Here is a 60,948-nt window from a genome sequence, read left to right on the forward strand (position 1 = left end):
GTCCGGAGATAATGTCCGGAGATAAGTGACGTCACCAGCGTCCTACACCCGCTCAGGGTGGACAAAGATATATGCCTTCGTGGTGCGCGGCACTTTTCTGATTGGTTGCCGCCTGCCGCGAGCGACCAATCAGAAATGTGCCGTACTGTGACACACTCCGCCCGCCATTTTGGTGTGATTTTTGAATTTTTACCTCACAGCAAGTTTCTACTGTGTGGAGGCGGTCCCAGTGACGTCGCTCTTCAAGCTCCTGCCGAATTTCGTCAAAAAAATGATAATACCATTTACCAAAACTATATATATTTAGTTGTGAAGTGGTTCAGTGACATTTTCACACCAATTTTGAACTTTTGTTTGGTGTTTTCTCCATATACTGCCTATTATTCACTGACTGTTATACTGAGAGACTGCCGTTTATTAACCTCTTCTTTGCCACACTGGGTATATTGCTCTATTATTTGCCACATAAGGACATTGTCCATTATTGCCCAGCAATTTATCTGCAATATAAACTGCCTATTTATTAATATCTGTATTCCTGCAAAGAACTATTGCCTATTATTAACTGGCTATTTTCCTACTACCTGACACTGCCTCTTATTAACCTGTTGTTTGCCACCACCACGCTTAAAGCTGTTTAGCTTAGCCAACATGAGCTCTAATAGTAAGGATACTAATGACACAGAGCCCAAAGCTGCTGATGGCGCACGTAAGATTAGGTCTGATATAAAGTATACTAATAATGCAGAGCAAAAAGACGCCGATGCCGCACGTAAGCGTAAACAGCGTGCTAACAAGAGTACAGAGGATAGATGCAAGCGCCTGGACACTGTTAAGTATAGTAATGACACAGAGTCCAAAGCTGCTGATGGCGCACGTAAGATCAGGTCTGATATAAAGTATGGTAATGATGCAGAGCGAAAAGCCGCCGATGCCGCACGTAAGTGTAAACAGCGTGTTAACAAGAGTACAGAGGATAGATGCAAGTGCCTGGATACTGTTAAGTATACTAATGACACAGAGCCCAAAGCTGCTGATGGCGCACGTAAGATCAGGTCTGATATAAAGTATGGTAATGATGCAGAGCGAAAAGCCGCCGATGCCGCACGTAAGTGCAAACAGCATGTTAACAAGAGTACAGAGGATAGATGCAAGCGCCTGGATACTGTTAAGTATACTAATGACACAGAGTGTAAAGCTGCTGATGGCGCACGTAAGATCAGGTCTGATATAAAGTATGGTAATGATGCAGAGCGAAAAGCCGCCGATGCCACACGTAAGCGCAAACAGCGTGTTAACAAGAGTACAGAGGATAGATGCAAGTGCCTGGATACTGTTAAGTATACTAATGACACAGAGTCCAAAGCTGCTGATGGCGCACGTAAGATCAGGTCTGATATAAAGTATGGTAATGATGCAGAGCGAAAAGCCGCCGATGCTGCACGTAAGCGCAAACAGCGTGCTAACAAGAGTACAGAGGAGAGATGCAAGCGCCTGGACACTTAAGTATACTAATGACACAGAGCCCAAAGCTGCTGATGGCGCACGTAACATCAGGTCTGATAATAAGTATACCAATGACGCAGAGCGAAAAGCCGCCGATGCTGCACGTAAGCGTAAACAGCGTGCTAACAATAGTACAGAGGATAGATGCAAGCGCCTGGACACTGTTAAGTATACTAATGACACAGAGCCCAAAGCTGCTGATGGCGCACGTAACATCAGGTCTGATAATAAGTATACCAATGACGCACAGCGAAAAGACACCGATGCTGCACGTAAGCGCAAACAGCGTGCTAACAAGAGTACAGAGGATAGATGCAAGTGCCTGGACACTGTTATGTATACTAATGACACAGAGCCCAAAGCTGCTGATGGCGCACGTAACATCAGGTCTGATAATAAGTATACCAATGACGCAGAGCGAAAAGCCGCCGATGCCGCACGTAAGCGCAAACAGCGTGCTAACGAGACTACAGAGGACAGACAGAAGCGCCTGGACACTGTTAATGCTGCTTGCAATAAACGCATTACTAATGAGTCTTTTGAGGACAAAACTAATCGATTAAGTAATAAAGCTGCTGCTGCACGCTCTCAACATTGCAAACATAATATTTCCACGTCCTCAGTCATAGATTCTGCCCACAATACAGCTTCTCTGTCTCCATTCATAGAATGTGTGCAGCCTCAAGCTCCTTTAACCGTTGGTAAATCTGCACGTAAGCGCAAACACTGTCCTACTTACACTCCAAATGATAAACGCCGTCGCCTGTACACCGTTAAGTCTGCTTATAAGACATGCTTCACACCTGACTCTTCTAAGGCAACAAACAAACCATTACCAAATGCAGCTGGTGCACGCCGTGAACGGCGCAAAAAAACCGCTTGCACCTCCATATTAATAAACCCTGACCATGATACACCTTCCAACTCCTCAGTGATTGAATCTGTGGACAGTGAAGATCCTCTACCAGGTCCACGCTTTATATATGTTGGCTTAAAGAAACATTCCAATGCTCCGTTACCACAACCTGTACCTCAACATCCTACAGGTTTTACTAATGATGACAGTACCATAGTAGAACACTCCTGTGGTCCTATGAACTATTTATGTGAACATTGTCAAGCATTACATTTTAATGCTGAGATACCAGCAGATAAAAATTTTACTCTGTGTTGTCACAAGAGTAAAGTGCATATACCTATACCCCAATATCCCGAGGTCTTTAAACGATTGCTGACAGGGGAGAGTGAGTTCAGTAAGAATCTCATGGAAAATATTCGTAGTATTAACAGCTCATTTGCTTTCGCCTCCATGGGTGCCAATATATCCCCTCCACCTGGACATGGCCCTTACTGTTTCCGTATACATGGACAAATATATCATCGTACTGGAACCCTACATCCCAGTGATGATCAAGTTCCAGCTTATGCCCAACTGTATATTTTGGATACCGCTACCGCGAATGAACAACGTTTAAACTGTGAACAAAAATGTCATCCCACTTTGATGAGTATAATTGCTCTTCAGTTAGACAATGTGAATCCCTTTGTTGCTGCCTACAAAATGTTACGAGATGTGGAACATGAAGAACATCTTAAAGCTGAAGCTAATGGCACTCTCATGCCAAATATCATCATGGCCCTTAAACAAGATCGGAATCAAGACCCTCGCCGATATAATAATCCAACTGTCAATGAAGTTGCTGTCGTATTTGAAAATGACAATGGAGAGCCACCATTTAATCGTGATATTTTAATACATTTACAACCGGACCCCAAAAATCCTTTGGCGCCAAGAACACAACAGGTCAGTATTCTACATAGTAATTTAGATGCTTTACTCTATCCTTTATTTTTCCCTTATGGAGACCAGGGCTGGCATGATGGCCTCAAGCAACAAGGGCAAAGTCCACGCAGAGTTACACAACTGCAATATTACTGCTATGTGCTGTCTGTCCGTAATCAGTTTAATCCACTCCTGAATGGTGGCAAACTCACTCAGCAGTACTTAGTGGATGCTTATGTGAAAATCGAGGCAAATCGCCTAAATTATATCCGTCAACACCAAAAGGATTTGAAAGTAGAGGATTATTGTGTACTCCAGGAACATCTCCAGAAAAAATCCATTGAGAAGGGCATCCCCATTGGAAAAACGGTCATTTTACCATCTTCGTTTGAAGGCAGTCCCAGGAATATGCAGCAGCGGTACCAGGATGCCATGGCTATTGTGACTAAATATGGTCGTCCTGATGTATTCATCACCATGACCTGTAATCCGAAATGGAATGAGATTACTGAGAATTTGGAACCTTGGCAGCGTGTGGAACATAGACCTGATTTGGTGGCACGTGTTTTCAAAATAAAACTGGAAGCACTCTTAAAAGACATTAACAACGGATTATTTGGGAAAGTTTGCGCTATGGTTCATGTAATTGAATTTCAAAAACGTGGCCTTCCACACGCTCACATTTTGATTATTCTGGACAGCAACTCCAAATTAACCCCTTAATCCCGTTTGACGTACTATCCCGTCAAGGTGACCTGGGACTTAATTCCTGGTGACGGGATAGTACGTCATACGCGATCGGCCGCACTCACGGGGGGAGCGCGGCCGATCGCGGCCGGGTGTCAGCTGTCTATCGCAGCTGACATCCGGCACTATGTGCCAGGAGCGGTCACGGACCGCCCCCGGCACATTAACCCCCGGCACACCGCGATCAAACATGATCGCGATGTGCCGGCGGTGCAGGGAAGCATCGCGCAGGGAGGGGGCTCCCTGCGGGCTTCCCTGAGCCCCCCGCAGCAACGCGATGTGATCGCGTTGCTGCGAGGGTCTTACCTCCCTCCCTGCAGGCCCCAGACCCGGATCCAAGATGGCCGCGGATCCGGGTCCTGCAGGGAGGGAGGTGGCTTCACAGAAGCCTGCTCAGAGCAGGCACTGTGAAGCAGCCTGCACTTCTCGCAGATCGGTGATCTGTCAGAGTGCTATGCAAACTGACAGATCACCGATCTGTATTGTCCCCCCCTGGGGCAAAGTAAAAAAGTAAAAAAAAAAATTTCCAAATGTGTAAAAAAAAATAAAAAAAAAATATTCCAAAATAATGAAAAAAATATATATATATTATTCCCATAAATACATTTCTTTATCTAAATAAAATAAAAAAAACAATAAAAGTACACATATTTAGTATTGCCGCGTCCGTAACGACCCGACCTATAAAACTGGCCCACTAGTTAAGCCCTTCAGTAAACACCGTAAGAAAAAAAAAAAAAAAACGAGGCAAAAAACAACGCTTTATTACCATACCGCCGAACAAAAAAGTGGAACAACACGCGATCAAAAAGACAGATATAAATAACCATGGTACCGCTGCAAACGTCATCTTGTCCCGCAAAAAACAAGCCGCCATACAGCATCATCAGCAAAAAAATAAAAAAGTTATAGTCCTGAGAATAAAGCGATACCAAAATAATAATTTTTTCTATAAAATAGTTTTTATCGTATAAAAGCGCCAAAACATAAAAAAATGATATAAATGAGATATCGCTGTAATCGTACTGACCCGACGAATAAAACTGCTTTATCAATTTTACCAAACGTGGAACGGTATAAACGCCTCCCCCAAAAGAAATTCATGAATAGCTGGTTTTTGATCACTCTGCCTCACAAAAATCGGAATAAAAAGCGATCAAAAAATGTCACGTGTCTGAAAATGTTACCAACAAAAACGTCAACTCGTCCCGCAAAAAACAAGACCTCATGTGACTCTGTGTATTTAAATATGGAAAAATTATAGCTCTCAAAATGTGGTAACGCAAAAAATATTTTTTGCAATAAAAAGCGTCTTTCAGTGTGTGACGGCTGCCAATCATAAAAATCCGCTAAAAAACCCGCTATAAAAGTAAATCAAACCCCCCTTTATCACCCCCTTAGTTAGGGAAAAATAAAAAAATTAAAAAAAATGTATTTATTTCCATTTTCCCATTAGGGTTAGGGTTGGGGCTAGGGTTGGGGCTACAGTTAGGGTTGGGGCTAGGGTTAGGGTTGGGGCTAAAGATAGGGTTAGGGTTTGGATTACATTTACGGTTGGGAATAGGGTTGGGTGTGTCTGGGTTAGGGGTGTGGTTAGGGTTACTGTTGGGATTAGAGTAAGGGGTGTGTTTGGATTAGGGTATCAGTTATAATTGGGGGGTTTCCACTGTTTAGGCACATCAGGGGCTCTCCAAACGGGACATGGCATCCGATCTCAATTCCAGCCAATTCTGCGTTGAAAAAGGAAAACAGTGCTCCTTCCCTTCAGAGCTCTCCCGTGTGCCCAAACAGGGGTTTACCCCAACATATGGGGTATCGGCGTACTCAGGACAAACTGGACAACAACTTTTGGGGTCCAATTTCTCCTGCTACCCTTGTGAAAATACAAAACTGGGGGCTAAAAAATCATTTTTGTGAAAAAAAAAAGAATTTTTATTTTCACGGCTCTGCGTTATAAACTGTAGTGAAACACTTGGGGGTTCAAAGTTCTCACAACACATCTAGATAAGTTCCTTGGGGGATCTAGTTTCCAATATGGGGTCACTTGTGGGGGGTTTGTACTGTTTGGGTACATCAGGGGCTCTGCAAATGCAACGTGACGCCTGCAGACCAATCCATTTAAGTCTGCATTCCAAATGGCGCTCCTTCCCTTCCGAGCTCTGTCATGCGCCCAAACAGTGGTTCCCCCCCACATATTGGGTATCAGCGTACTCAGGACAAATTGTACAACAACTTTTGGGGTCCAATTTCTCCTGCTACCCTTGTGAAAATACAAAACTGGGGGCTAAAAAATCATTTTTGTGAAAAAAAAAAGAATTTTTATTTTCACGGCTCTGCGTTATAAACTGTAGTGAAACACTTGGGGGTTCAAAGTTCTCACAACACATCTAGATAAGTTCCTTGGGGGGTCTAGTTTCCAATATGGGGTCACTTGTGGGGGGTTTGTACTGTTTGGGTACATCAGGGGCTCTGCAAATGCAACGTGACGCCTGCAGACCAATCCATTTAAGTCTGCATTCCAAATGGCGCTCCTTCCCTTCCGAGCTCTGTCATGCGCCCAAACAGTGGTTCCCCCCCACATATTGGGTATCAGTGTACCCAGGACAAATTGGACAACAACTTTTGGGGTCCAATTTATCCTGATACCCTTGTGAAAATACAAAACTGGGGGCTAAAAAATCATTTTTGTGAAAAAAAAAAAAGAATTTTTATTTTCACAGCTCTGCGTTATGAACTGTAGTGAAACACTTGGGGGTTCAAAGTTCTCACAACACATCTAGATAAGTTCCTTGGGGGGTCTAGTTTCCAATATGGGGTCACTTATGGGGGGTTTGTACTGTTTGGGTACATCAGGGGCTCTGCAAATGCAACGTGACGCCTGCAGACCAATCCATTTAAGTCTGCATTCCAAATGGCGCTCCTTCCCTTCCGAGCTCTGTCATGCGCCCAAACAGTGGTTCCCCCCCACATATTGGGTATCAGCGTACTCAGGATAAATTGGACAACAACTTTTGGGGTCCAATTTATCCTGATACCCTTGTGAAAATACAAAACTGGGGGCTAAAAAATCATTTTTGTGAAAAAAAAAAAGAATTTTTATTTTCACGGCTCTGCATTATAAACTGTAGTGAAACACTTGGGGGTTCAAAGCTCTAAAAACACATCTAGATAAGTTCCTTATGGCGTCTACTTTCCAAAATGGTGTCACTTGTGGGGGTTTTTAATGTTTAGGCACATCAGGGGCTCTCCAAACGCAACATGGCATCCCATCTTAATTCCAGTCAATTTTGCATTGAAAAGTAAAATAGCGCTCCTTCCCTTCCGAGCTCTGCTATGCGCCCAAACAGTGGTTTACCCCCACATATGGGGCATCGTCGTACTCAGGACAAATTGCACAACAACTTTTGTGGTCTAATTTCTAATCTTACCCTTGGGGAAATAAAAAAATGGGGGCGAAAAGATCATTTTTGTGAAAAAATATGATTTTTTTATTTTTACGGCTCTGCATTATAAACTTCTGTGAAGCCCTTGTTGGGTCAAAGTGCTCAACACACATCTAGATAAGTTCCTTAGGGGGTCTACTTTCCAAAATGGTGTCACTTGTGGGGGGTTTCAATGTTTAGGCACATCAGGGGCTCTCCAAACGCAACATGGCGTCCCATCTCAATTCCAGTCAATTTTGCATTGAAAAGTCAAATGGCGCTCCTTCCCTTCCGAGCTCTGCCCTGCGCCCAAACAATGGTTTACACCCACATATGGGGTATCAGCGTACTCAGGACAAATTGCACAACAATTTTTGGGGTCCAATTTCTTCTCCTACCCTTGGGAAAATAAAAAATTGGGGGCGAAAAGATCATTTTTGTGAAAAAATATGATTTTTTATTTTTACGGCTCCGCATTATAAACTTCTGTGAAGCACTTGTTGGGTCAAAGTGCTCACCACACATCTAGATAAGTTCCTTAGGGGGTCTACTTTCCAAAATGGTGTCACTTGTGGGGGGTTTCAATGTTTAGGCACATTAGGGGCTCTCCAAATGCAACATGCGTCCCATCTCAATTCCAGTCAATTTTGCATTGAAAAGTCAAATGGCGCTCCTTTCCTTCCGAGCTCTGCCATGTGCCCAAACAGTGGGTTACCCCCACATATGGGGTATCAGCGTACTCAGGACAAATTGTACAACAACTTTTGGGGTCTATTTTCTCCTGTTACCCTTGGTAAAATAAAACAAATTGGATCTGAAATAAATTTTGTGTGAAAAAAAGTTAAATGTTCATTTTTATTTAAACATTCCAAAAATTCCTGTGAAACACCTGAAGGGTTAATAAACTTCTTCAGAGTGGTTTTGAGTACCTTGAGGGGTGCAGTTTTTAGAATGGTGTCACACTTGGGTATTTTCTATCATATAGACACCTCAAAGTGACTTCAAATGAGATGTGGTCCCTAAAAAAAAATGGTGTTGTAAAAATGAGAAATTGCTGGTCAACTTTTAACCCTTATAACTCCGTCACAAAAAAAAATTTTGGTTCCAAAATTGTGCTGATGTAAAGTAGACATGTGGGAAATGTTACTTATTAAGTATTTTGCATGACATATGTCTGTGATTTAAGGGCATAATAATTCAAAGTTGGAAAATTGCGAAATTTTCAAAATTTTCGCCAAATATTCGTTTTTTTCACAAATAAACGCAAGTTATATCGAATAAATTTTACCACTAACATGAAGTACAATATGTCACGAGAAAACAATGTCAGAATCGCCAAGATCCGTTGAAGCGTTCCAGAGTTATAACCTCATAAAGGGACAGTGGTCAGAATTGTAAAAATTGGCCCGGTCATTAACGTGCAAACCACCCTCGGGGCTTAAGGGGTTAAGGACTGAGGAGGACATAGACAATACAGTGTGGGCTGAAATTCCCAATCCTACCCACTACCCTCAGCTCCATAAAATTGTTCTCCAACATATGATTCATGGTCCGTGTGGAGAACACAACCCAAATTCTCCCTGTATGGATCTGGGGAAGTGTACAAAAGGTTTCCCTAAAGATTTGCAACCAAGAACCATCATAGCTAAGGACGCCTATCCTACTTAGCCCAGACACTTTGGCCCATCTTTTCAACACCATTCTAACATGATTGACAATTCGTGGGTGGTTCCATATAATCCGTTCCTGCTATTAAAATACAAGTGCCATATAAATGTCGAAGTTTGTGGTTCCATTCAGGCTGTGAAATATTTATTTAAATACGTCTACAAAGGACATGATAAAGCCAATCTTGAAATCTGCCAGACTAACATCCAACATGATGAAACACACCAATTCATGGATTCAAAATATGTCAGTGCACCAGAGGCAGCTTGGCGAATATTCTCATATCCAATGCATAAACAATCTCATAGCATCATTCGCCTTGCTGTACATCTACCGCATTCTCAGCCACTCTATTTTCATGAGGATGACTCTATTGGAAACATCAAACAAAAGCTCCATCAAAATTCTACACTTATGGCCTACTTCAAGCTTAATCAGAACGACCATCATGCTCATATTTATTTATACCGTGAAATTCCCGAAAACTATGTTTGGAAAGAAGGTTCTTGGGAAGTTAGAAAGCGAGCAGGTGGTTCTGTGATTGGACGAATGTATACTGTCAGTGTGAAAGACCAAGAACGCTACTATTTAAGATTGTTATTGTTACATGTCAAAGGTGCAACCAGTTTTGACAGCATAAAAACTGTACACGGAGTCACACATGAAACCTTCAAAGATGCGGCATTAGCTCTTGGCTTACTATTTGATGATAGTCTGTGGAGAAATACATTACTTGATGCCAGTATTCTCAACATGCCAGCACAGCTACGTGACATGTTTGCCTACATTTGTATTTTTGGTCCTCCAGCTAAACCTCGGGACTTATGGGATGAATTTAAGGAACACTTTGTAGAAGACTACTGCTATGCATACCACTCCGACACTCTGGAGTGTGTCAATTGTGAAGGCTATGCTATGACAGATGTCCAACATGTTCTTAAAGCTCATGGCAAAACTTATACTGATTTTAATTTGCCACGTCCAGTCAAGAAACAACACCTCCTCCCACAGTATGATAAAGATTATGAGTTATCAGCAGCTGCTGAAATGAAAGCTACTCTAAATGAGGACCAACTTTTTGCTTTTGATGCTATCACTCAAGCTTTAGAAGACACTAATTCTACAGCAAAGTGTTTTTTCCTTGATGGTCCTGGTGGCAGCGGAAAAACGTACCTATATCATCTCCTACATCAGCTAAGAGGACAAGGAGACATTGTGTCACCTGCTGCCACTACTGGAATTGCCGCCAACTTGCTACAAGGTGGACGAACCATTCATTCTCTTTATGGCATTCCAATTCCTGTGAATGAAACATCTGTTTCCAGGATTAAGAATGATACCGATGCAGCAAAAGATTTGCACAGCACTAAACCTTTTATTATTGATGAGTGCACAATGCTATCCAAATATGCATTGCATGTCATTGATAGAGTTTTACGTGATGTCATGACAACAAATGTAGCTCACAAAGAAAAAACACCGTTTGGAGGTAAAGTGATTGTTTTTGGAGGCGACTTTAGACAATGTCTTCCTGTCATCCCTCATGGGACAAGAACTGATGTTGTAGAGAGCTGTATAAAATATTCACAACACTGGCAACATTTTACTCGCCTGCCACTTATTAACAACATGCGCTCCATTGATCCTCACTACAGCAGTTGGTTGCTTCAACTGGGAAATGGTGAACTATCTAATGAACATAACCTTGGAGATGATGTAATTGAAATTCCTCCAGACATGGTATGCACTGGCTCTTTAATAATTGAAATTTTTGGAGATAATCTTTGTATTGATGTGAATGACACCGAAAGCATAAATACAGCTGCATCTCATGCAATTTTATGTCCAAAAAATTAGGACGTTGAGAAAGTCAATTCCCAAGTCATGGATTTATTGATAGGTGACTATACTGAATATATCAGTGATGATTCCATCGATCCTGATGAAGCTGATGACCTCGATCAATACCCACTTGAGTTTTTGAATTCACTAACACCAACTGGAATGCCTTCACATCGGCTGAAACTTAAAATTGGCACCATTGTCATGTTATTACGTAATCTGAACACGAACAAAGGTCTCTGCAATGGTACGCGGCTCATTGTCACTGCCTTACATGCCAATATCATACTGGCTAAAGTAATTAGTGGGTCAGCAGCAGGAAATGTGGTATTCATTCCACGAATTGATTTGTGTCCATCAGAGACTGGATTACCTTTTAAATTAAGACGGAGACAATTTCCCATCAAGCCCGCATTTGCAATGACCATAAATAAATCTCAAGGCCAGACCCTCCATCGAGTTGGTATTTATCTACCAGAACCTGCTTTTGCCCATGGTCAATTGTATGTTGCTTTTTCCAGGGTGAAGCAATGTTGCAATGTGAGGGTTAAAGTGGTTAATACACCACTTCAAGGACAATTATTGGCTGATAGTACTAAAGTGTTCACACGTAATATTATCTACAAAAATATTTTAGTTTAAAGTTACTTTTCTTTTTTTTCATTATTCAGTTTTTCTAATAACATAGACAGCAATAGGCAAATTCTATGTATAGAGATAAGGAAAAAAAACAAAAACAAAAAAAAATTAGTGTAGCCATAGACATATAGATTTTAAGTACTTATGTAGGAAATACGTATATAACATACGTACTCATTAGCATATAGGGTTAATAACTCTATATCATATCTACATAAATTTAGAAATATGATATATCAATACATATTTTTATAGGTAAGTAGAACACACATTAAGTACAAGATGTAAGATGTGTATCATCCAAATGCCTGTATTTGGTGATAGGAACCTGTATTTGAAGCTCCAGCAGTATAGCTGCTGAGAGATTTCATTTTGTTTTTAAAAAGGGTGAGGTTTTTGTGAACAGGTAAGAGACGGGTGGGATGGCTGTTCACACACATCTCTATCTCCAGGTGTGTTCTGTACATAGAAATAGATATATAGATAGGTACATATTTAGATAGATAGGGAAAGAATAGAGATTTTGCTTTCACATCAACATTTTTTTGCTATTTGGAGAATTTATGGTGGAAAAAAAGGCTATTTCTGCACTTCCTGCCTAAGGGCTGACCCACGCCACTCTTGCTGTAAGTTGCATGCAATGTATACGGAATTTGTACTTCACTTGCGGCAGGTGCGGCACATGTGGTTTCTGCAGTTTTCGCCACAAAATCTCCACTTACCAGTGTTTTTGTTGTGGCTGCATTTAATGCAATTGTCGAAGCCGCGTTTGCCGCATTTACTGCAAGTTAACTCCAAGCTTCATCTACATTGCATGGCACTTGCTGGAAGTGTGTTGTAGGTCAGTTCTTTGGTGCCAAGTGTGGAAGTTGTATTGTTTTTAACATTACTTCTGCAAATATCAGAAACATGCAGATGTGAAAGAGGTTTGAGTATTAAGAAATAGGAATCAGTTAGTTAGGACCCATCAGTTCAAAGGCTACCGTGACGTGGTTGATGGGCATGCTTATATTAACCCATCGGTGTACTATGAACGTTGATTTCTTAAATTTTACACTTCTGTAAAAATAAGCACAAAAAATTTGGATACACAAAAAGGCTTTTATTTCTGTTGTACTTATTAGAATTATTTAAAATGAAGGCTTAGCTAAGCCCAAGAGATGATTAAAAACGTTTCATACCAACCCATCAGATGTAAAATTACTGTGAAAATACCTGATGGGCACACAAGTATGCGCCAGTATGGGTACTAAGAGCTTTTCCACATAATAATGAAATATTTTAAAATGTCATAGAACATACCAATATACATAGTTATTGATACATATTATTTATTATTTACATTATTGTTCTTAAGCAAAGAACCGTTGTTGTGGCATTTGCCACAACACGCAAAGTTGTTGTCTGATGTCTTTCATTCCTCCCCTCATAAGCATGTTCATGGATCCTGTGTAACTGTACCTTAAATAACAAGAATTGTCAAGAGCTGGTGAGTGCAGCCATTTTTTGTTCTTTCTTACTATTATTTATTAATTGTATTATTCTTACATTTGAATAAATAAAGTATATATGGATTCTAGACTCCCGATTCTTTAGAATCGGGCTGCCATCTAGTATATAATAATAAGGCCCCCTTGTGACTTTGAATATTGTTAGTCCTTGCTCCGTGCCTCCATGTAGTAACACTGTCTTCTCTATACCTGAGGACATGGATATTGTTATGTGTAATGTAGACCCAAGTGTCCGACTGTCATGGTATTGGTCAGAATTGAAAGATGGCTGGTCTGGCCCTGAATATAATATAACAGGCCGATATTCCAGACATGGACCAAGACTGTGAGTGGAAACAATCACAGCACGCACCACTGTGTCTGGTTCGCTGACCAGACTAACCCATGGAAGTACCATATGGCTCCTCCTGTGCGGACGAGCACTCATTGCTGTACACATGGCTGGTTCTACCAGAAACAGCGCCACCTCTGTCCGGTGGTTGTCTGTAGTATTTAAATAAACCGGTGATACAAAACAGAAAAAAAGCCATGGACAGGAGAGGTGCTGATTCTCGGAATAAAAGGCATCTTTTTATCATCTTTTTACAACTTCTTTAACCTCTTCACAACCCAGGCAATTTTACATTTTTTCTCCTTTGTTTTTTTACTCTCCTTCTTCGAAGAGTCATAACTTATTTAATTTTTCGGTCTACATAGCCATATGAGGGCTTGTTTTATGCGGGAAAGGTTGTATTTTTGAATAAACTCATTTATTTATCATGTGATGCAGCGGAAAGCAAGAAGAAAATTCCAAGTGCGTTGAAATTGATAAAAAAAAGTACAATTTCACAATTGTTGTTTAGTTATTTTTATTTATCATGATCACTGTATGGTAAAATTGACCTGGCAATATGATTCTTCAGGTGAGTACGAGTACACAGATACTTTTTTATTTAATTCTTTTAAAAAAATTGGGAAATTTGTAAAAAAAAAAAAAAATGTTGCTTGTGTCTCCCTTTTCTGAGACCTGTAACAGTTATGGTGTATGGGGCTACAGGCTGGCTATTATAGGAGAATTGTCAGCGATTGACAGTGGCATTTAACGGGTTAACTTAATAGCTGTGGGCAAAGCTACGCTCCACCTGCGGCTGGTAAATTACATGATGGCTGATTAAATGAGCCATCATCTGCCAAAAAAGATATGGGTTCAGACCCGGAGCACGCATCAAAATCAGGGACACGACATATGATGTAACTACATGACATGTCATGAAGGGGTTCGTGTATCGTGTCATCTGTACCGCAAACCTCCAAATGTGGAAGTGAGCGGCGACATCTTACTCCTTTATGCCCCAACGCCTGATGATGCCAGAGAGCAGGCGAAACATCTTGGGGGATTTATATGGGGGTAATAGGTGCGCACCACTGTGGTGGAATAGGCACTTGAGAGAAATGATAAAGGGAAATGGGACATGGAGGAAATATGTGATAAGAAACATAGAAAAACTAATAAAATTACCGACTTTACAATACAAAAATAATGTAAGTTATAAAATGGAACGATGATGAAACACATAGAGGGATTAATAATCTGATAAATAAACCACTGGAAGTCGCCATGAAGTTCTCTGCCGTTCCTCTGGACTCTAAGCTGTCACCCATGATGCCCACATCACAGTGTATAGGGCAGAGCAGGGTCAGGAGCCGCTGCCTGGCAGAAGCCACCTGAGGGTTCCGTCACCTCTGACCTCTGGTCACCTGCACACGACCAACTGCCGTTTACTTTCAACTGTCGGCTGAAGTGATTGGACCGAGGTCTACAGGCGGGAAGAGATTACTGAGAATGGCGACTACTGGACGAGGAGAAGTGAGCGAGAGGAGGATCGAGGAGAAGGGGAGCGAGGAGAAGCGGAGCGTGGAGAAGAGGAAGAGACAAGAGGACAGGATGACCGGATTCAAGAAGATCACGAAGAAGAGGAGACGAGACAACGGATTGGAGGAGCCAACACCTGGATGCAGCGGAGACCCTGGGTCATCCGGCCCCTATGCCAGGCTTAACATCAGCAGCTTCAACATCCACCAGGTCCTGGGTAGAGGCGCCTTTGGCAAAGTAAGGCCTACATATTTTTGTATTTATTTGAAAGCTGTTTTTATTATCTCCCCATGTATTGTTCTCTGTTATCAACCATGTCTTTCTTTGTTATTGCTCATTGTAGTGTTTTTCTGTGAGATGAGGTATAAGACATCACTTTAGTTAGGGCTAGTGTTGCTATAATGTGGTATTCTTCTATACTGGAGGGTTCATCTCCGGGGTCACAGCTGTAGGGGGCAGGGGACATTTTTTTTCCCATGTCATCATCAAGTGTTTTTATTAAATCTAGAAAGATAAAGATATTTGGATCACATTAATGGCAATTCAAAGCATGACAGTTGGTGCTGATAGTACTCTATGTAAAGAAGAGGGAGGAGCTAAATGCATGACTCCACCCATTCCTCTTACATAGAACATTATCAGCACCAACTGTCATCTCCTCTCAGTAATGTAACAGTCTGTCTTCACTGAATGTGAAGACTGATTTTACCCAGAAATAGAGAATTTTTTAATTTGAAAATCAGTCCTGACAGAGAAAGAAGCAGATTTAGCTAATAAGATTTATTAGAAATTGCTTATTTTCATGTGCATTATTGAGTTATCTGATTAAAATAACGAATATTCATTAAGACCTCTGCATAGAACATTGACGGAGCAGGCAGTGCATTGTGTTGATAGATAGATCTGCTCCTCTCCATGGTCCTGGTCACCAGCAGACTAAGCGACCACTCAGTTTTCACATGTGCCTTGTACACTATAAAATGCAGACACCTTCTAAGTATTCTCCATTTGTGTTTTTCAGGTGGTCCTGGCATCTGTCCCCGGCAGTAACATCAACGCGGCCGTCAAAATGATCAGAAAAAGGGACAATGAGGACACCATCTTGAGAGAGCAGCGGGTACTCCTGGCGGCCAGACACTGCCCATTCCTGTGCCACCTCTATGCCGCACACCAGTCTCAGCACAGGGCATATTTCATCATGGAGTACCTGTCCGGTGGCAGCCTGGAGGATTTGATCAAGATGTGCGGCTGCCTGAACATCGGCAATGTGAGGTGAGAAAGCAGAGAATGTACCTAAAAGAGAACTAAGAGAAAGGGAAAAAAACTGAGGTCAGGGTGCAGCTAGGGGAGCACTGGCATAGCATATATTTAGGGTGCTGGAAGCAGAAGGTGGGGTGCCATGGTATTTAGGGATTGCCAGAGAAGGATTTCATGACATTGATTCTGCACTCTGTTCTCTCCATCAGATTCTACACAGCAGAGATGGTATGTGGCCTCCAGTTCCTCCATGGACACAACATCGTCCACCGGTAAGCAGAACTTTCCTCCTTCTCTCTGACCCTTTACATGCTGTAGATATGGCCCCCGGCTTTCCTGGTGTCCTGCCATCTAGTCTACCGTATCTTGTAGTGACCCATTTTCCATCTCTTGTATCACTGGACAGATTTCTTATTTTGTTTTCTTCTTTCATTGCAGTGACATAAAGCCGCATAACATCATGTTGGATGCAGATGGCCACATCCGTATCATCGACCTTGGGGTTGCCCAAGATGGCGTCTCCTCCTCCAAAAACATCTCTGGAGTGACGGGCACTTTCCATTACATGGCCCCTGAGGTGCATCGTAGAAAACGGTACGGCGCAGCAGTGGACTGGTGGAGCCTGGGGATTGTGGTGTCCAGGATGGCAGCAGGACGATCCCCATTTTACAACGGCCCTGTCAAGCAAATGGCTTTCAAAGCCATCATCAATGAAAAGCCAAAATTTCCATCTTGGCTTGATGCTGACGTGAAACATCTCATCAAGAAGCTGCTGCGCAAAGACCCTCAGACACGCCTGGGTGTGAGCGGGAACATCCGAGAGCATCCATTCTTTACCACCATCGGCTGGGAGGATCTGGAGGAAAGGAGAGTAGAGCCACCATTTACACCATTCAGGCCAGTTCTGGAGAACCACCATCTGCAGTGGCCGGACCACACAGTCCTTCACCCCGTGGCCGGATTTACGTACGTGTCACCAAGCTGGGCCCGGTAAGTATCTCCTCCTCTGGGGATAACACTCATCAGGTGCTGTTCTCCCACTATGATAATCGTCATCATCCATCTTGCCTTTTTTCACTTTTTCTGACAGTGACTTTACGTTTCTATTTTTATTAGGTGTATGAAAAGATCTGGACTGTGAAAGAATCCACGACCATCTGGTGAGTGACCGATGTACACACAGGACACCTATTATGTCAGTACATTGTTTCTGATGTTATATAGCGGAATGGTTCATTATAAATACCATTCCCCTAATATAACAGAAGATCCGGTAGTTAGATTTCCTGTCTTCCTCTTATGTCTTGCAGGATGAGCCCATGCCAACTGCTCAGAACTTCATGCCTCCTGACCCGTGCCTCATGTCTCTGCTGCTGTATGACACCTCGGCTGCCCTTCAACATCATCTCTCTATACCATCTTCATGCCGGACCACTGCCATTGCTGCCCCAGACACTTGACCTCCTGGGCTGGCATCTAACATCCCTCCAGCCCGAAGATCTTCTACCCCAGGAGCGGCCTGTGCTAAGTTTTCATCTGGTGAGTTCAGGAACAATAGCCGCACCTTTCAGTCCTGGGGCCGCTGAGCAGCAGCATGTAAGGAGCGGCCATTATCCCTGAACTCACCTTAGCACAGGCCTGGTAAGTATCGCACCCATCACACATCACCCACACAACATGATCAGTGCAGGTCCCCACACTACATCATCAGTACAGGCACACACATAGCACAGTACATATCAGCACATAGATGTAGGACATAGATCGGCTTCTGATCCTGGGATTTAATCTGATCGCCATATTTGGGGTCAGGAAGGAATTTTTCCCCCTAATATGAGGACAATTGGCCCATTCCTCAAAGGGGGTTTTCGCCTTCCTCTGGATCTACATGGCCATAAATAGGTTTAGAATAAAAGATCAATAAGTAGAATCATACACTAGTAGCGTAAGAAACAAGTTATAATAAAATAAAAATACCTTAGTTTAAAATAAAAATTAGATCCAATGACTATAAACACTAATTAGACTAAGGAAATAAAACTTTTTTTTTTACTGGACAGTTACATTACACAGCTCAGGTACATTACACAGCTCAGGTACATTACGCAGGTCAGGTACATTACACAGGATAGGTATCAGTCTTTGATCTTGGGATTCATTCTGATCGCCATATTTGGGGTCAGGAAGGAATTTTCCCCCCTGATATGAGGATAATTGGCCGATTCCTCCCAGGGGGGTTTCGCCTTCCTCTGGATCAACATGGCTCATAAATACATTTAGTGTGATAGATTAATAAGTAGGTGTGTACTTTCAGGGCATAAAAAAGGTACAAAAATAAGAAAAACAAACAAACAAAATAATTGTTAATAAAATATTTATTTTAATTTTTTAGTTAAGCCAAATATAGACATAAATTAGTCGAAACATGTAGAAATAATTTATTTTTTTTTAATTTTCACTTACATTTTATTACATTGGTGTCACATATATTTGCACTGTCTATTAAAAGAAATAATGATAAACTATTTATTTTTTACTTTAATCTCATCGGTTCGGTATCAGCCCTTGATCCTGGGATTTATTCTGACCGCCATACTTTATTTGGGGTCAGGAAGGAATTTTCCCCCCTGACATGAGGATAATTGGCCGATTCCTCACAGGGGGTTTTCGCCTTCCTCTGGACCAACACGGCCCATAAATAGGTTTAGTCTGATAGATGAATAATTTACACATATACATGATATATAATATATAATAACCTCATCTATAAATAAAATCTTCTTTTTACCCCCTATATCTTTGTGTTGTCTTTACTCCATTGCTCGGTCATGTAGTCATTATTATACTGCCCCCTATGTCTGGTGGGAGTGTAATGAGCTGGCCGGCTCTGACTGTTCTGTGATCATTGACATGGAATCTGTGACAGACACTGCCCCCGTGTGGCCAGAAGTTATACCTATGCCGAATGTGATTACAGAGAAACAAACTGTATTGGCTAAGCTCCCCCCTGTTATGTCATGTGACCAGGAAGGAGAGAGAGAAGAAGGAGAGCCCGGGAAATCAGTCTGTGCAGAGAGAAGTCTGTGTATTCTGGCGTGTTCCTGTAGATGTGACATAGGAGATTGCCTGGACGATTCCCCTCTCTTGAAAGCTGACTTCCAGATTGTTTCCAGCTCCCACACTGCAGTGCAGAGCACTCAGCGGTGACATCTCCACAGATCCTGAACCCACGAACTGTAAGCGGGTCCTCTGTTGAGAGGCCGAACACCCCACCTTTACCTGCTGAACCCCCAAGGATTACAGTCTGGACCTGAGAGACAGAGTTTTGTTCACTCCCTGTTGTTTTCCTCTTTGGCTGGAGCGTCTCCCTGCAGTGACAGACAGGTCTGCGACGTGGGAAGATAACCTCCTGGAGTAAAGGAACTGGTAACGTGTGGATAGGGACAGTGAGGGATAGTTTGTTATTACACGTTAATTCTGTGAATAGGCATTTTTTGTATTGTCTACAATTGTGTTCCGCTGTGTTAAGAAAATGTTTAACAGTAAAGATACGTTTGTTAAGATGGAATCTGAGTGTGGAAGTTTTGCTGGGCCAGATCATGGATATACATGGGCGACCTTAGCCTCGCCCACTTCATCTGGCGTAGTCGGCAGGATCTGTGCCCAGCAGGATTCCCACCCAGGCCCAGTATACAGTCAGAAACCGCCGCCGGTGTCCATTGTAAACCAGGTCAGGAAATTTGGCGGGCGAAACTACCCCGTACCAGAGTGGGCGGAACAAGTGCGGATACTGGGAGAAATGTATAATATTGACCCTAAGACCTTGGCAGAAATGGCGGTACTGACGCTAGAGGGGGAGGCATGGACGACAGTCAGACTGGAGACGGTCAGGGGGCAGCGTGTGTTGGAAGATTTGGTGCAGGTGCTGGAAAAGACCTATGGACCTACTACGTACCAGGGAACACTGCGATACCTGTTCTTTAGACGGACACAGCTTGAATGGGAAGACATTCCCCAGTATGCAAATGCCCTTCAGGTACTCCTTGAACAAGTCTGTGCAAAAGGGGAACAACTGGCTACTATAGCTCCTCGTGACCTGGTACTGAGAGACCAATTCGTTATAGGGCTGAGAGACCAGTATCTTAACCGTACGCTACAGGACTTGATTCGGATGATGCCGACTCTCACCTTCGCTGAAGTCAAGCAGGAAGCCATAGAACGTTCTAGGGGACCCGTCATGGATGTGGGGACTCAAAGCGCTGCGTGCAGATCCATATTAAACAGTAACCAGCCCAACAGTGACACCGAGGAGCTGAAACAGATGGTAGCAGATTTACAGCAACAGGTGTCACAGTTAACACTAGAACGACAGAGAGACCAGCGGATACGAACTAGCCGTCCAGCGGGACCGTGTTGGTCATGTGGTGACCCTCGCCACAGGGCGAATCGTTGTCCTCAACAAACAAACCATCAGTTACCACGACGAATAGAATATCAGCTACATCCACAAGCAGAGCCACCACGCCAGGTCTCACCACAATGGCCGCCGTTAAACTAGACACCCCTGCAGCTGAGGTTCGAGCAGCAGGGGGGGACAGAAAACGGGGTGTAGAAAAACAGAACCAGCAACGGAGTACTCTTGCCTCGAGTAGTCCTATACTTGAAGTTATTCTGGAGGGAGTTGCGGTGCAAGGATTGATGGACACTGGGTCGCAAGTGACCACGATCTCTGAACAGTTTTATGAAAAGTACCTCAAACCAAGAACTGCTTGTGATCCAGATACCACCATTAAGATAATTGCGGCTAATAACCTACCCATTACAGTAACCGGAGTCGCCTGGATGGATACGAAGGCCTGCGGACAAGACCTAGGGAAACGAGGAATCGTCATTGTCAAGGAAGGCTTCGGCTCCGAGACCCCAGTAATAATTGGAATGAATATCTTGAAAGACCTGGATCTTATGCTGTTGACAAGAAAAGGGCCCAAGTACTGGCAGAAAGTTACCAAACATAAACCGACTCGTCTGGCGTTCCAGCGCGTAATCCGGACTGTTGGACTTCAACAGATGGCAAAGGAACAACTACCCCTAGCAGCCATTAAAGTGCCCCGCTGTACTCGGATTACTTTGCCCGCTGAAAAAGAGACAGTCATTTCCCTGCCTCTTAACACCAACCGACAACTTGAAGGAGTTGAAGTGTTAATCGAGCCGAGGGCTCCAAGTGGGGGTAAGCTAAACCCACTAGTCGCCCGCACCCTAGCCGTGGTGAGGAACGGAAGAGTCCCGGTCAGGCTAAACAACACCGCAGACGTAGGTGTAGCTCTCGAGGCTGGCACGCAACTTGCCAGAGTATATGCTCTACCCACAGAAGTGAACCCCATGGGACCCTTACAATTCACCCCGTCTACAGAAGATGGCCGGACGGTAACTGTCTCAGCCATAAATGCTCAAGTAGATGATGAAGACATTGGGCGAAAACTACTGGAAAAAGTGCAACTGGACCCGTCCCAGTACACCAAACAGGAAGTGTCTCAAATGGAGAAACTACTGCGAGAACACCAAGACTCCTTTGCAAAGCATGACACTGACTTCGGGTACACCACCAGTATCCAACACGAGATTCCCACGGGTGATGCTGCCCCTATTCGCGAGAGGTACCGACAAATACCACCTCAACAATACCAGGAGGTGAAAAGCCTCTTAGAATCTATGCTACACGCCGGAGTGGTACGGGAGAGCCAGAGCCCATGGGCTGCACCCGTGGTGATAGTCAAAAAGAAGGATGGATCCCTGAGATTTTGCGTAGACTACCGTCGGCTGAACGCTTGCACGATCCGGGACTCCTATCCACTCCCCCGGATCGAAGAGTCACTGACCGCCCTAAAAAAGGCCAAATATTTTTCGTCTCTAGACTTGGCTAGTGGATATTGGCAGGTCCCCATGAGTGAGAAGGACAGAGAAAAGACCGCCTTCATCCTTCCCATGGGCCTGTACGAGTTTGACCGGATGCCATTCGGCTTGAGTAACGCACCAGGGACCTTTCAGAGACTGATGGAACGCTGTCTGGGAGATTTCAACTTTGAATTCACGCTGATATACCTTGATGACATCGTGGTATACTCCGCCACCTTCGAGGATCATCTTCACAAGCTTGGCAAAGTGTTCCAGCGCTTGAAGAAACACGGCCTGAAGTTGAAGCCCAGCAAGTGCCGTCTATTCCAGCAGGAGATCGATTACCTGGGACACCGGATCTCGGCCGAAGGTGTCCAACCCTCTCCAGAGAAGATAGCAGCTGTCCGAGAGTGGCCACAACCAACTACCATCAAAGAAGTCCAGGCTTTCCTGGGGCTAGCGGGCTATTACCGCCGATTTGTCAAGGACTTTGCCCGGCTTGCGGAACCACTGCATGAGACCCTCCGAGGAACCGCGAACAGTCCCAGAGGACGACGCATCAGCTGGGGGCCCGACCAAGAAAAATCCTTCCGGGCGCTTCAAGCTGCTCTGACGTCACCCCCTATTCTGGCATTTGCAGACTACACCTTGCCGTTCCAGTTATACACCGACGCCAGCCTTCAAGGTCTCGGGGCGGTCCTCTCCCAAGTCCAAGATAACAAGGAACGCGTAATAGCCTATGCCAGTAGATCCCTCCGTGACACCGAAAAGAACCCCGTCAACTACTGCTCTTTCCGCCTGGAACTCCTGGCCCTGACCTGGGCTATGACAGAGAAGTTTGCTGGCTACCTGACAGGGGCGGAGGTGCTGGTCGTGACAGACAACAATCCTCTTGCTCACCTAGAAAATGCCAAACTAGGGGCAATGGAACAGCGCTGGATGGCAAGGCTCTCTAGATTCCAATACAAAATTAAATACAGAGCGGGGAAGGAGAATCAGAATGCTGACAGCCTTTCCAGAGTGACATCATCCCCACCAGTGGGGAACCGGGATGAAGAATTGGAGGGAGATGAACTGCCCGACTTTGCCCGGCTAGCTAAACAAATAGAAGATAGCCGCCAGTATGCTGTAGGTGGGATCGAAGCCGTAGTGGGGTCCCCCCTGTCCCAACAAGAATGGGCCAAGCTTCAAGATCGAGACCCTGAACACGTCTTACTGAAACAGTACGTGAAGACACAAGAGAAACCACCCTCCGAAGTAAGAGCCCGACTATCAACCAGGGCCTCTGCCCTACTTGCCCAATGGGATCGGCTGATCGTGAAGGATGGAGTCTTGTATCGCAGGGTACTTTTATCCCATATGCTGGAAGAATGTTTGCAGATTGTCGTCCCGGTGCAGCTAGCCCATGAGATGGTGGCTGAAGCCCACAGAAGGAACGGCCACTTCGGCATAGACAAGACCCTCCGGTGGACCCAGCAATTCATTTTTTGCCCAGGACTCCGTAAGCTGGTTGAAAACGTCTGCCTAAGCTGTCGTACATGTGAACTCCATAAGTCTACTGAGCAGCGTGCACCCGTCCAGACCATTAGCACATCCAGGCCCCTCGAGTTGTTGATGGTGGACTGTTGTGAAATTGGATTCTGGGCTCCCCCGGTGGCCACTTGTGGAATTTAACTTGTGTGCATCATCCCCTCTGTTCACCTGCTCCTATCAGGATGTGGGAGTCGCTATATAACCTTGCTCCTCTGTCAGTTTCATGCCGGTCAACAATGTAATCAGTAGCCTTTCTGTGCATGTTCCTGCTACTAGACAACTCCCAGCTAAGTTGGACTTTTGTCCTTGTGTGTTTTTGCATTTTGTTCCTGTTCACAGCTGCTGTTTCGTTGCTGTGTCTGGAAAGCTCTTGTGAGCGGAAATTACCACTCTGGTGTTATGAGTTAATGCTAGAGTCTTAAAGTAATTTCTGGATGGTGTTTTGATAGGGTTTTCTGCTGACCATGAAAGTGCCCTTTCTGTCTTCATGCTATCTAGTAAGCGGACCTCGATTTTGCTAAACCTATTTTCATACTACGTTTGTCATTTCATCTTAAATCACCGCCAATATATGTGGGGGCCTCTGTCTGCCTTTTGGGAAAATTTCTCTAGAGGTGAGCCAGGACTGTCTTTTCCTCTGCTAGGATTAGGTAGTTCTCCGGCTGGCGCTGGGCATCTAGGGATAAAAAAACGTAGGCATGCTACCCGGCCACTTCTAGTTGTGCGGCAGGTTTAGTTCATGGTCAGTATAGTTTCCATCTTCCAAGAGCTAGTTCTCATATATGCTGGGCTATGTTCTCTCGCCATTGAGAATCATGACAGTTTGACCGGCCCAAAAAAGGGTTAAATTACTGGCTGAGAAAGGAGAGAAAAAAGAAGTCTGCTACAATTTTTTTTTTTTTTTTTCCCTCTAGTTCTGAGTGTGCTCTTAATTGAATCACTTGCTAGTCTGCCTATACTGCAGCCTTCCTCTCTTCCTCTCCTTCTAATCCTTGAATGGCTCTGTGTTCACCTGTTTCAAATGGATCTTCAGAGTGTAGCTACAGGTTTGAATAATCTCGCCACAAAGGTACAAAATTTGCAAGATTTTGTTGTTCATGCACCTATGTCTGAGCCTAGAATTCCTTTGCCTGAATTCTTCTCGGGGAATAGATCTCACTTTCAAAATTTTAAAAATAATTGCAAATTGTTTTTGTCCCTGAAGTCTCGCTCTGCCGGAGACCCTGCACAGCAGGTCAGGATTGTAATTTCCTTGCTCCGGGGCGACCCTCAAGACTGGGCTTTTGCATTGGCACCAGGGGATCCTGCGTTGCTCAATGTGGATGCGTTTTTTCTGGCCTTGGGGTTGCTTTATGAGGAACCTCATTTAGAGCTTCAGGCGGAAAAGGCCTTGATGTCCTTGTCTCAGGGGCAAGATGAAGCTGAAATATACTGCCAAAAATTCCGCAAATGGTCTGTGCTTACTCAGTGGAATGAGTGCGCCCTGGCGGCGATTTTCAGAGAAGGTCTCTCTGATGCCATTAAGGATGTTATGGTGGGGTTCCCTGTGCCTGCGAGTCTGAATGAGTCCATGACGATGGCTATTCAGATCGATAGGCGTCTGCGGGAGCGCAAACCTGTGCACCATTTGGCGGTGTCTACTGAGAAAACGCCAGAAAATATGCAATGTGATAGAATTCTGTCCAGAAGCGAGCGGCAGAATTTTAGACGAAAAAATGGGTTGTGCTTCTATTGTGGTGATTCAACTCATGTTATATCAGCATGCTTTAAGCGTACTAAGAAGCCTGACAAGTCTGTTTCAATTAGCACCTTACAGTCTAAGTTTATTCTATCTGTGACTCTGATTTGTTCTTTGTCATCTATTACTGCGGACGCCTATGTCGACTCTGGCGCTGCTTTGAGTCTTATGGATTGGTCCTTTGCCAAACGCTGTGGGTATGATTTGGAGCCATTGGAGGCTCCGATACCTCTGAAAGGGATTGACTCCACCCCATTGGCTAGTAATAAACCACAATACTGGACACAAGTGACTATGCGTGTTAATCCGGATCACCAGGAGGTTATTCGCTTTCTGGTGCTGTATAATCTACATGATGTTTTGGTGCTGGGATTGCCATGGCTGCAATCTCATAACCCAGTCCTCGACTGGAGAGCTATGTCTGTGTTAAGCTGGGGATGTAAAGGAACTCATGGGGACGTACCTTTGGTTTCCATTTCATCATCTATTCCCTCTGAGATTCCTGAATTCTTGTCTGACTTTCGTGACGTTTTTGAAGAACCCAAGGTTGGTTCACTACCTCCGCACCGGGAGTGCGATTGTGCCATAGACTTGATCCCGGGTAGTAAATACCCTAAGGGTCGTTTATTTAATCTGTCTGTGCCTGAACACGCTGCTATGCGAGAATATATAAAGGAGTCCTTGGAAAAGGGACATATTCGTCCTTCGTCATCTCCCTTAGGAGCCGGTTTTTTCTTTGTGTCTAAGAAAGACGGCTCTTTGAGGCCGTGTATTGATTATCGACTTTTGAATAAAATCACGGTTAAATATCAATATCCGTTACCACTGCTTACTGATTTGTTTGCTCGTATAAAGGGGGCCAAGTGGTTCTCTAAGATTGATCTCCGTGGGGCGTATAATTTGGTGCGAATCAAGCAGGGGGATGAGTGGAAAACCGCATTTAATACGCCCGAGGGCCATTTTGAGTATTTGGTGATGCCTTTTGGTCTTTCAAATGCCCCTTCAGTCTTCCAGTCCTTTATGCATGACATTTTCCGAGATTATTTGGATAAATTTATGATTGTGTATCTGGATGATATTCTGATTTTTTCGGATGACTGGGACTCTCATGTCCAGCAGGTCAGGAGGGTTTTTCAGGTTTTGCGGTCTAATTCCTTGTGTGTGAAGGGTTCTAAGTGTGTTTTTGGGGTTCAGAAGATTTCCTTCTTGGGATACATTTTTTCCCCCTCTTCCATCGAGATGGATCCTGTCAAGGTTCAGGCTATTGGTGATTGGACGCAACCCTCTTCTCTTAAGAGTCTTCAGAAATTTTTGGGCTTTGCTAACTTTTATCGTCGATTTATTGCTGGTTTTTCTGATGTTGTAAAACCATTGACTGATTTGACTAAGAAGGGTGCTGATGTTGCTGATTGGTCCCCTGATGCTGTGGAGGCCTTTCGGGAGCTCAAGCGCCGCTTTTCTTCCGCCCCAGTGTTGCGTCAGCCTGATGTTGCTCTTCCTTTTCAGGTTGAGGTCGACGCTTCTGAAATCGGAGCTGGGGCGGTGTTGTCGCAGAGAAGTTCCGACTGCTCCGTGATGAGACCTTGTGCTTTTTTTTCCCGTAAATTTTCGCCCGCCGAGCGGAATTATGATATTGGGAATCGGGAGCTTTTGGCCATGAAGTGGGCTTTTGAGGAGTGGCGTCACTGGCTTGAGGGGGCCAGACATCAGGTGGTGGTATTGACTGACCACAAAAATTTAATTTACCTTGAGTCTGCCAGGCGCCTGAATCCTAGACAAGCGCGCTGGTCGTTGTTTTTCTCTTGGTTTAATTTTGTGGTGTCTTACCTACCGGGTTCTAAGAATGTTAAGGCGGATGCCCTTTCTAGGAGTTTTGAGCCTGACTCCCCTGATAATTCTGAGCCCACAGGTATCCTTAAAGATGGAGTGATATTGTCTGCCGTTTCTCCAGACCTGCGGCGGGCCTTGCAGGAGTTTCAGGCGGATAGACCTGATCGTTGCCCACCTGGTAGACTGTTTGTTCCTGATGATTGGACCAGTAGAGTCATTTCTGAGGTTCATTCTTCTGCGTTGGCAGGTCATCCTGGAATCTTTGGTACCAGGGATTTGGTGGCAAGGTCCTTCTGGTGGCCTTCCCTGTCACGAGATGTGCGAGGCTTTGTGCAGTCTTGTGACGTTTGTGCTCGGGCCAAGCCTTGTTGTTCTCGGGCTAGTGGATTGTTGTTACCCTTGCCTATCCCGAAGAGGCCTTGGACGCACATTTCGATGGATTTTATTTCGGATCTGCCTGTTTCTCAGAAGATGTCTGTCATCTGGGTGGTGTGTGACCGTTTCTCTAAGATGGTCCATCTGGTTCCCTTGCCTAAGTTGCCTTCTTCTTCCGAGTTGGTTCCTCTGTTTTTTCAAAATGTTGTTCGTTTGCATGGTATTCCGGAGAATATCGTTTCTGACAGAGGGACCCAATTCGTGTCTAGATTTTGGCGGGCATTCTGTGCTAGGATGGGCATAGATTTGTCTTTTTCGTCTGCTTTCCATCCTCAGACTAATGGCCAGACCGAGCGGACTAATCAGACCTTGGAGACATATTTGAGGTGTTTTGTGTCTGCGGATCAGGATGATTGGGTTGCTTTTTTGCCTTTGGCGGAGTTCGCCCTCAATAATCGGGCCAGCTCTGCCACCTTGGTGTCCCCGTTTTTCTGTAATTCGGGGTTTCATCCTCGATTTTCCTCCGGTCAAGTGGAATCTTCGGATTGTCCTGGAGTGGATGCTGTGGTGGAGAGGTTGCATCAGATTTGGGGGCAGGTGGTGGACAATTTGAAGTTGTCCCAGGAGAAGACTCAGCTTTTTGCCAACCGCCGTCGTCGTGTTGGTCCTCGGCTTTGTGTTGGGGACTTGGTGTGGTTGTCTTCTCGTTTTGTCCCTATGAGGGTTTCTTCTCCTAAGTTTAAGCCTCGGTTCATCGGCCCGTACAAGATATTGGAGATTCTTAACCCTGTGTCCTTCCGTTTGGACCTCCCTGCATCCTTTTCGATTCATAATGTTTTTCATCGGTCATTGTTGCGCAGGTATGAGGTACCAGCTGTGCCTTCCATTGAGCCTCCTGCTCCGGTGTTGGTTGAGGGTGAGTTGGAGTACGTTGTGGAAAAGATCTTGGACTCTCGTGTTTCCAGACGGAAACTCCAGTATCTGGTCAAATGGAAGGGATACGGTCAGGAGGATAATTCTTGGGTCACTGCCTCTGATGTTCATGCCTCCGATCTTGTCCGTGCCTTTCATAGGGCTCATCCTGATCGCCCTGGTGGTTCTGGTGAGGGTTCGGTGCCCCCTCCTTGAGGGGGGGGTACTGTTGTGAAATTGGATTCTGGGCTCCCCCGGTGGCCACTTGTGGAATTTAACTTGTGTGCATCATCCCCTCTGTTCACCTGCTCCTATCAGGATGTGGGAGTCGCTATATAACCTTGCTCCTCTGTCAGTTTCATGCCGGTCAACAATGTAATCAGTAGCCTTTCTGTGCATGTTCCTGCTACTAGACAACTCCCAGCTAAGTTGGACTTTTGTCCTTGTGTGTTTTTGCATTTTGTTCCTGTTCACAGCTGCTGTTTCGTTGCTGTGTCTGGAAAGCTCTTGTGAGCGGAAATTGCCACTCTGGTGTTATGAGTTAATGCTAGAGTCTTAAAGTAATTTCTGGATGGTGTTTTGATAGGGTTTTCTGCTGACCATGAAAGTGCCCTTTCTGTCTTCATGCTATCTAGTAAGCGGACCTCGATTTTGCTAAACCTATTTTCATACTACGTTTGTCATTTCATCTTAAATCACCGCCAATATATGTGGGGGCCTCTGTCTGCCTTTTGGGAAAATTTCTCTAGAGGTGAGCCAGGACTGTCTTTTCCTCTGCTAGGATTAGGTAGTTCTCCGGCTGGCGCTGGGCATCTAGGGATAAAAAAACATAGGCATGCTACCCGGCCACTTCTAGTTGTGCGGCAGGTTTAGTTCATGGTCAGTATAGTTTCCATCTTCCAAGAGCTAGTTCTCATATATGCTGGGCTATGTTCTCTCGCCATTGAGAATCATGACAGTGGACTATCTGTTGATCGGAACGGCGAATAGTGGCTACCAGTACTGTCTGGTGATGGTGGACCACTTCACGAAATTCGCCGTCGCTGTTGCTACCAAAGATCAGACTGCCGAATCAGCTGCACAGGCCATCTGTCAACACTTCATTCGGGTCTACGGGTGTCCGGAGCGGCTGCACTCGGATCAGGGGGCGTGTTTCGAAGGGCGAGTCATTGAAGAACTTCAGCAGATGTATGGAATCAAGAAGTCCAGGACCACCCCGTATCATCCACAGGGAAATGGCGCATGTGAACGTTTCAACCGGACTCTCTTACAACTGATCCGAACCTTAGCAGAAGACAAAAAGCCCGACTGGCCTCGATTCCTCCCAGAACTGCTGTGGGCCTATAACAATCAAGTCCATTCTGTCACCGGATACACGCCTTACACCCTCCTTTTTGGCCGCCCAGGCAAAGGCATCCATGAGCTACACCTGTCTAACTCTGATGAAGACACCTGTGGTACCTATCCTTCCTGGCTACAAGCACACCGTCAAAGGATGGAAACTGTATACCGGCTGGTGGAACAGCAGATCCAGGACCAGGTCCACACTGATCCACTTCCAGTACAAGAAGACCTACTGAGTGTGGGTCAACTAGTCCTAGTTCGTATAAAGAAACCGCAAGGAAAACTCCGGCCCAAGTGGGAGACCGAAGTCTATCGAATAATTGGACACCCGTACCCTGATGGCCCCGTCTATCAAGTACAAGGCGAAGACAGCGGCAGCCTCCGCACCCTGCACCGTAACATGTTGCGCCCCTGCCGTTCTCAGACTGACTCCCCTCCTGTGATACCTAGAGAGATGGATATCACTAATACTGTGGGAGACACCGATACCGGGGATGTAGAGGTGGAAGACATCTCTACCCCTGCTCGCCTGAATGACGCGTCTGAACCCCTTACCTCCCCGACTGACTTACCGACTGGGGCGGAGAGTGGAGTGACTGATCGGGGAGAGAGATTAGCACCCGTTAGGCGGACAGCTAGGACCAACGCTGGAGTGCCCCCGGGACAGTCCTACAGAGACCAACATGTGTGGCCCTCTTCACAGCCGGGTCCTACAACCTCCACAGCCATCGCCGCCCTGGAGTCAGTCGTTGACAGGGACTGCCAACCTTCAAGTGGGGGGGGCGTGTAATGAGCTGGCCGGCTCTGACTGTTCTGTGATCATTGACATGGAATCTGTAACAGACACTGCCCCCGTGTGGCCAGAAGTTATACCTATGCCGAATGTGATTACAGAGAAACAAACTGTATTGGCTAAGCTCCCCCCTGTTATGTCATGTGACCAGGAAGGAGAGAGAGAAGAAGGAGAGCCGGGGAAATCAGTCTGTGCAGAGAGAAGTCTTTGTATTCTGGCGTGTTCCTGTAGATGTGACATAGGAGATTGCCTGGACGATTCCCCTCTCTTGAAAGCTGACTTCCAGATTGTTTCCAGCTCCCACACTGCAGAGCACTCAGCGGTGACATCTCCACAGATCCTGAACCCACGAACTGTAAGCGGGTCCTCTGTTGAGAGGCCGAACACCCCACCTTTACCTGCTGAACCCCCAAGGATTACAGTCTGGACCTGAGAGACAGAGTTTTGTTCACTCCCTGTTGTTTTCTCCTCGGCTGGAGCGTCTCCCTGCAGTGACAGACAGGCCTGCGACGTGGGAAGATTACCTCCTGGAGTAAAGGAACTGGTAACGTGTGGATAGGGACAGTGAGGGATAGTTTGTTATTACACGTTAATTCTGTGAATAGGCATTTTTTGTATTGTCTACAATTGTGTTCCGCTGTGTTAAGAAAATGTTTAACAGTAAAGATACGTTTGTTAAGATGGAATCTGAGTGTGGAAGTTTTGCTGGGCCAGATCATGGATATACATGGGCGACCTTACCCTCGCCCACTTCAGGAGCATACAGCAGTGTCCCTCACACTCCAGGCCTCACGGCCCCAACACATCATGGTGTCAGGATTTCCTTCGTATTTCTCGGGGGAGAGAACCTGCAGCAGCTTCTGAGGCCTCGATGATAATTCCATCCTCAGTGCAGAACGAAGGAAATCCTGACACCATGATGTGTTGGGGCCGTGAGGACTGGAGTTTGGGGATCACTGTCACACATGAGATAAAGCTGGATGAGCCCTGATATCGTTATATCCTATGGGGATAAATCAGCTAATTGCTCTGATTCCTGGGAGAGTCGGGTCCAGAGCAGGAGACGCTGGGGCCTTCCTCCATTTCGGCTAATAAATGAGAACACTGAGTCCGTCCTCAGAATCTCCTAACAAGACAGAGAAGAATGGGTTTCCTAAACCAGATAATTGTCATATAATGGAGGAGAGGGTTTGTTACAGTGTGTCAGTGCAGCTGGGAACTATTCAGCTCACAGACCATTGCTTGGAATGGATACACTGGATACAGTGGGGGATGGAGGATCTGCTACAGCACTGCCCCATGCAGTCAGGACCCCCCATAACATGGATGTTCCGTGATCAGATCTTCCAGAGATCATTCATGAAGAAGGAGAATCCCCTGTAGAGCGGCATCAACAACAATAAATGTGATAGGAGCAGTTATTGTATCATTTCCTAGTGATCTATATCTGGGAATGCAGGATGACAACCAATATGGCCGCCATTACCGCTCTTACATAGAGTGTCACTGAACTGAAGAAAAAACACAAATTTAAGTCAACATATAGATAACAGTCTTTTCTTTCTGGCTTGCTGAAAATAGATGTCTGGTTAATGAAGATACAATGCTGTGTCTTCACATTGCTCCATCTTAATTAGCCAGACGTGATAAGAATCCTATCACCTGTCTCCACTTATCGAGGACAGTCCACAGCATGTATTTAAGCAATGTCACGAATATAAGAGGTGTCACCTTCATTACAACAAAACTTTGTATCATCCAGTTTCCTGAGAGCATCTTCCAGGTCTTACTTGCTAATAAACTCCACACACAATTGAGGAGAAATGACTCATATCCATTGTGTCCACACATGGTGTCCTCTGCATTCTGTAGTTCCTACAAAAAACCACAAAAAATGCAGTCAACAAGGACCCATAAAATGTAAAAGTTTATTAAATAACCGTTAAAAACAGTACAAACATCAGGTAAATGTCACAAAATGGGAAATGAAAAGTGCCCATTGCAAAGCATGGACACACTGATAAGAACTCAAATAGCCACGCACCCCCGCATCACCACTAATACAAATACTGGTGTAATTACTGAATCATAATAACAATACAGGTAGGCATTAATAACATTCGCTGCACTTAGCCACATATAACCTACATACGTGATACAGGAGCGGGAGGCCACGAGTCCTATCCCCGACGCGCGTTTCGGAGTGTAAACACTCCTTCCTCAGGGGGCACCTGAACTGAGATGTTGTACTGACCTGTACGTTGTAGTGACCAGTATATTAAGCCCAGCTCATGCTTCTAAAGACAAGCACTTGTAAATTAAAAGGGAATCTGTCATGTCGTTTTTACATCCATACTAATAGTATCCTGAAATAGGGCTTGGGCAGCCCTTTCAGGATATGTAACTTATTGATGTAAGCCCTGGAAAATGTATAGTTTCGATCCTCGGGTGAGTAATACGGCAGTCTGACTGATTCACTGACACTGGTGCAGAGGGGTGGGTGGGATTATGGGCGAGGGAAGGGTTGAATATTCATTTGACATTTAAACATGCTTGGTGAGATGGTGCACAATACATTTTCTGGGGCTTACAGAAACACAACAGGGCAACGTACAGCAATAAAGGTTACTTATCCTGAAAAGGCTGCCCAAGCTCTATTTCAGGATACTATTTGTAAGGATACAAAAAGCCGGATTACTTACCGGCAATGCTCTTTTAATGAGTCCACGACAGCACCCCACATGAGAGAGAGGGATCTGCCCATAGGAACAGGAAACCTACAGAATAAAAGGAGGCGGTCCCCTCTCCTCAGTTTAGTTTTCAGAGTATCAAGGGAACCGCAAAGTCAAGGGAACCGGAAAGTTTTAGTATTAATTCATAATCAACAATTACAAATGTCTTAAACTCTATACAACCATTATTTGTGAGTTTAAAAGAAGGAACTTGTGCATAATTAGGGAGGGTAGTAAATGGGTGCTGTCGTGGACTCATTAAAAGAGCATTACCGGTAAGTAATCCGGCTTTTTACCCTTCGCCACGACAGCACCCCACATGAGAGATTTTCAGAGAGCCATTGTCTGGGTCGGATTACTGTACTAAGGACAGCTCTACCAAAGGTCAGGTCAGAAGATGTAGATAGATCAAGTCTATAATGGTTGTAAAAAGTAGAAGGTGTTGACCAGGTTGCGGCCTTACATATTAAATATATTGGTACATCTGCTTGTTCCACCCAGGAGGAAGCCATGGCTCATGTTGAATGTGCTTTTATACCCACTGGAGGAATCTGGCCTTTGATGTATAGGCCAAGCAGATAGCTTCTCTGATCCACCGAGATATGGTAGCTTTTGTGACCCCATGTCCTTTCTTGTGGCCCTGAAAGGAGACAAACAGAGCCCTACTCTGCCTCCATGTCTGAGACCTTTTTATATAGGTCAGGATAGCTCTTCTGACATCTAAGGTGTGGAACTTATGTTGTTCTGGAGTTACAGGGGAATCAAAAAAGGAAGGGAGAAAAATTTCCTGTGATCTGTGGTAGGTGGATGCCACCTTAGGAAGGTATGAGGGGTCTGGTTTTAGGACTACCCGATCTTGAAATATTAGTAAGAAAGGTGGGTCTACTGATAGGGCCTGGATGTCGCTAACCCTTCTGGCTGAGGTTAGAGCTACCAATAGGGCTACTTTATAAGTTAGGACCCTTAGAGGTATGGAATCTAGTGGCTCAAATGGGGAGCTGGTTAAGGCCTCCAGTATTAGATTTAAATCCCACGGAGGTAGACGGGAAATATGGACCGTGTTACTACGTTCACAAGACTTTATAAATCTGGAGATCCACCTATTAGCTGCTATATTACATCCATATAGGGCTCCCAATGCTGAGACCTGAACTCTTAAGGTGTTTACCGATAACCCTAATTCTCAGCCCTTTTGTAAGAACTCTAGAATAGGTGTCACTGGAACTTGCCTAGTGAACGGTACTGTATAAAAGTTTAAGAATTTATTCCATACCCTACTATATATTAGGGTGGTAGATCTTTTTCTACTCAGTAAAAGGGTGTTTACTAGTTCCACTGAAAACCCCCTTGAACTTAATAGTTGCCTCTCAAATTCCACGCCGTCAAGTGAAGACCTTTCACTTGCAGGTGGAAAAAGGGGCCCTGGAACAGCAGTTCCTTGTTTGATGGAAGAATCCATGGGTCGCATAGACACATGGTCTGGAGACAAGAAAACCATGGTCTCCTTGGCCAAAGGGTGCAATGAGGATTACTCTTGCTTGTTCCCTCCTGATTTTTCTGATCACTAGTGGAATCAGAGACATCGGAGGAAAGGCATATGCCAGTTTGAACTTCCAAGGGTGATGAAAAGAGTCCAACATGTCTGGATGATCCATGAAGTTCAGGGAAGCGAACCTTTTTACTTGTCTGTTGTCTCTTGTGGCAAACAGATCTATTTGTGGTATACCCCATGTTCTTGTTATCATTCTGAATATGGTTCTGTTTAAGGTCCATTCCCCTTGGAGTAACATGTTTTGGCTGAGGTAGTCTGCTTTGATGTCTCTGCTAGCTGGAAGATGTCTGCTGCTATGGTCATCAGACTCCCTGACCGTGTACCACCTTGACAGTTCACATATGCCACTGTGGTGGAATTGTCCGAGAAAACCCTTACATGTGCTCCTCAAATCTGTGGAAGAAAATGATTTAAGGCATATTCTACCGCTCTTAATTCTTTCCAATTGGAAGAACATGTTAACTCTGTCTGATCCCAGATATCTTGGGCCAGACTATCCTCCATATGGGCACCCCACCCCATAGGGCTGGCGTCGGTGGTAATTATCTTAGAAGGGTCTATTATCCATGGTACACCCTTTGAAAGGTGCTCCATATCTAGCCACCAGGATAGGGATTCTATGACCTCCCTGGAAAGAGTTAGTTTCCTTTCCAGATGTCCTACTTCCCCCTGGACTGACAATACTTCATACTGTAATGGACGGGTATGAAATTGAGCCCACGGCACAGCTGGAATACATGAGAAAAATGATCCCAGTAAGGACATAGCTTTCCTTAGTGTCATGTGTGGGTTTTCCATTGCCTCTGACACTTTTGATTGTATAGTCAATCTTTTTGACTGTGGAAGGAAGCATTTCTGACTTACGGAGTCTAGCTGGATTCCTAGAACTATTTGAACGGTTTCTGGATTCAGCCTGGACTTTTCGAAGTTGATGATCCAACCTAACTCCTGTATGGACGAGATCGTATTAGATAATCGAATCTTACATTGAGGTATAGAATTTCCTACTACTAGAAAATCATCTAGGTAGGGTATTATTAAAGTGTCCCGTTGGCGTAGATGAGCCATCACTTCTAATATCACTTTTGTGAAGATGCGGGGAGCCATCGAAAGCCCAAAGGGTATTGCTAGGTACCACTGGTGATCGGCATGGGAAGATGATAGTAGGCATCTTTTAGGTCTATCCCCGCCATGACACATCTAGGGAACAAAAGCTTGATGGTAGAACTAATGGATTCCATTTTAAAACTATGATTACGCAAAAAAGAGTTTAATTTGTTTGAGATTTATGATGGTTCTGAAAGAACCATCTGGTTTATTGATCAAAAATAAAGGGGAATAGAACCCCTTCCCTTCTTGATCCTGGGGAACCTCTATCAAGACTCTTTTAGATAGAAGAGATAGGATCTCTGATTCCAGAGCCCTTTGTTGTTCTCATCCCTTTGGTGATGTTACTACAAAAGAATCCCAAGGGACTCGATCAAACTCCAATCTTAAACCGTATTGTATAATGTCCAGAATCCATTGGCTAGATGTTATTTGTTTCCATTCAGTAAAGAAAAATTTTAATCTGCCGCCCACTTCATGGTCAACGGTACTTGTTACGCTTCATTTTATAGGATCCGCTAAACAGAGCACCTTTTTGTTTTGGATCCTTTGTATCCCAGCACTCCCTTGGAGTCTCAAACGGCTTGTTTCTGGTAAAGGGGCATCTTCTGAAGGCTCTCCTGTAAGATGGAAGAGATTGATTAGGGAAGCCTTTCTTTCTCTCTCCCGCTTTATTTAGGAGATCATCCAGTGTTTCCCAAAATGGAACTCACCCTGGCAAGGGATCGCACAAAGTTTTGCTTTTGCTTGTGCGTCCCCTTTCCAGTTTTTTAACCAGAGTGCTCGCCGGGCTGTGTTCACTAGGCCGGCTGATCTGGCTGCTAGGCGTAGCGAATCCACAGAGGCATCTGCCAGGAATGCTATCGCTTCTTTGATTAGAGGGATTTTTGGCAAGATTAATTCTCTTGAAGTTCTACCTCTAATTTGTTCCTCCAGCTGTTCCATCCACACTAGATGTGACCTTGCGGTGCAGGTACTAGATATAGCAGGCCTGAATGCCCCTGTGTTAGCTTCCCACGATCTTTTTAGTAAGGCTTCTGCTTTACGGTCTAACGGGTCTGTTAGGACCCCCGAATCTTCAACTGGTAAGACCGATTGTTTAGAAGTGGAAGCAACTGCGGCATCAACCTTTGACCAGGAATTAAGTTCCTCATCGCTGAAGGGATAGCATCTCTTAGAGGATGATGGTAGGAAACCCCTTGTATTCTGCTTATCCCATTCTTTTTTAATTAGGTCTTTAATAGTGGGTATGACGGGGAAGGATCTACGTTTTTTCTGTCCTAATCCCGCAAACATGATGTCTTGAGCCGATTTTTTCCCTTTTTCTTCTGGGCACCCCATTGTGCTTCTGACAGATTTCACTAAGTTGTCTATACTGCTGTTAGGTAGACAAAGCCCCCCTTCATTCTCGGATGAACTCGGCTGGGATCTAGATTCGTCCGAGGATCTATGTACATCCTCTGATTCTGAGCTTGCTGGAGATCGGGACCTGCTTGGCTGGCGGGTACTGGTGCTACTTGTATGCGCCAAACCCTGCATTTCTTCCCGGATTATGGCTCTAACATCAGATGGAGTCATTATATTCTCTTGCCGTAAGGTTAGCATAATACATTCTGAGGACAACCTTTTACTATAAGAATCCGGAAGGGGCTGCGTACATAAGGCACATTCCTTGTGCTTGGACTTGTGTGTCCTTTTCTTAGTCTAGAGGAAGGGGATACAGGAGGAACATATATCAGCATATAGGAAGAGGCTCTTTTTAAAACTCACCCAGTGAAGCTGACAGGTACCGGTTCTGGAGGCAGATTTTTTGGCAGGTGATCCTTCTGTTTGGTGGTAGAACGCTTCTCTGGGGGCCGACCACCACTCTTAGTGCTGCTCCTAGCACTTCTCTCTTTACTGGGAGAACGCTGCTCTGCTGCAGGCAGGTGCGCTTCGTCGGCCGGTGAAGCCATACTCACACACACTGGTCTGACGTCAGCGCCGCTTTTGAATCTGGCGCCGAATCTCCTGCCTCCCCGAACCTAACCCGGAAGTGCTCCGGCGACTTCCGGGTTAGACGCGCTACTCTCTCTCACCATGCGGCGGCCAGAGATATTAAGCCGGCCGCTGCAGCACGCGCGCCCTCAGACCAGCGGTGACCGGACCCGGAACAGAATCACCCCCTCTTTGAGAATACCAGCCGGCTCAGGGACTCCCGGAGAATCAGGCAAAAAACTCCTAGAAAGGGCATCAGCCTTCACATTCTTAGATCCCGGAAGGTAAGAGACCACAAAATCGAAACGGGAGAAAAACAGCGACCATCGAGCCTGTCTAGGATTCAACCGCTTGGCAGACTCGAGGTAAGTCAGATTCTTGTGATCAGTCAAGACCACCACGCGATGTTTGGCTCCCTCTAGCCAATGTCGCCACTCCTCAAATGCCCACTTCATAGCCAACAACTCCCGATTGCCGACATAATTACGCTCAGCAGGCGAAAACTTTCTAGAAAAGAAAGCACATGGCTTCATCAAAGAGCCATCAGAACTTCTCTGAGACAAAACAGCCCCTGCCCCAATCTCAGAAGCATCAACCTCGACCTGAAAAGGGAACGAAACATCTGGCTGACGCAACACAGGGGCCGAAGTAAAATGACGTTTAAGCTCCTGAAAAGCCTCAACGGCCGCAGGGGACCAATTCACCACATCAGCGCCTTTCTTCGTCAGATCAGTCAAAGGCTTAACCACACTAGAAAAATTAGCGATGAAGCGACGGTAAAAATTAGCAAAGCCCAGAAACTTCTGAAGACTCTTCACAGATGTAGGTTGAGTCCAATCATAAATGGCCTGAACTTTAACAGGGTCCATCTCGATAGTAGAAGGGGAAAAAATGAAGCCCAAAAAGGAAACCTTCTGAACTCCAAAGAGGCATTTAGACCCCTTCACAAACAACGCATTAGCACGAAGGACCTGGAATACCATCCTGACCTGCCTCACATGAGACTCCCAATCATCCGAAAAGACCAAAATATCATCCAAATATACAATCATGAACCTATCCAGATACTTCCGGAAGATGTCGTGCTTAAAGGACTGAAACACAGATGGAGCATTAGAAAGCCCGAATGGCATCACCAGGTACTCAAAATGGCCCTCGGGCGTATTAAATGCTGTTTTCCATTCATCGCCCTGTTTAATACGCACAAGATTATACGCCCCTCGAAGGTCAATCTTGGTAAACCAACTAGCCCCCTTAATCCGAGCAAACAAATCAGACAGCAGAGGCAAAGGGTACTGAAATTTGACCGTGATTTTATTGAGAAGGCGGTAATCTATACAGGGTCTCAGAGAGCCATCCTTCTTGGCCACAAAAAAGAACCCTGCTCCCAACGGTGACGAAGACGGGCGAATATGCCCTTTCTCCAAGGACTCCTTTACATAATTCCGCATAGCGGCATGTTCTGGCACAGATAAATTGAAAAGTCATCCCTTAGGGAACTTACTACCAGGAATCAAATTAATAGCGCAATCACAGTCCCTATGAGGAGGTAGGGCACTGGACTTGGGCTCATCAAATACATCCTGGTAATCCGACAAAAACTCAGGGACTTCAGAAGGAATGGAAGAAGAAATTGTCATCAAAGGAACATCACTATGTATCCCTTGACAACCCCAACTAGACACAGACATTGATTTCCAATCCAGTACTGGATTATGAACCTGTAACCATGGCAAACCCAACACGACAACATCATGCAAATTATGCAACACCAAAAAACGAATATTTTCCTGATGTGCGGGAGCCATGCACATGGTCAGCTGAGTCCAGTACTGAGGTTTATTCTTGGCCAATGGCGTAGCATCAATCCCCCTTAAGGGAATAGGACTCTGCAAAGGCTCTAAGGAAAAACCACAGCGCCTGGCAAACTCCAAGTCCATCAAGTTCAGGGCAGCGCCTGAATCCACAAATGCCATAACAGAGTAGGATGACAATGAGCAAATCAGAGTAACAGACAAGAGAAATTTAGGCTGTACAGCACTAACGGTGACAAACCCAGCGAACCTCCTAGTGCGCTTAGGACAATCAGAAATAGCATGAGTGGAGTCACCACAGTAAAAACACAGCCCATTCTGACGTCTGTGTTCTTGCCGTTCAGCTCTGGTCAAAGTCCTATCACATTGCATAGGCTCAGGCCTCCGCTCAGAGGACACCGCCAAATGGTGCACAACTTTGCGCTCACGCAAACGCCGATCAATCTGAATGGCCAAAGACATTGATTCATTCAGACCAGCAGGCGTGGGGAACCCCACCATAACATCTTTAAGGGCTTCAGAAAGACCCTTTCTGAAAATTGCTGCCAGGGCATACTCATTCCATTGTGTAAGCACAGACCACTTTCTAAACTTCTGGCAATATACTTCTGCTTCATCCTGACCCTGACATAGAGCCAGCAAGATCTTTTCTGCCTGATCCACAGAATTTGGTTCATCATAAAGCAATCCGAGCGCTAGAAAAAATGCATCTACATTAAGCAATGCAGGATTTCCTGGCTCAAGGGAGAATGCCCAGTCTTGCGGGTCGCCACGCAACAAAGAAATAATAATCTTTACTTGCTGAATGGGGTCACCAGAGGAGCGGGGTTTCAGAGAAAGAAACAGTCTGCAATTATTTTTAAAATTCAAAAATTTTGATCTATCCCCAGAAAACAAATCAGGAATTGGAATTCTAGGCTCTAACATCAGATTCTGAACCACATAATCCTGAATACTCTGTACCCTTGCAGTGAGTTGATCCACACAAGAGGACAAACCTTGAATATCCATATCTACACCTGAGTCCTGAACCACCCAGAGGTTAAGGGGAAAAGAAAGACAAAACAAGCTGCAAAGAAAAAAAATTTGACTCAGAACTTCTCTTATCCCTCTTTTGATATGCATTAACACTTTGTAGGCCAGCTGTACTGTTATGGACCTGGTGGTTAGGAGCACCCGGAATGACCTGATGGTTAAAACGGAAAACCTGGGACAAGCTCTGAGGAGGTGGTAACTCTACTGACCGCAATCCCTAGTCCTATCACACACACTAGAAATAGCCGTGGAGCATGCCTAACTCTCCCTAGACGCCTCTTCACAGCCTAAGAGCTAACTACCCCTAAAGATAGAAATAGAAGCCTACCTTGCCTCAGATAAATTCCCCAAAGGAAAGGCAGCCCCCACAAATATTAACTGTGAGTTAAGAGGGAAGTGACAAACACAGGAATGAAACAGATTTTAGCAAAGGAGGCCGAATCTTCTCTAGATAGACAGAGGATAGGAAAGGGAACTGTGCGGTCAGTATTAAAAACTACAAAAACCACGCAGAGTGTGCAAAAAGACCTCCACACCGACTCACGGTGTGGAGGTGCAGCTCTGCACCCCCAGAGCTTCCAGCTAGCAAGTAAATATCATAATAGCAAGCTGGACTAGAAACATAGCATGTACTGAGAAATATATTCAAAAACCAATGAACAACAAATGAACTAGCAGGGACTTAGCTTCTGCTGGAGTAGACAGGTCATCTGAGAAATCCAAGAGAGATCTGAACCAGTACTGAGACATTGACAGCTGGCATGAACTAACGACCTGAACAGAGTTAAATAGGGAAGCCAGCAGAAGCAATAAGCGAGGGCAGCTGAGAAAGCCAACCTCAAAGATCAGCAGTTCCACTCAAAGCCACCAGAGGGTGTCCAAGGACAGAACTCACCAAAGTACCATTCACGAGCACAGGAGGGAGCCCGAGAACGGAATTCACAACATAAGGGGTAACGTTTCTCCTTATGGAGAGTGACATACCAGCTGGCTTGTCAAGGTAAGGAGGGTTATTCGCTGTGCAATGCTCCTCTGGGAATTTAAATAAGCAAATTGCCTCTGCTGAAAAAAAGAGGACTTAACTCTATGGCGCCACCTATTGGAAGTAGCGATCCTACAAGTCACAATCAACCCTTTAACGAGTCGTGCAATATGACTTAGGGTAAAAGCCAAATCAGTATCTCAATTCGCAGACACGGTGTTTCGGGCTGTTGGCCCTCGTCAGTGCAAAGCATGAGAACTGATTTGGCTAGGTGAGAGGCTCTGGAGTGGGGTCTAAGGGGTAACGTTTCTCCTTATGGAGAGTGACATACCAGCTGGCTTGTCAAGGTAAGGAGGCTTATTCTCCGTGCAATGCTCCTCTGGGAATTTAAATATGCAAATTGCCTCTGCTGAAAAAAAGAGGACTTAACTCTATGGCGCCACCTATTGGAAGTAGCGATCCTACAAGTCACAATCAACCCTTTAACGAGTCGTGCAATATGACTTAGGATAAAAGCCAAATCAGTATCTCAATTCGCAGACACGGTGTTTCGGGCTGTTGGCCCTCGTCAGTGCGAAGCATGAGAACTGATTTGGCTAGGTGAGAGGCTCTGGAGTGGGGTCTAAGGGGTAACGTTTCTCCTTATGGAGAGTGACATACCAGCTGGCTTGTCAAGGTAAGGAGGCTTATTCGCCGTGCAATGCTCCTCTGGGAATTTAAATATGCAAATTGCCTCTGCTGAAAAAAAGAGGACTTAACTCTATGGCGCCACCTATTGGAAGTAGCGATCCTACAAGTCACAATCAACCCTTTAACGAGTCGTGCAATATGACTTAGGATAAAAGCCAAATCAGTATCTCAATTCGCAGACACGGTGTTTCGGGCTGTTGGCCCTCGTCAGTGCGAAGCATGAGAACTGATTTGGCTAGGTGAGAGGCTTGTAGGATCGCTACTTCCAATAGGTGGCGCTATAGAGTTAAGTCCTCTTTTTTTCAGCAGAGGCAATTTGCATATTTAAATTCCCAGAGGAGCATTGCACGGCGAATAAGCCTCCTTACCTTGACAAGCCAGCTGGTATGTCACTCTCCATAAGGAGAAACGTTACCCCTTAGACCCCACTTCTTCTAAATAGTATCATGTTCATGTTCACAAAGAAATCTGCAATCAAGGGTGTCAGACTGATCAAGAATGCAAGTTCATAGAAAAGAGACAAAGCAATATATTTTAAGGTCATATCTGATCCAAAAGACTTTATGAAAACACACAGTGTTTGTAAGCATCCATCAATGCAAGGCAGAAGACCGAAGGCAGACGCCTTCTTTATAGGTAAATGTTGGGCACCTGGCCAAATCCCCAACTAGTTATAAGGGTATGTTCACACGTTCCTGATTTCAATCATTTTTTTTGAGGACTAAAACCGCAGCTCTTGGCAGAAAACGCAGGTGCGTTTTTGGTGCGTTTTTGATGCGTTTTTGATGCGGATTTTTATGCAGTTTTCTCTGCAGATTGACTGTGTTTGACACAAATAAAGCTTTAACTGCAGTGGGGGGGGGGAAAAAAAAAAGAAATGATGTCATTTCCTTGTCCAACCCTTTTCTTCTTCCATCCTCCATTTTGGGACTAAACACCAAAATGAGTTGGACGTGTTTTGAATGACAGTGCTCCGCAGAGTGCTGAGCGTAGGCCAGATCACAGCCCGCGGATCCAGCTCTATCCAGCTATTTAAGTCTACGTTCACATTTGCGGTCTGCGCCGCAGCGTCGGGCGCCGCAGCGTCGCCGCATGCGTCATGCGCCCCTATATTTAACATGGGGGCGCATGGACATGCGTCGCACTTGTGTTTTGCGCCGCATGCGTCACTGCAGCGCACGCATCCGGGCGCAGAGGACGCAGCAAGTTGCATTTTTGCTGCGTCCAAAATCAATCAAAAAAAGGACGCATGCGGCGCAAAACGCAGCGTTGTGCATGCGTTTTGCTGCGTTTTTGTTTGCGTTGTGTTGCGGCGCACAACGCAAATGTGAACATAGCCTAAGTGCCACGTATTTAAGTGCCACGTATTTAAGTGCCACGTATTTAGGTGCCATGTATTTAAGTGCCACGTATTTAAGTGCCACGTATTTAAGTGCCACGTATTTCAGTGCCACGTATCACTTATTTAAGTGCCACGTATTTCAGTGCCACGTATTTCAGTGCCACGTATTTCAGTGCCACGTATCACGTATTTAAGTGCCACGTATTTCAGTGCCACGTATCACGTATTTCAGTGCCACGTATTTCAGTGCCACGTATCACGTATTTCAGTGCCACGTATTTCAGTGCCACATATTTCAGTGCCACGTATTTCAGTGCCACGTATCACGTATTTAAGTGCCACGTATTTAAGTGCCACGTATCACGTATTTCAGTGCCACGTATTTCAGTGCCACGTATCACGTATTTAAGTGACACATATCACGCATTTCAGTGCCACGTATTTCAGTGCCACATATTTCAGTGCCACGTATCACGTACCACGTACCACGTATTTAAGTGCCACGTATCACGTGCCACGTATCACGTGCCACGTATCACGTGCCACGTATCACGTGCCACGTATCACACATATATATAACGTATAACACACTGACAGGAGCCATAGTTCCTGTCGGTGTGTCACTGCGCATGCGCGAGCGAGTTTACCGGCGGTCATTGACCCCGGCACTCTCGCTTAACGGCAGTGCTGCGTGGGAAAGTTCAACGCAGCTGTACTGCTGTTAACCGAGACGCCGGAGCCATTGAACTCCGGAACAGTACGCGATACACTGCTAGGAGCTTCGCTCCTGGCAGTGTATTGCCGGAGAGCAGCCGATCGGCGTGGGACACTCGTTTTATGGATTCTGCGGACAGAGAGTATGAATTTGATTTTTTATTTTGGGATTTTATCTAGGGGATCGAGGGCTTCGCCTACAAGTGTGCTGTTGGTGAGTATATACTCTATGTTATATGTTGTATGTACTGTGTGTCATGTATGTGTATTGTGTGTAGGTGTTTTGTGTAACTTTACAATTGTGCTAAGTCGCCGGACACAGGGACAACTCTCCCATCCTAATACCGGATGGGAATAGTAGTCCCATACGGCGACTTAGCACAATGGTGGCACTAGCGTCGCATGGGGACATACACACACACATACCAAATCAATCAAACGGCCGACACGATCCCCATGCGACGGTACGCCTCCATGTCTCTCCGCCCAAGCACTTCCGGCCCCGCACTTCCGGCCGCTTCCCCGCACTTCCTGCTGCAGCGGTTCTGCACCACAAACCGCAATAAAACCCGCAGATATATTTTTGATCTGCGGGTTTTACTGCGGGTTTGACCTCACAATGGAGGTCTATGGGTGCAGAACCGCTGCAGTTCTGCACAAAGAAGTGACATGCTCCTTCTTTTTTCCCGCAGCTATTCAGCGCGGCTTTTTTTTGGAAATTCAGGATCGTGTGCACAGTGGTTCCCGTTTTCCATAGGGTACATTGTACTGTACCCTGCATGGAAAAAAGCTGCGGAACCGCAGCGGTAAAACCGCTGCGGTTCCGCGGTAAAAAACGCACTGTGTGAACATGGCCTAAGACTTATATAAAGACCACACTTATTGGTGAATTTTCAGTAAACCCACAGATGAGAGATCAGTTGTACCCAGCCGTCGTGTCATTTACACCACTGATTGCTTCACAAGTTGCCAAGTTGTCCATGGTGATGGGTGGTGAACGGCTTCGCATGCTGATGGTACGAAACACATTGAAACCAGACAAAGCTGTGCTGATGATGACCTCCGGGCACTATGGATGCCAGTGTAACGCCTTAATGTCCTTTTCGCCTTGGTGAACAAACAGCAGCTGTGGTGGGATGGCTTGTAGAGTAGGGTCTTCTGTGTCACCCTCCTGATCCTGATCTCTCTCCACTGCAAGATCCCACTGAGTTATCTGATCGTCAGCACCAGCAGCGGCAAACACCCCGCTGTCTGTAGGATGCCACTCAACAGAGGTGATCGGGGCCGTGTGCTGCTTAAACTGGGCAACACTGACTCCTTTCTGTGGGGAAAAGAGAAAAACAGCAGCTTGATCCCAAAAAAGTCATGTTATAAAAACATTGTAATATTTTTGTTTCATAAATTGAGCCACACAGATTAAAAACGGTTGTATCAACTGTAAAGACAAGCACATTTGCAATGAACCCTTATTAAAAATCATCTTTTCTTAAGAAAGGAGAGATTTTTAATCTTATAGTGTACAGCTCGTTTCTAAAGTTACCAGATACCCTGCAGTCTCAGAGAGGCCGGTTACTTGGGTAACATGCATAAGCCACTAGCACTGCTCCGAAGCTATCTAGATCGGGCCACTTTCAGTTCCTCTGCGCTTTCCCCATGCTGCAGAGGTAACGTTACCTCTGCAAGCAGCCTCAGAGCACAGTCTGGAGCAGCAGTGATACCAAACAGCTAGTCCAAACTTTCAAATCTTCACAAGAGCACCAACTCCGGCTACAAAAAAGCTGCTGAGGGGAAGCCATTGCTCCTCTAATCAGTCATGCCAAGCGATCGGAAAGAATTACAGTATATTCAAATGCCTCGCCCATCACATAAAGACAAGAGGGTCACAATACACTTGCAAGCATGTAAAATAAAGGAGGATGGTACATCCCTCTCCACCACTGTCCCGGTCTCTGTTTTGGCTGCAGTGGCAATATCACATCAACATCATGCGTCACCGCTCTCGCTCTGCCGATGTAGATGGCACGCGCCACTGAGCGCAAGCGACTGGCTACAACATGAAGTCTACGTGACGACACGGCTGCAGCAGAAAGTCAGGGACCAGGATGGGTGCGGATGCTCTGGGCTGGAACAGGGAAGGGCAAGTAACCTCTGCCTTTGTTATTGTACATGCCTGCAAGCATTTTGGGTCCGCTTTGCTAAGAGTAGAAAAACCCTTTTAACATACTTTAGAGGCTCCTACTGACCATACCAAATTCAAAATAATGTGTATGGCAGGTATGAACAGATGCCAAAGCAGCCATCCAGACTGTGGCAACTGTTGAAAATTTCTCTCAAGATCATGTATGTGCGATCCTGAGTGCAAACACAGCATCCATTCATCCTTAGTCATTTATAATGCAACCAAAAGAAGTAGTGATTAAAGCTCCATAGAAATCCATTGTTCTATGGAGATTTGTCTCGTTACTATCTGTATTATGCTCCCATGCCAACACATGCACAGGAACTGTAGAGGAGCAGGGGCGAAGGAATGGAGGAAATTGGCCCTTAGAAAAGGTTGGGATTAGGGAGAATTCACATTGCATTTGCGCCAGGAAAGCTCGCGGTGTACACGTCCCAAACACAAACATTTCCCCAAGGGATGCCAAGACTGTCCGGCCAAGACCATATATTTCAGAGGATGTTATTTCTTGCTGTATAGAATAGTGTAGCCAATTACTCTTCTATGCAGAATCATTCAGAAAAAAATAAAAATAGTAGAATATGATATACATTTCATTTTTTTAACATGGAGTCTATGGCTGATGCGTTTCACTCTAGGCCTATAATGTGGGAACCATCAGAGGCACCTATAGGAGATTCTCCTATAATGTGTGTGAACACACGCTTACTGAATGTCAGCAATGAGAACACAGCATTCACTTATTATACAAGTATGCACGATGTAATAAGCCAAATATCTACTGCCAGACACTGACCTGAAACTGGCGCAAATCCCAAATCTTGAGGACACCATCATTTCCTCCGCTGACGATAAAAGCCTCATGTTGGTTCCAGCTGATCACGTTGACGTCGTTATCGTGGGCCGCGCTGGCCGTCAGCATGCACGCCTTGTTAGGAGTGGCTCTGATGTCCCAAATACGAACTGAAGCATCGACCGAGCAAGAGGCAAAAACCTGTCAAGTACATGATTAGGAAGTGAAAATATTCACCTGTGGTTGTCCATCATGTTAGATTTCTTATATGTATCAATTAAGAAAAATGAGAATGAGAAGAATGAAACTCTCTCCCTATTTGAAGCTGATACTTTATCCAAGTAGGTGGCAGCAGGCGCCCCTTTGCTAAAGTACAAGACGCCATTACACAACTGAGAACTCTGCTTTATTATGGGTATTCACGTTAGTATTCCCATTTTACTATGATGAGTATATAGTGATTCTACATGATATAATGGTTATCCTCTCAGGGATGGAGGAAGGATGAAGATATTCTCTGATGGCCATTGGAGAACTTTACTCACAAGGAGGCAACAAACTTGGTGGTTACAACAGTCTGACCTCCATAGCGACAAACAATTGGCACTTACTCTTGTGACACCTCTTCTAGCACTTTCCTTTGCAGCACTTCAGTCACACTGCCACAGTCCCCTTGTCACTGTTAGCAGCTCTTCTCACCCTCATTGTGCAGCTTACAACCCCTCTCGGTGTCTTCTCGATGGCAGTAATGTGCTGCAGTGGCAGTTCTAGTCACTTTGCACAAATTAGTGGCTTACCCTTCACAGTTACATGAGTCACATATGATAATCCCTCACACGCAGATATTAGTCTCCTAGCCATCTCTGCAGCAGCAGCCAGGATCATATTCCTTTCCAACCACTACACTGATGCCTCTACCTTGTGTCAGTCATTGCACTGGTTACCCCTCCAATACAGAGTGCAATATAAACTTATCACTCTCACCCACAAAGCGCTCCTTGTTCAGCACCACCCTAATCTCCTCCCTCCACTCTGTCTACCACCCTATGCATGCCCTCTATTCTGCTAATGACCTAAGACTAAAATCCCCAATAATTCAAACCTCCCACTCATGTCTCCAAGACTTCTTGCATGCTGCACCAATTCTTTGGAATGCACTAACCCAGTCAATTCCATTACCAATAACCACAGTTTTAACCCCTTTACGACACTGGACGTATAGGTACGGTGACCAGAAAAATGCCCACAGGAAAAATGCCCACAGGAAAATTGCCCACAGGACAAATGCCCACAGGAAAATTGCCCGCACGGAAAATTGCCCACATGGAAAATTGCCCACACGGAAATTTGCCCACACGGAAAATTGCCCACATGGATAATTGCCCACATGGATAATTGCCCACACGGAAAATTGCCAATTGCAGCATCACAAAGTTTCAGATCCATAATATTTGAGTTGCAAGGAGAAGAATGTCCACAGAAAATTGCCCACAGGCTGAATTATAGGTTAAATGCTCTGTAGGACAGGGGGATAGTATATGCATGTATACATGAGATGCTCTGCAGGGCAGAAGAATAATATATAATTATAGGTGAGATGCTCTGCAGGACAGAGAATAGCAAAGACCTATAGGTTAAATGCTCTGCAGGACAGGGGAATAGTATGCAGGTATACGTGAGATGCTTTGCAGAACAGATGAATAATATAGAATTATAGGTGAGATGCTCTGCAGGACAGAGAATAACAAAGAGATATAGGTTAAATGATCTGCAGGACAGGGGATAGTATGCAGGTATACGTGAGATGTTCTGCAGGGCAGAAGAATACCGTAATATAGAATTGTAGGTGAAATGCTCTGCCGCACAGAGAATAGCAAAAATATATAGGTTAAGTGCTCTGCAGGACAGGGGGATATTATGCATGTATACATGAGATGCTCTGCAGGGCAGAAGAATAATATATAATTATAGGTGAGATGCTCTGCAGGACAGAGAATGGTAAAGAGATATAGGTTAAATGCTCTGCAGGACAGGGGAATACTATGCAGGTATAAGTGAGATGCTCTGCAGAGCAGAAGAATAATATAGAATTATAGGTGAGATGCTCTGCAGGGCAGGAGAATAATATAGAATTATAGGTGAGATGCTCTGCAGGACAGACAATAGCAAAGAGATATAGGTTAAATGCTCTGCAGGACGGGGATATTATGCAGGTATACATGAGATGCTCTGCAGGGCAGAAGAATAATATAGAATTGTAGGTGAGATGCTCTGCAGGACAGAGAATAGCAAAGATATATAGGTTAAATGCTTGGCAGGTCAGGGGGATATTATGCAGGTATACGTGAGATGCTCTGCAGAGCAGGAGAATAATATAGAATTATAGGTGAGATGCTCTGCAGGGCAGGATAATAATATAGAATTATAGGTGAGATGCTCTGCAAGACAGAATAGCAAAGAGATATAGGTTAAATGCTCTGCAGGTCAGGGGGATATTATGCAGGTATAAGTGAGATGCTCTGCAGAGCAGAAGAATAATAAAGAATTATAGGTGAGATGCTCTGCAGGATAGAGAATAGCAAAGATCATAGGTTAAATGCTCTGCAGGATAGGGGGATAGTATGCAGGTATATGTGAGAATAGTATAGAATTATAGGTGAGAGGCTCTGCAGCACAGAAGAATGTCAGCAAAAATTGCCCACATAAAAAACTACCAACAAGTGTATTAAGAACAGTTTATTAAGGCAAACAACAATAACTTAAGTTTATTAAACAATCATTGTACACCTGCAAATAATTAGCTGCCGGGTGATTGTCCTTGACTTCCATGGGCTCCATTGAAATACAATACAGCACAACACAGGCAGCAAAGAAAATGCAGAATGGATTTCAACAAAGGTCTCTGGGCCCAGTTTACTTCTCCAGGTTCTGTTCACTCCCCCTAGTCCCAGAGTACGGATTCTGCTCTTAGGAGTTGTCATTCCACTGTGCTAACAATAATTCTACTCTCATTGTGGTGTGTCTGGGCCTAGAGACCCTTAGGCTATGTTCACACGCTGCGGATCCGCAGTGGGTCTGCAGCGGTTTTCCATGCGTTTACAGTACAATGTACTGTACAATGCACATGCTGCAGAAAAAAACGCGCGGAAACGCAGCGGTTTACATGGCCTCATAGAACCCATTCATACAATAAAAACACAAAACGCTTTAATTGTGGATAAAAATGGCCGTGTAGTTTATTTAGGGTTACATAAATTAATTAATCACCAATAAATAAACTCCATAAATTATAAAACCAAAGTACCAAACTTTTCCAATAAACCAATCCACCCAGACATGGGTGATTTTCCCACAATTAAACTACACGACAGTAAAATTACAAGAATTCAGGGGAGGGAGGGTGGGGTCTTCTTTATCTTCTTCCGCTGACAGAATGACCAGATACCACAAAACAGGTGTTTATATATTAAAAAAAAGAGCGGCAAAGCTGCTAACAGCCAATAGAAAACCGTTACAATAGCTGCCAAACATACCAGAAAAAACTGGATAAAACCAGTGTCACACTTTCAGAGATGACTGACCTGACCTTTATTTGACCTTTCTTCTGACAGAAAGTCATATTAAATGACAGGGTCCATGAGGCCATGAGACCCCCGCTATATTTCTTTCAGGTTTATGCGGGGGGGCTAACATGGCCTCATAGAACCCATTCATACAATAAAAACACAAAACGCTTTAATTGTGGATAAAAATGGCCGTGTAGTTTATTTAGGGTTACATAAATTAATTAATCACCAATAAATAAACTCCATAAATTATAAAACCAAAGTACCAAACTTTTCCAATAAACCAATCCACCCAGACATGGGTGATTTTCCCACAAGGCCATGACTCAGCGAGACATGGCCCCCCCAAACCACACAGCCATTTTTCAATGATAGTTTGTAGGTCCAAATTAAAAATATCAAGGCCAATATCAGATAAATGAACCAAATCAGGCCTATAAAGGCCCGGTAAAAAACCCTCCAAATCCAAATGCCGGAATGAAAACCCTGAAATTAAAAGAAAAATTTTTTCCATGGATTTATTGACCCTTCTCCGGATTTTATCTAAAAAAGAAAATTGATTGTCGTGCCACAAAAGTCTGGGAATAATCTTGAAAAAACGAAGTTTGAATCATGCAGAATTTGCTTAAGATAAATAATATCGGATCGAATGGCCGATAATAAGTCAAGAGTCCTGATTTTTCCGAGATCATTCCCAGCTACATGAAATATAATTAAATCAGGGGAAGGAAATTTAATTAGCCATTTCTTCCCTTCAGCAACCAGGCAATGCCATTTCAAGCCGCGAACTCCATGCCACCAAACCTGAATATCAGAAGGATTAAAGGATAAATTTTCAGCATAAGATCGTTGGCTGGTCCTCTTCCTGGCCCAGAAGATAAAAGAATGTCCGACTATCCAAATGACTAGCGGACCTGAAAGAAAACCAATAATTAATAGTCATACAGATCATGTCGTACATATAATTTGAACCTTTTGGAGTTCCATCTTCCCAATTCCTTTATCCCTGAATCGGAAAGCCCGGCCCTAGAGGCCTCTGTAGCTGCTCCGATTCTAAACGATTGAGATGTGATTTTAAGGTGTTTTTTACCCAAAAAGCGTAAACATTTCTTTAGGACAAAATTAAATTGAAAGACAGTAACAGGAGAAAAATCTCTATGAATGAATAATGGGCCCTGTCCCATAGGTCTGACCTTAATCCAATTTGCCGTGTTATCAACAGGGCAAATGATAGAGACATGGATCGCGTTAATTTTCAACCTAGATCCCCTGCCTAATTAATCTGTCTTTAATTTTCTTATAAATAAAATTAAAAAAAAAAAAAAAAAAAGAATCTGGACATCCGAAATCATGAGTCCCGAAGGCTCCTATTACTTAACAGAAACCACCTCACCAACGCGAAGTGCTCCAAAAAAGGACAGAGAAAAAAATAGAGCTAAATAATAAGGCTTCCTTAAAATTTACACAAACGTGGATGAGACAGGAGCACAATTCTTTCAATAAAGACAGGGAAATAGGTCGTCTCGAGTCAGGTATAAAATTGGTTTTCCTAAAGCCTTTTAAAAACTGCTTTACTGGAAAAAGATTAGTTAAAGCAATACTGCCAGAAAGTTTAAGGAAAAATGAAACTCCTGCTAGGCATTTCGCTATTGCATAGTAAGACAAACCGTTTTGTACTATAGATTCAGCAAACTTTAGTGCTGCTACCGGATTAGAAACTGTTGGGTCAAAATAATGTAGGTTGCAAAAATTGTTCCAATTCAGCCATGCAGCCGAATAGTCAGCCCATGATCTGTTAGATAACGATTTTTTTTTTATTTTTTTATAAAATACTGTATCAGAGTGCAATCATGTCCCAAATTGAAAGGGGAAAGAGGGTCCTTCCGAATCCACGTTGGGAACCTGCAGGAAAAAATTCGACCACTGACGATTTTGTAAAGAGTCAGTTATGAAAAGAAATTTGCTCTTTCCCAACTTTGCTTTCAGGCATTGTAAAACCAATTGTCTCAAAATTCTGGCAGCAAAAGTATTTTTAGAAGATAATGTGTTGATAGAAAAAAAAATAAAAAATAAAAATAAATACCGTATTTTCCGGCGTATAAGACGACTTTTTAACCCCTAAAAATTGTCCCAAAAGTCGGGGGTCGTCTTATACGCCAGGTACGGCATGTGCAGGGAGCGATCCTGGATGTTCCCAGGGTCTGAAGGAGAGGAGACTCTCCTTCAGGCCCTGGGATCCATATTCATGTTAAAAATAAAGAATAAAAATAAAAAATATGTACATACTCACCCTTCCGAGAAGCCTGGCTCTCACCGGTGTAAGCGTCTGCCTCCGTTCCTAAGAATTGCAGCGTGGAGGACCTTCGATGACGTCACGGTCAGGTGACTGGTCACATGAGCGGTCACGGACCAATCACAGGCCAGTCACCTGACCATGACATCATCGAGGGTCCTTCATGCTGCATTTCTTAGGAACGGAGGCAGATGCTTACACCGGTAAGAGCCAGGCTTCTCGGAAGGGTGAGTATATACATATTTTTTATTTTTATTCTTTATTTTTAACATGAATATGGATCCCAGGGCCTGAAGGAGAGTCTCCTCTCCTTCAGACCCTGGGAACCACACGCTGTATAAGATGACTGGGCATATAAGATGACCCCAGTCTTATACAGCGGGCATATCCCAAATTCCATATTTTATATGGAAAAGTTGGGGGTCGTCTTATACGCCCAGTCGTCTTATACACCAGAAAATACGGTAAATAAAAACAACTACTGCCTGGTTAGTGGAAAGGAGTAAAATCCTGGAATTCTGCATTAGTGATCTCCAAATTAATATTCCTGCAAAAATAGAAAAAAGTTCCAACACCATTACGTTTGAAGTTACTTTCTTAGACACCCAACTTATTGGCCACAGGATGGACATCCAATGGGAGTCAAATAAAATACTGAAGCCACGCTGGCTATCCGCTGTGAAAAGAAAGGGAAAAGAATCGCCAGAGACAAAAAATGACTGCCACAAAGATCTGCCGTTATGCTCTGGCAAAAAGGAGAGCCAAATTCTAGCGTCTTCCTTTAGGTCAGAACGGATACTAACATGCGAATGAGGTAATGAGGTGAAGATACACCTTAAGTGGCATCCTATAAACTTCTGCAAAAAGCCCGACCTATAGGAATGACGCAAACCACAAAATGCAATAGACCTAACAATGAATGAATTTCCTTAAGAGTGACCTTGTTCTTGGCTAAAAAATTTGATAACGCAATGCGCAGTTTAAAAATTTTCTCATCAGGAAGTCAGATTCCATTTTTTGATAATCAAGAGTGATTCCCAGAAATTCGATAGTTCTAGATGGACCAACTGTTTTTCTGTGAGCAATAGGAACACCGAAGTGCTCACACATTTGGATAAAAAAAAACAGTCATCAAAATAAAAACTTAAGAATTAAAACCGCACGGGTGAACAGGAAGGAGTCTAAAAGCAGACTTAATATCTGACTTGGACATTAAAGCATTAAAACCAAATTTCTTGAGGATTTCTAATGCAGAATCAAAAGATGAATAGGACACGGAGCATAAAGCCTTGTCCACTTCATCGTTCATGGATGAACCCAGCGGATATGATAAGTGGTGAATTAGCCGGAAAGAGCCCTCATCTTTTTTTTTTTTTTTTTTTTTTTTTTTGGTACAATACCCAATGGTGATATATGGAAATTAACAAACTGCGGGGTTAAAAAAAGGGCCTGAAACTCTGCCTAGCTAAATTTCATTAATAATTTTATCCCTAGCTGCCTCAGGGTGAGCCTTTAAAGAGGGTAAATTAGGAACAACAGAACAGCCCGCCCCTTTAAATTGTGGGATAAAAAATCATTCTGAAAAACCATTAAAAAGCAGCTCACTGGTCCCCTGGTCGGGATATTTGCTTAGGCATACTGACATGTTTGCCAGAATCACTGGCGTCTGTGCTTTTTTGAATTAGGCTCCTTACCTGAGGACTGTCACCTGCTTGTTACTTAAAACATTTAGACATAGGGTGTGAGTTACCACAGAACGAGCATTCATGGCGGAATCTACAGTTGTTGTTCCACTTACAAAAGGAATCGTTGAAAGCGAAACAAACACCGCGTTTACTTGAACTAGAAGGGGGCTGAAATAACTTGTTGCAGAGATGGGGAGATTTTTCACCCAAAACTGCAGCAAAAATAGAAAAAGCTTGCACCCAGTTGTTGAAAGATTTAAAGTTGGTGCGTTTAAATTCATCTGAATCAGCTTTCTCATCATTCTTTTCGGATTTTGAAAGCTGGTCCTTTCTAGGCAGTAAAGAAAAAATATCGACTAAATGATTATTCCAAATAAGCTCTTTAGCAGAAGGGCTTAAATGGAATCCTAAGGGAGACAGTTCGCATGTCAGAGCTTCTTTAAAAGAGTTAACAGGGGCGGTGTTAGCTGATGAAATGTCAGAAATTGCAGCACTGTGTACAGCTGATGTGACAGCTGATGTGACAGCAAGGGGGGGGGAATAGCTTCTCTTAAAGTTTCAGCTAACACTTTTCTTTATGATGTCTTTTAAATGTGAGTGTGGAACAGACAAAGGAACATTGAAAGTCTCACCCCTCGATGAATGCTGGTCGTTTCTCTGCTCCATACAGCACCAGGAGCTCGAGCCCTCCATGTTGGGCAAGCTCATATGGGAAGCTGCTGTAAGCGGCGTTTCTTCATCCTCTTCTGAGTGTGACGACAGGGGGTCCTCCCGAACCGGTGGTCTGGACCGCAGCTGCAGAAGCCACCGCTGTTGTAGAATCCAATGACACCGCAGCGCTTTTACGGCTGCGGTGTGTTGAAGACATCCCGGCCACTTCAGATGAGGCGGTCGGCGCTCTGTCATGACGCTGGCGGTGGAAGTCTCGCGCTGGGCTGCGAGACTTCTGAGGAGGGCGGCGCCGTGACTTCCTTCTTCCTTCTTGGACACTGCGGCTGGAAGCAGGCGGCGACAGCGACTTCGGAGAGTATGGGGTCCTTTGCCTCCTGCGCCTCCCTGAAGCGGTGGGTGTCGGCAGGACCAGAGAGGCTTGACACGGCGACCGAAGGGTATCTTCTGGAGGATGAGGGACAGCATCGGCAGGCGCTAAGATAGGTTTCATAGCCAGGCACTGCCTCAGCCAGTCCGCTCCATCCTCGCCGTCGGCTCTAGTCAGGAGCTGTTGCAGGAGATTCTCCATCCTGGGGTATGTGTCTTCTTTATCTTCTTCCGCTGACAGAATGACCAGATACCACAAAACAGGTGTTTATATATTAAAAAAAAGAGCGGCAAAGCTGCTAACAGCCAATAGAAAACCGTTACAATAGCTGCCAAACATACCAGAAAAAACTGGATAAAACCAGTGTCACACTTTCAGAGATGACTGACCTGACCTTTATTTGACCTTTCTTCTGACAGAAAGTCATATTAAATGACAGGGTCCATGAGGCCATGAGACCCCCGCTATATTTCTTTCAGGTTTATGCGGGGGGGGCTAACATTCCGCAGCATGTCAATTCTTTGTGCGGAATCCGCAGCGGCTTTACACCTGCTCCATAATAGAAAACCGCAGTGGAATCCGCACAAAAACCGCGCTAATTCCTCTGTAAATCCGCAATAAATCCGCAGGAAAAACGCAGTTTTTGCCCTGCGGATTTATCAAATCCGCTGCAGAAAAATCCACAGATGATCATTCTACGTGTGCACATACTCTTATTCAAATCCACTCTGCATTTCCTTCCATCCTGTGCCTGCCTGCACCTGCAGTATATGTGTATGATACATAACTAGGTAGGGTCTGTTCACTCTTACTCTTGGCAGTCATAAGTGGACAGGGAAGGAAGTGCAGGACCCAGATTCACTGCCACTGAAGTCAATGGGAGAGCGGAGCTGCTATGACACTTTCGCTCCTCTGACAGATTCTGACAGAATCTCACCTTTCTGCGGTGCCTTCTGGGCTTCCAGAACCATCTATCTCAGCCAGCAGCACCCTGCTTTTGGTGGGCTCCCACTGAGATGATAATGTATTAGATCTGACCTGCAGTCCCATGTAACTCCACAGATAATAGAGTGATTCTTTAGTGGGTACTGATAGCAGTGATGGCTCCTCTGGATCACACTGCTGCTGGTTCTGCATGTGCTGCTGCTCTGGGCTGGTGGGAGGAGTAAGGCAGAATCAGTGAGAGATGAGAGCAGACTACATCTATCTATTGCTGAGAATGACAGACTGCTACAAACCACAGATCTTCAGCATGTTTGCAGTTTTGCACTAGGTCAGCTATAAATCACAAGTTGATCACATATCATGTGAACATCCTCACCTTTCACCTCAAATATCATGGATCTGAAACTTTGTGATGCTGCAATTGGCAATATTCCATGTGCGCAATTTTCCGTGTGGGCAATTTTCCGTGTGGAGGATTTTCCGTGTGGGCAATTTTCCATGTGGGCAATTTTCCGTGAGAGCAATTTTCTGTGTGGGCAATTTTCCTGTGGGCATTTTTCCTGTGGGCAATTTTCCTGTGGGCAATTTTCAGGGAACCGTCAATGATCGTGTCCCTGCCTTTAATGCTGGCAACGGCGCTGAACCTGCATCTTTCCTTGCACATAACAGTAGCCGGTCATGTGCATCTAACAGCCGCGGGTGGATTCGCGATCTACCCGTGACTGTTAACCCCTTGCTGCTATATGACGTACTATCCCGTCGAGGTGACCTGGGACTTAATTCGCAGGGATGGGATAGTACGTCATGGGCGATCAGCCGCGCTCACGGGGGAGCGCGGCCAATCGCCGCCGGGTGTCAGCTGATTATTACAGCTGACATCTGGTCACGGACCGCTCCCGGCACATTAACCCCTGGAACACTGCGATCAAATATGATCGCAGCGTTCCGGCGGCATAGGGAAGCATCTAGCAGGGAGAGGGCTCCCTGCATGCTTCCTTGAGACCCTCGGAACAACGCGATGAGAGCAGGCTCCGGCAAGCCTGCAGCACTGCCTGTCAGATCGCACAGTGCTGTGCAGTGTGTCAGATCAGTGATCTGACACTATAACATATGTCCCACCCTGGGACAAAGTAAAAAAGTAAAAATAATATTATGTGTAAAAAAAAATAAAAAAAATATAAAAAAACTTCCTAAATAAATTAAAAAAAAATATTGTTCCAATAAATAAATTTCTTTAAATATAAAAAAAACAATGAAAGTACACATATTTAGTATCGCCGCGTCCGTAACGACCCGACCTATAAAACTGTCCCACTAGTTAACCCCTTCAGTTAACACCTTTAAAAAAAGAGGAAAAAAATGCTTTATTATCATACCGCCGAACAAAAAGTGGAATAACACGCGATCAAAAAGACAGATATAAATAAACATGGTACCGCTGAAAACATCATCTTGTCCAGCAAAAAACGAGCCGCCATACAGCGTCATCAGCGAAAAAATAAAAGTTATAGTCCACAGAATAAAGCGATGCAAAAATAATTATTTTTTATATAAAACAGTTTTTATCGAACAGGCACCAAAACATAAAAAAAGATATAAATGAGGTATCGCTGTAATCGTACGGACCCGAAGAATAAAACTGCTGTATCAATTTTACCAAACGTGGAAAGGTATAAACGCCCCCCCCTCCAAAGAAATTCATGAATAGCTGCTTTTTGGTCATTCTGCCTCATAAAAATCAGAATAAAAAGCGATCAAAAAATGTCACGTGCCCGAAAATGTTACCAATAAAAACATCAACTCGTCCTGCAAAATACAAGACCTCACATGACTCTGTGGACCAAAATATGGAAAAATTATAGCTCTCAAAATGAGATGCAGAAACTATTTTTTGCAATAAAAATCGCCTTTTAGTGTGTGACAGCTGCCAATCATAAAAACCCGCTATAAATAGTAAATCAAACCCCCCTTCATCACCCCCTTAGTTAGGGAAAAATAATAAAATAAAAAAAATGTATTTCCATTTTCCCGTTAGGGCTAGGGTTGGTGCTACAGTTAGGGTTGGGGCTACAGTTATGATTAGGGTTGGGGCTACAGTTATGGTTAGGGTTGGGGCTAAAGTTAGGGTTTGGATTACGGTTAGGGGTGTGTTGGGGTTAGGGGTGTGGTTGGGATTAGGGGTCTGTTCAGGTTAGGGGTGTGGTTGGAATTAGGGTTAGGGGTGTGTTTGGGTTAGAGTTTCAGTTAGAATTGGGGGTTTCCACTTAGGCACATCAGGGGCTCTCCAAACGCGACGTGGCATCCGATCTCAATTCCAGCCAATTCTGCGTTGAAAAAGTAAAACAGTGCTCCTTCCCTTCCGAGCTCTCCCTTGCGCCCAAACAGGGGTTTACCCCAACATATTGGGTATCAGTGTGCTCAGGACAAATTGGACAACAACGTCTTTTACCCTTGGGAAAATAAAAATTTGGGGGCTAAAAAATCATTTTTGTGGGGAAAAAAAAGATTTTTTATTTTCACGGCTCTGCGTTATAAACTGTAGTGAAACACTTGGGGGTTCAAAGTTCTCACAACACATCTAGATAATTTCTTTGGGGGTCTAGTTTCCAATATGGGGTCAATTGTGGGTGGTTTCTACTGTTTAGGTACATCAGGGGCTCTGCAAACGCAATATGACACCTGCAGACCATTCCATCTAAGTCTGCATTCCAAACGGCGCTCCTTCCCTTCCGACCTCTGCCATGCACCCAAACGGTGGTTCCCCCCCACATATGGGGTATCAGCATTCTCAGGACAAATTGGACAACAACTTTTGGGGACCAATTTCTCCTGTTACCCTTGGGAAAATACAAAACTGGGGGCTAAAAAATTATTTTTGTGGGAAAAAAAAAGATTTATTTTCATGGCTCTGCGTTATAAACTGTAGTGAAACACTTGGGGGTTCAAAGCTCTCACAACACATCTAGATAAGTTCCTTAGGGGGTCTGCTTTCCAAAATGGTGTCACTTTTGGGGGGTTTCCTATGTTTAGGTACATCAGAGGCTCTCCGAACGCGACATGGCGTCCAATCTCAATTCCAGTCAATTTTGTATTGAAAAGTCAAACGGCGCTCTTTCCCTTCCGAGCTCTGCCATGCGCCCAAACAGTGGTTTACCCCCAGATATGGGGTATCAGCGTACTCAGGACAAATTGTACAACAACTGTTGGGGTCCAACTTCTCCTGTTACCCTTGTTAAAATAAAACAAATTGGAGCTGAAGTAAATTTTTTGTGCAAAAAAGTTAAATGTTCATTTATTTTTTAAACATTCCAAAAATTCCTGAGAAACACCTGAAGGGTTAATAAACTTCTTGAATGTGGCGTTGAGCACCTATAGGGGTGCAGTTTTTAGAATGGTGTCACTTTTGGGTATTTTCCATCATATAGACCCCTCAAAGTGACTTCAAATGTGATGTGGTCCCTAAAAAAAAATGGCGTTGTAAAAATGAGATTGCTGGTCAACTTTTAACCCTTTTAACTCCCTAACAAACAAAAAAAAATTGGTTCCAAAATTGTGCTGATGTAAAGTAGACATGTGGGAAATGTTATTTATTAAGTATTTTGTGTGACATATCTCTGTGATTTAAGGACATCAAAATTCAAAGTTGGAAAATTGTGAAAAAAATTTTCACACATAAATGCAGGTAATATCAAATAAATTTTACCACTATCATGAAGTACAATATGTCACAAGAAAACAATGTCAGAATCATCAGGATCCGTTGAAGCGTTCCAGAGTTATAACCTCATAAAGGGACAGTGGTCAGAATTGTAAAAATTGGCCCGGTCACTAACATGCAAACCACCCTTGGGGGTTAAGG

The 60,948-nt window shown here is 44.4% G+C and overlaps 2 protein-coding genes across 2 annotated transcripts; one reads left to right on the forward strand and one right to left on the reverse strand.

The window, feature by feature from the left end:
* The first annotated feature begins 14,928 nt into the window (after positions 1 to 14,928).
* LOC143769099 (protein kinase C delta type-like) lies at positions 14,929 to 18,346 on the forward strand. The gene is made up of 6 exons (XM_077257678.1): positions 14,929 to 15,207; positions 15,992 to 16,242; positions 16,437 to 16,499; positions 16,666 to 17,217; positions 17,344 to 17,387; positions 17,538 to 18,346. Exons 1-5 carry the CDS (start codon positions 14,941 to 14,943, stop codon positions 17,366 to 17,368), a joined length of 1,158 nt encoding a protein of 385 aa, XP_077113793.1. The 5' UTR covers positions 14,929 to 14,940; the 3' UTR covers positions 17,369 to 17,387; positions 17,538 to 18,346.
* A 27,152-nt stretch (positions 18,347 to 45,498) lies between these two features.
* On the reverse strand, positions 45,499 to 47,709 carry LOC143769100 (glutamate-rich WD repeat-containing protein 1-like). The gene is made up of 2 exons (XM_077257679.1): positions 47,565 to 47,709; positions 45,499 to 45,910 (listed from the first exon to the last, which is right to left on the reverse strand). The coding sequence occupies exons 1-2, from the start codon at positions 47,688 to 47,690 to the stop codon at positions 45,659 to 45,661; spliced, it is 378 nt and encodes a 125-aa protein (XP_077113794.1). The 5' UTR covers positions 47,691 to 47,709; the 3' UTR covers positions 45,499 to 45,658.
* Positions 47,710 to 60,948: the final 13,239 nt, after the last annotated feature.

Source organism: Ranitomeya variabilis, chromosome 4, assembly GCF_051348905.1.
Source record: "Ranitomeya variabilis isolate aRanVar5 chromosome 4, aRanVar5.hap1, whole genome shotgun sequence".
Taxonomy (NCBI): Eukaryota; Metazoa; Chordata; class Amphibia; order Anura; family Dendrobatidae; genus Ranitomeya; species Ranitomeya variabilis.

What these genes read in the sequence shown, in the direction of transcription:
- LOC143769099 (XM_077257678.1), top strand. Translation starts at nt 14,941, where the DNA reads ATGGCGACTACTGGACGAGGAGAAGTGAGCGAGAGGAGGATCGAGGAG. An exon ending in CTGAACATCGGCAATGTGAG is followed by an intron (nt 16,243 to 16,436) that starts GTGAGAAAGCAG and finishes TCTCTCCATCAG; the next exon opens with ATTCTACACAGCAGAGATGG. An exon ending in GTGTCACCAAGCTGGGCCCG is followed by an intron (nt 17,218 to 17,343) that starts GTAAGTATCTCC and finishes TATTTTTATTAG; the next exon opens with GTGTATGAAAAGATCTGGAC.
- LOC143769100 (XM_077257679.1), bottom strand. Translation starts at nt 47,690, where the DNA reads ATGCTGACGGCCAGCGCGGCCCACGATAACGACGTCAACGTGATCAGC. An exon ending in GGGATTTGCGCCAGTTTCAG is followed by an intron (nt 45,911 to 47,564) that starts GTCAGTGTCTGG and finishes TTTTCCCCACAG; the next exon opens with AAAGGAGTCAGTGTTGCCCA.